The sequence below is a fragment of the Ictidomys tridecemlineatus genome, chromosome 3, assembly GCF_052094955.1.
Source record: "Ictidomys tridecemlineatus isolate mIctTri1 chromosome 3, mIctTri1.hap1, whole genome shotgun sequence".
NCBI classification, from domain to species: domain Eukaryota; kingdom Metazoa; phylum Chordata; class Mammalia; order Rodentia; family Sciuridae; genus Ictidomys; species Ictidomys tridecemlineatus.
The window spans coordinates 128,456,832-128,528,920 of NC_135479.1; the positions used below are offsets into that span (position 1 = coordinate 128,456,832).

Consider the following 72,089-nt stretch of genomic DNA (forward strand, 5'->3'; position numbering starts at 1 on the left):
AGAGACCCAAGGAGCAGGAGAGGGGGAATGCCAGTGTAAAGCAGGAGAGGAAGGGGAGGAGGGAGCTGCATGAGGACCAGGAGAAAGAAGGAGGCACAAAGGTCACCAAGGGGATTTTGCTAGGGGCCCCCAGCAAGGGGTCCCCTGGTTAGGCCTAATGCAAAGCAACCCCACACTATGCCACCCTAAGAAAGGAATGCAGACATGGCCTCAGGCAAGTGGCCAGGCCTGGGGACCTGAGCTGGAAGGGTCCAGGTTAGGTTGAATTACAGGCAGCATGCAAGGCCAGATGGCAGAGGGAAGGGAGGGGATTTCTCAGGGCTAGGTCAACCCAAGTCCCATCTCCAATGCTAGGCATCAAGGTTCCAGCAGACTAGAGGACCAGGCTAGGGACAGCCAATACCACTCCTATTTCCCAGGTGAGTAGATCCTCAGAGAGGAACCTGGACCAAAGGAGGGCCAACTGAGAACACTGTGAGGGGATTCCTGGCAAGCAGAGGAAGGAGGGAGGCGAGTCGGTGGGGAGCCAGAACTCACTGGAGGAACTCAGGCTAAGGAAAGGCAGGGGTAAGGAAGAGTTCAGGAAGCGCCAGGATCCCACAGCACAAGGGTAACACAGGGGAGGCAGAGAAGGGGCAGGAAAAATGGGCCTGAAATCAAAGGACAGGAACAGGGTCCTCCAGAAGGGCAGCTGGAGGCTCAAGCAAGGAGACTTGCCCAGGAACGGAGAGCCAAGTGTGAAGGCCTGGGCCAAGGTGCATGAAAAGGTACAGGGTTGGGGAGGGGAGGAAGGGGAGAAAGGGGAGCGGGTGGCGCAGAGGTAGAAAGACTCAAAGGCCAGGTCCACTGCTGATTATTAGGTTTCGGGAGCACGGCCTAAGCATACTGGGAAGGGATTTGGGAAAAGGGGCCAGCAGAGACAGGGACACACAGGAGAGCCCAAGTAGGGCATATCTAATGGGCCAGAGGCCTAGTGTGGTGGGGTGGGTGCCAGGAACCCAGCAAGGAGCCCAGGTTAGGGACCTAAAGAAGGGCCCATGCCTGGGGAGAGCAGGAAAGGTGGGGCCCAGAAGGCAGCCTGGAACTAGTGTTCTGCACTCTAGGGAAGCCAAGGGGAAAGGGAAGCAGTCCCAGCAAGGGGCCTGCAGTCAAAGCACAGGGACTCAAGGAGCAAGAAGGGCCACCCTAGAGGCTCAAGCAAGGAGCTAGGCCAGGGAATAGAGAGCCAAGGGCCAGCGCTGGGCCAGGGGGCTCAGGAAAGTGGACAAGGCTGGAGAGGAAAGGCAAGGGATCTGGCAGGGCGGAGGTAGCCTCCAGGCCTAGGGCCGCTGCCAGGTGTCAGGGTTCCTGGTGCAAGACCAAGGACCCAGGGAGAGCAAGGGGCCCAGGCATAGGACAGGGCTCTGTTTCTCACAAGGCATCCTGGCCCAGGTGAGAATCCAGGGCCAGGGACCTAGCAAAGGAAGCCTGGCAAGAAAAGGGGGTCAGGAGTAGGGTGATGGGAGGGCACGCAGGGGGTTGGGTTGGGTGCACAAATAGGAAAAAACCAGGACCCAAGCCAGGAGCCTAGGCAAGGGCCCCATCTTACCCACGTAGTATGAGGGACTCAAGGAGCAAGAGAATGGCGAGTGCCAGGAGAAAGCACAAGAGGAGGGTCTGGGGATGTGGCTCAAGCGGTAGCGCGCTCGCCTGGCATGCGTGTGGCCCGGGTTCGATCCTCAGCACCGCATACCAACAAAGATGTTGTGTCCGCCGAGAACTAAAAAATAAATATTAAAAATTCTCTCTCTCTCTCCTCTCTCACTCTCTCTTTAAAAAAAAAAAGAAAGAAAGCACAAGAGGAAGGGGAGGAAGGGGCTGCATGATGACCTGGAGGTAAAAGGTCACCTGAGGGATCGCCTTAGGTAAGCCCAGCAAGGGCCCCCAGTCAAACAGGACACAAAGCACCCAAGATGTGCCACACAACAGGAAAAACTGGGTCATGGCCTCAGTCCCCTGCCTGGGGACAAGAGTTGGAAGGACCAAGGTTAGAAAGGGCTGGGTTGAAGGAGTGTCAGCATGCAAGGTCAGAGGGCATAGGGGAGAAGGGAGGGGATCCCTTAGGGCTAGGTCAGGAGAAGTCCCACCTCCACTCCAGGAATCAAGGATCCTGAGGCCTAGGGGACCCAGGGCAGGGGCAGGGCTGTGTTACCCATAGGGCGCATTGAGGGTGCAAAGGCCAGCCCACTCCACTCCTCTGCCCGAGGTGAGTAGATCTTCAGAGAGGAATCTGGACCAAAGGAGGGCCAAAAGAGGGCACTGTGAGGGGTTACCTGGCATACAGCGGGTCGGAAGGTCAGTGGGAAGCCAGAACCCATTGGTGGAGCCCAGGCTAAGGAGAGGCAGGGGTAGCAGAGGGTCCAGGTCGTGCCAGGATACCACAGCACAAGGGGAAGAGAATGGAGGCAGAGGAAGTGCAGAAAAATTGGGCCTAAAATCAAGGGATAGGAACAGGGTCCTGGAGAAGGGCGGCCGGAGGCTCAAGTAAGGAGCCATGCCAAGGAATGTAGAGCCAATTAAATGTAGAGCCAATGTGAGGGTCTGGGTCAAGATGCATGAAAAGGGACAGGGTTGGGGAGGGGAGGGAGAGTAGAAAGGGGAGCTGGTGGTGCAGAGGGAGGAAGACTCAAAGCCTAGGTCCACTACTGGGTGTCAGGGTTCAGGAGCAGGGCCCGGGCTGGGGAAGGCGAAAGGGCCCAGGCAAGGGGCAGGGCTCTGTTTTCTCAAAGGGAGCCCACATGACCAAGTGCCCAGGTCCCGTCCCGTGGCCCAGGTAAGTATCCTGGCAAGGGGTTCCAGAAAAGGGGCCCAGTAGAGTTAGGGACACACAGGAGGGCCCAAGCAGGGCACAGCCTGAAGGGCCAGAGGCCACTGTGGGAGGGGTGCAGGCCAGGAACCCAGCATGGAGCCCAGGTTAGGGACCTACAGGAGTACCCATGCCTGAGGAGAGCAGGGAAGGGCGGGGCCTGGAAGTGGCCAGGCACTAGTGTTCTGCACTCCAGGGAAGCCAAGGGGAGCAGGGACGCGGCCCCAGCAAGAGGCCCGCTGTCAAAGCCCAGGTTCTCAAGGAGCAAAAGAGCCACCAGAAGCTCAAGTGAGGTACTAGACCAGGGAATGGAGAGCCAATGGCCAGGGCTGGGCCAGGGGGCTCAGGAAAGTGGACAAGGCTGGGGAGGGAAGGCAGGGGATCTGGCAGTGGGGAGCTAGCTTCCAGGCCAAGGGCCATGACCAGTGACAGGATTCCCAGTGCAGGACAAAGGGCCCAGGGAAAGCAAGGAGCCAAGGTGAAGGGCTGGGTTCTATTTATCACAGGGCAACCTGGTACTGGTGAAAATCCAGGGCCAGGGACTTGGAAAATGAGTACTGGCAAGATAAACGGGTTCAGGAGTAGGGCATCAGGAGGGCACGGCAAGGGGTCAGGGTGGGTGCAGAGAGGGGCGAGAGCCAGGACCCAAGCCAGTAACCCAGGCAAGGGACCCATCTGAACCACCTAGGATGAGGGACCCAAGGAACAGGAGACTGCCAAATGCCAGGTGAATGCGTGAGAGGAATGGGAGGAAGGAGCTGGATGAGGACTGGGAGAAAGAAGGAGGTGCAAAGGTCACCGAGGGGATAGTGGTATAAAGCCCCAGCTAAGGGTAACCAGGTCAGAACCCAGACAAAGTGACCCCATGCTCTGCCATATGACATTAGGATTGTGGTCATGGCCTCAGGAAAAAGGCCAGGCCTGGGGACTAGAGCTGAAATGGTCAGGGTTAGAAAGGGCTGGGTTGAAGGAGGGGCAGCATACAAGCCAGATGGCAGAGGAGGGAATGAAAGGGATCACTCAGGGCTAGGTTGGCACAAGTTCCACCTCTACTGCCAGGCATCAAGTTTCCAGTGTCCTAGGAGACCCAGGCCAGGGACAGGGCTGCGTTTCCCATAGGGAGAATGGAGGGCACAAAGGCCAGCCAATTCCACTCCTTTGCACCAGGGGAACAAGTCCTCCGAGAGGAACCTGGACCAAAGGAGGGCCAAAAGAGAGCACTGTGACGGGCTACCTGGCATGCAGAGGTCGGGGGTGGTTGGTGGGGAGACAGAACCCATTGTAGTAGCCCAGGCTAAGGAGATGTAGGGACAGTGGGGGTCCCAGGCAGTACAGGGTGCTGCAGACCGGCTGGCTGGGCAAAATAATCGGGGTGGGGGTGGGGGTGACGAATAACTTGTGCGCATTGATACAGCAGGAGAGGGAGCCGTTTATTGTAGGACAACAGAGCTATTTATACATTTTGTACAGCTTATCTTAATTAGCATAAACTAGATACATCAGTCAACCAATAAGGAATCTCCACACTTAATAGCTCACTTTTGTTACTTCTCAAACCACTCCCTCTGGCATTTTGCCAGGCACCATCCAGACTTGTTTACGAACTCTAACATTTCTCTGGCAAAATACCACGTGTTATTTTGACTTGTCTACAGACCTTAACAACAGGGATATTACAGCACAAAGGGAACAGATGGTAGTCAGAGGAGGGGAGGAAAAATGAGCCTGAAATCAAAAGATAGGGCCAGGGTCCTTGAGAAGGGCAGCTGGAGGCTCAAGCAAGGAGCCATGCCCAGGAAAGGAGAGCCAAGTGTGAGGACCTAGGCCAAGGTGCATGAAAAGGGACAGGGCTGGCGGGGGAGAGAGTGGAGAAAGGGGAGTGGGTGGCGCAGAAGTAGGAAGCCTCAAAGACCAGGTCCAGTGCTGGGTGTCAGGGTTTGGGAGCAGGACCTGGGCTCAGGGAGGCCAAAGGGCTCAGGCAAGGGCCAGGTCTCCTTTTTCTCAAAGGGAGCCTACAGGACCAAGAGGCCAGGTCCAGTACCCTGGCCCAGGTAAACATCTTGGCAAGGGTTTGGGAAAAGGGGCCCTGCAGAAACAGGGACACACAGGAGGGCCAAAGCAGGGCCAGATGCCTCTGTGGTGGGGTGGGGGCCAGAAACCCAGTAAAGAATCCAGGTTAGGGACGTAGAGGAGGACCCATGACTGGGGAGAGCAGGGAAGGGCGGGGCCAGGATGGAGGTCTGGCACTAGTTTTCTGCACTCCAGGGATGCCAAGGGCATCAGAGATGCGGCCCCAGCAAGGGGTCCAAAGTCAAATCGCAGGGACTCAAGGAGCAAGAAGGGCCACCAGAGGCTCAAACGTGGAGCCATGCCAGGGACTGGAGAGCCAAGGGCCAGGGCTGTGCCAGGGGGCTCAGCAGAGTGGACAAGGCTGGAGAGAGAAGGCAGGGGATCCAACACGGGGAAGCTAGCCTCCATGCCTAGGGCCACTGCCAAGTGTCAGGGTTCCTGATGCAGGACCAAGGGCCCAGGGAGAGCAAGGGGCCCAGTAGAAGGGCAAGGCTCTCTTTCTCACAAGACAACTTGGCCCAGGTGAGCATCCAGGGTCAGGGACCTGGTAAAGGAGGCCTGGCAAGAAAAGAGGGTCAGGAGTAAGGCAATGGGAGGTCATGGCAGGGTGTCGGGGTGGGTGCAGAGAGAGGCGAGAGCCAGGATCCAAGCCAATAACCCAGCCAAGGGACCCATCTGACCTACCTAGGATAAGGGATCTAAGGAGCAGGAGACTAGCAAGCGACAGGGGAAAGTGCGGGAGGAAGGGGAGCACGGGGCTTCATTAGGACCAGGAGGAAGAAGGAGATGCAAAGTTAAAAAGGGGGATTGCCCTAGGGGACCCTAGCAAGGTGCCCCGTGTTCAATCCCAATACAAAGAACCCCAATCTGTGCCACGCTACAGGGGGAACTCAGGTGAGCGGAGAAGCCTGGGGTCTAGAGCTGGTAGGGTCAGGGTTTAAAAAGGCTGGGGCAGAATGTAAGGCCAAAGGGCACAGGATGAAAGGGAGGGGATCGCACAGGGCTAAATCTGCACAGGACCCACTTTCACTGCCAGCCATCAAGTTCCAGTGGCCTAGGGACCCAGGCCAGGGGCAGGGCTGTGTTTCCCATAGGAAGCATTGAGTGCCAAAGGCCGGCCAATTTCACTTCTCTGCCTCAGGTGAGCAGGTCCTCAGAAAGGAGCCTGTACCAAAGGAGGGCCAAAAGAGGGCACTTTGAGGGGCTATGTGGCATGCAGTGGAGGGGTCAAGTCGGTGGGGAGCCAGAACCCATTGGAGGAGCCCAGGGTAAGAAAAGACAGGTGTAGTGGAGGGTCCAGGCACTGCCAGGATACCACAGTACAAGGGGAACCAAGGGGATGCAGAGGAGGGGCCGGGAATATGGGCCTGCAATCAAGGTATAGGGACAGAGTCCTGGAGAAGGGCAGCTGGAGGCTCAAGCAAGGAGCCATGCCCAGGAATGGAGAGCCAAATGTGAGGGCCTGGGCCAAGGTGCATGAAAAGGGCCAGGGCTGCGGAGGCGAGAGAGGGGAGAGAGGGGAGAAAGGGGAACAGCTGGTCTCAGAGGGAGGAAGACTCAAAGCACAGGTCCACTGTTGGGTGTCAGGGTTCAGGAGCAGGGCTTGGGCTGAAGGAGGCCAAAGGGCCCAGGAATAGGGCAGGGCTAGATTTTTCTCAAAGGGAGCCTGTAGGACCAAGAGCCCAGATCCGGTGCCCTGGCCCAGGTAAGCATCCTGACAAGGGGTTCTGGAAAAGGGGCCCAGCAGAGACATGTACACACAGGAGGGCCCAAGCAGGGCACAATCTGAAGGGCCAGAGGCCCCTATGGGTGGGGTGGCAGCCAGGATACTAGCAAGGAGCCCAGGTTAGGGACCTAGAGGAGGGCCCATGCCTGAGGAGAGCAGGGAAGAGCGGGGCCTGGAAGTAGCCTGAACTAGTATTCTGCACTCCAGGAAAGCTAAGGGGCACATGGAAGTGGCCCTAGCAAGGGGACCGCAGTCAAAGACCAGGTTCTCAAGGAGCAAGAAGGGCCACCAGAGGCTCAAGCGTGGAGCTAGGGCAGGGAATGGAGTGCCAAGGGCCAGGCTGGGCCAGGAGGCACAGTAAAGTGGACAAGGTTAGAGAGGGAAGGTAGAGGATCTGGTTGTGGAAAGCTAGTGTCCCAGTACAAGGCAACTGCCAAGAGTCAGGGTTGCCAGTGAAGAGCAAGGGTCCAGGGAGAGCAAGGGGCCCAGGCAAAGGGCAGGGCTCTGTTTCTCCCAAAACAACCTGGCCCAGGTGAGAATACAGGAACAGGGACCCGGAAACAAGGCCGGGCAAGAAAAGGAGGTCAGAAGTAGGGCAAAGGGAGGGCACAGCAAGGGGTCAGGGTGGGTGCAGATGAGGGACTACTCACCTAGGATGAAGGACCTAAGGGGTAGGAGACTGGCAAGTATCAGGTGAAAGCATGAGACGAAGGAAGTAGGGGCCTACATGAGGACCAGAAGCAAGAAGGAGGTACAAAGTTCACTGAGGGGATCGTGCTAGGGGGCCCAGAAAGGGGCAACCAGGTCTCACCCGAGGAAAAGCGACCCCATGCTCTGCCATGCAACAGGAGGAATGCAGTCATGGACTCAGGCAAGAGGCCATGCTTGGAAACTAGAGCTGGAAGGGTCAGGGTTAGAAAGGCCTGGTTGAAGGAGGGGCACATGTAAGGCCAGATGGCAGAGGAAGAAATAAAAGGGATGACTCAGGACTAGGTCTGTGCAGGTCTCACCTCCACTGCCAGGCATCAAGATTCCAGCAGCCTAGAAGACCCAGGCCAGGGGCAGAGCAATGTTTCCCATAGGGAGCATTGTGGAGCAGAGCCCAACCAATTACATTGCTGTGTCCCATGCAAGTAGATCCTTGAGCCAAATCTAGACCAAAGGAGTGCTAAAAGAGGGCACTGTGATGGATCACCTGGCTTGCAGAGGTATGGGTGGGTCAGTGGGTAGCCAGGACCCTTTGAAGGAACCCAGGCTAAGGAGATGCAGGGGAAGCAGAAGGTTCAGGCATTGCCAGGATAGCACTGCACAAGGAAAATAGAGGGGAAGCATAGGAGGGGTTTGGAAGAAGGGGCCTGATATCAAGGGACAGGGCAGGGTCCTCGGGAATGGTTGCCAGAGGCATGCAAGGAGCCATGCCTAGGAATAGAGAGCCAAGTGTGAGAGCCTGGGCCAAGGTGCATGAAAATGAACAAGGCTGGGGAGGGTAGGGAGGGGAGAAAGGGAGCTGGTGGCCCAGAGGGAGGAAGGCTCAAAGAACTGGTCCACTGCTGGGTATCAGCCTTCGGGAGCAGGGACCTGGCTGAAGGGGGCCAAAGGGCCCAGGTAAGGGGCAGGGCTATGATTTCCCATAGGGCGCCCCCAGGGCTAAGAGGCCAGGTTCACGTTCCTGGCCAGGGTAAGCATTGTGGAAAGGCGTTTGGGAAAATAGGCCAGCAGTGACTGAGACACACAGGAGGGCCCCAGCAGGGCACAGTCTGAAGGGCCAGAGGCGAAGTGTGGGTGGGGTGGGAGCCAGGAAACCAGCAAGGAGCCTAGGTTAGGGACCTAGTGGAGGGCTCATGCCTGGGGAGAGCAGGGAAGGGCAGGGCCCAGAAGGCAGCCTGGTCCTAGTATTCTGCACTCCAGGGAAGCCAAGAGGAGCAGGGAAGGGGCCCACATTCAAAGCCCAGGGTCTCAAGGAGCAAGAAGGGCCACCAGAGGCTCAAGCGAGGAGCCAGGCCAAGGAATGGAGAGCCAAGGGCCAAGGGTTGACCAGAGGGCTCAGGAAAGTGGACAAGGCTGGAGAGGGAACACAGGGGATCTGGCAGGGGGGAGCTAGCCTCCAGGTCCAGGGTCACTGCCAGGTGTCAGGGTTTTGGGTGTAGGACCAATGGCCCAGGGAGAGCAAGGGCCCCGACGAAGGGCAGGGCTCTGTTTCTCACAAGGCAACCTGGCCCAGGTGAGAATCCAGGGCCAGGGACCTGGCAAAGGAGGCCTGACAAGAAAAGTGGGCCAGGAATAGGGCGACAGAAGGGCAAGGTGGAGAATCAGGGTGGTTGCAGAAAGAGGTGAGAGCCAGGAATCAAATCAGCAGCCAAGGCAAGGGACCCATCTGACCCACCTAAGATGAGGGTCCCATGGAGCAGGAGACTGCCAAGCACCAGAAGAAGGTGCCAGGGTATGGGGAATAAGGGGCTATGCGAGGGCCAGGAGACAGAAGTACGTGAAAAGGGCACCAATGTGATGGTGCTAGGGGGCCCAAGCAAGGGGACCTCAGGTCAGACTCCCAGAAAGCCATGCTACTGTATGCCAGGCAACAGGAGGAACAGTCAGTGCCTCAGGCAAGTGGCAATCCTGCGGAATGGAGCGTGAAGGGTCAGAATTAGGAAGGGCTGGGTAGGGGTAGGGGCAGCATGCAAGGCTAGAGGGAAGAGGAATGAATGGAGGGCATCGCTCAGGGCTAGGTTTGAACAAGTCCCACGTCCACTCCAGGCATCAAGTTTCTGGCGGTGAAGGGGACCCAGGCAAGGGGCAGGGCTGTGTTTCCCATAGGGAGCATCCAGGGTGCAGAGTCCAGCCAAATCCACTCATTTGTCCCAGGAGAGGAGATCCTGAGAGAGGGACCTGAACCAAAGGAGGGCCAAAAGAGGGCACTGTGAGGGAATACCTGGCATGTGGACTTGAATGAGGAGTCAATGGGGAGCCAGGACCCATTGAAGGAGCCCAGGTCAGGGAGAAGCGGGGGTAGCAGAGGGTCCAGACAGTGGAAAAGGGGCCTGAAATCAAGAGACAGGGCCAGGGTCCTTGAGAAGGGTAGTCAGGGGCTAAAGCAAGGAGGCAGGCCCAGGAATTGAGAGCCAACTGAGAGTGCTGGGGAGTGGTGCATGTAAAGAGACAGGGCCGGGGACAGGAGGGAGGGGAGAAAAGGGGGCTGGTTGTGCAGGGGGAGGAAGGCTCAAAGCTCAGGTCCACTGTCAGGTTTCAGGGTTCCAGAGCAGGGCACAGGCTGAGGGAGGCCAAAGGGCCCACACAAGGGTCAGGGCTGTTTCCCAAAGGGAGCCCACAGGACCAAGAGCCCAGGTCTAGTGTCCCGGCCCAGGTAAGCATCCTGGGAAGGGGACTGGGAAAAGGAACCTGACAGGGACAGGGATGATAGGAGGGCCTAAATAGGGCACAGCTGAAGGGCCGGAAAAGGGGTATGGGTGGGGTGGGGGCCAGCACCTCAGCACTGAGCCCAGGTTTGGGACCTAGAGGAGGGCCCATGACAGAGGAGAGAAAAGAGCGGGGCCACAAAGGCAGGGCAGCACTAGGGTACTGCAGTAAGAGGAATCCAAGGGGAGTAGGGAAGAGGCTCCAGCGAGGGCCTGCAGTCAAAGTCCAGGAACTCAAGAAGCAACAAGTGCTACAGGACACTCAAGCGAGAAGTTAGGCCAAGGAATGAAGAGCCAAGGGCCAGGGCTGGGGAAGGGGGCTCAGAAAAGTGGAAAAGGCTGGGGAGGGAAGGCAGGGTATCCGGCATTGGTGAGCTAGCCTCCAGGTCCAGGGCCACTGCCAGTTGTCAGGATTCCGAGTGCAGGACCAAAGGCCCAGGGAGACCAAGGGGCCCAGGCAAAGGGCAGGGCTCTGTTTCTCACAAGGCGATCTGGCCCAGGTGAGAATCCAGGGCCAGGGACCCAGCAAAGCAGGCCTGGCAAGAAAAGTAGGCCAGGAGTATGGCAACAGAAAGGCATGGCGGGGGGTCGCGGGAGGTGCAGAGAGGGGAGAGAATCAGGACCCGAACCAGGAGCCCAGGCAAGGGACCCAAACAACCACCCCAGGATGAGGGACCCAAGGAGCAGGAGACTGGAGAGCCAAGAGGAATGCATGAGGGGAAGGGGATAAAGGGGCTGCATGAAGACCAGGAGAACAAATAAGGTGCAAAGGGCACTGAGGGGATCACACCAGGAGGCCCAAGCAAGGGGCCCCCAGCTCAGAACTGACACAAAGCAACACCACGCTATGCCCTGCGACAGGAGTTACGAGGTCAGGGCCTTAGGCTAGCGGCCAGACCTGGGGACTTAAGCACTAGGGAGGACTGGGTTGAAGTAGGAGCAGCATGCAAGGCCAGAAGGCAGAGGAGGGAAGAGAGGGGATCCTGCAGGACTAGGTCAGCGCAAGTCCCACGTCCACTGCCAGGAATCAAGTTTCAGGGGGCAAAGGGGACCCAGGCTAGGAGCAGGACTGTTTCCCGTAGGGAGCATTGAAGGCACAGAGGCCAGCCAATTCCTCTGCTCTGCCCCAAGTAGATCCTCAGAAAGAAACCTAGACCAAAAGAGGGCCAAAAGAGGGCAATGTGAGGGGTTACCTGGAGTGCAGAGTTGAAGGAGGGGATCGGTGGGGAGCCAGGACCCATTGTAGGAGCCCACGCTAGGGAGAGGCAGGGGGAGTGGAGTGTTCAGAGAGTGCCAGGATACCATAGCACAAGGGGAACAGAGGAGAGGCACAGGAGGGGCCAGAAAAATGGACCTGATATCAAGGGACAGGTGAACAGAGGCTCAATCAAGGAGCCATGCCAAGTAATGGAAAGCCAAGTTCAAGGTCCTGGGCCAAGGTGCATGAAAACAGATAGGGCTGGGGAGGGGAGGGAGGACAGAAAGGGGAGCTGGTGGCTCAGATGGAGGAAGGCTCAAAGCCCAGGTCCACTTGCAGGAGTCAGAGTTCCAGAGCAGGGCCCAAGCTGATGGAGGCCAAAGGGCCTAGTCAATGGGCAGTGCTACCTATTCCCAAAGGGAGTCCCCAGGGCCAAGAGCCCAGGTCCAGTCCCCTGGCCCAAGTAAGCATCCTGGCAAAGAGTTCTGGAAAAGGGGCCCAGCAGAGACATGGACACCTAGGAGGGCCCAAGGAGGGCACTGCCTGAAGGGCCAGAGGCCCCTGTAGGTAGGGTGGTGACCAGGAACCAGCAAGAAGCCCAGGTTAGAGACCTAGAGGAGGGCCCATGCCTGAGGAGAGCAGGGAAGGGTGGGGCTAGGAAGTAGCCTGGCACTAGTGTTCTGCACTCCAGGAAAGCCAAGGGGCACATGGCAGTGGCCCCAGCAAGGGGCCCCCATTCAAAGCCCATGTTCTCAAGGAGCAAGAAGGGCCATCAGAGGCTCAAGCATTGAGCTAGGGCAGGGAATAGAGAGCCAAGGGCCAGAGCTGGGCCAGGGGGTTCAGAAAAGTGTACAAGGCTGGAGAGGGAAGGCAAGGGATCTGGTAGTGGGGAGCTAGCCTCCAGGCCTAGGGCCACTGCCAGCTGTAAGGTTCCAGGTGCAGGACCAAGGGCCCAGGTGAAATTCAGGGCTCTTTCTCATAAGGCAACCTGACCCAGGTGAGAATCCAGGACCAGGGACCCAGCAATGGTCACTTGGTAAGAAAAGGGAGCCAGGAGGAGGGTAATGGGAGGGCACAGCAGGGGGTCAGGGTCAGTGCAGAGAGGGGCAAGAGCCAGGACCCAAGATAGGAGTCCAAGCAAGGGACCATCTGACCCATCTAGAATGAGGGACTCAAGGAGCAGGAGACTGGTGAGTGCCCAGGGGAAATTGCAAGTGGAAGGGGAGGAAGGGGCTGCATGAGGACCAGGAGAAAGAAGTAGGCACAAAGGTCACCTAGCGATTGCACTACGGGGCCCCAGTAAGAGGCCAGGTCAGATCCAAAACAAAGCCACCCCATGCTATGCCATGTGACAGGAGGAACTTGGTCATGGCCTCAGGCGAACAGCCAGGCCTGAGGACTAGAGCTGGAAGGGTCCAGGTTCGAAAGGGTTTGGTTGATGTAGGGGCAGCATGCAAGGCCAGAGGGCAGAGCAGGAAAGGGAGGGGATCGCTCAGAGTAGGTTGGTGCAAGTCCTATCTCCACTGCCAGACATCAAGGTTCCAGCAGCCTAGGGTACCCAGGCCATGGGAAGGGCTGTGTTTTCTGTAGGGAGCATTGAGGGCACAGAGACCAGCCAATTCCACTCCTCTGCCCCAGGCAAGTAGATCCTCAGAGAGAAACCTGGACAAAAGGACTGCCAACAGAGGGCACTGTGAGGGGCTACCTGGCGTGCAGAGGTGGGGGGGCCGGGTTGATGGGGAGGCAGAACCCAATGGAGGAGCCCAGGTTAAGAAGAGGCAGGGGTAATGGAGGGTCCAGGCAGTGCCAGGATACCACAGCACAAGAAAAAGAGAGTGGGGGCAGAGGAGGGCTTTGAGCCTTTTTCAGCACTCAAAGAACCAGAGGCTGGGTGTGGGTAGGGTGAGGGCGAGGAACGCAGCATGGAGTCCAGGTTAAAGACCCAGAGGATGGCCCATGCCTGGGGAAAGCAAGGAAGGGCAGTTCCTGGAAGGTGGCCTGGCACTAGTGCTCTGCACTACAGGGAAGCCAAGGGTGCAGGGAAGCGGCCCCAGCAAGGGACCAGCAGTCAAAGCTCAGGGACTAAGAAGCTAGAAGGTCCACCAGAAGAGGCTCAAACGAGGAGCCATTCCAGGGAATGGAGAGCCAAGCCATTGCAGGGGCAGGGGACTCAGTAAAATGGACAAGGCTGGGGAGTGAAGGCAGGTGATCCAGCAGGAGGGAGCTAGGCTCCAGGCTCAGGGCCACTGGCAGGTATCAGGGTTCCAGGTTCAGGACCATGAGACCAGGGAGAGCAAAGGGCCCAGGCAAAGGGCAGGGCTTTGTTTCTCATAAGGCGAACTGGCCCAGGTGAGAATCCAGGGCCAGGGACCCAGCAAAGGAGGCCTGGGAAGAAAAGGGGGCCAGGAGGAGGGGGAAGGAAGGGCACAGCAGGGGTTTACAGTGGGTTCAGAGTGGGTTGAGAGCCAGGACCCAAGCCGGGAGGCCAGGCAATGATCCACCCAATAGACCAGTGATGAGGGACCCAAGGTTCAGGAGACTGGCGAGCACCTGGAAAGCGTGAGAGGATGGGGAGGAAGTAGTGCAGGATGACCAGGAGACAGATAGGGAAAAAGTGCTCCAAGGTGATCATGCTATGGGGCAAAGCAAGGGGACCTCAGGTCAGACCCAACACAAAGCAATGCCAATCTATGCCTAGCTACAGGTGGAACACAGGGTCTCAGGCAATTGTTTTTCTGTAATTTTTACTTTCTCTTAACTGCCAGGAGTCAATGTTCCAGCCTGGGGACTGGAGTGCAAAGGGTCAGGGTTAGGGAGGGCTGGGTTGGGGTAGGGGCAGCATGCAAGGCCAGAGGTCAGAGGAGAGAAGGGTGGGCATCACTCATGTCTAGATTGGGGCAAGTTCCAACTCCACTGCCAGGCATCAAGGTTCTGGTGGCAACGGGACCCAGGTGAGGGGCAGGGCTGTGTTTCCCATAGGGAGAATTCAGGGCACAGAGGCCAGCCAATCCACTCCTCTGCCTCAGGCAAACAGGTCCTCAGAGAGGGACCTGAGCCTAAAGAGGGCAAAAGAGGGCACAGTAAGGGGATACCTGGCGTGCGAAGGTGGTGAGGGTTGGTGGGCAGCCAGGATCCATTTAAGGAGCCCAGGCTAGGTATAAGCATGCAGAGTGGAGGGTCCAGACAGTGGCAGGATACCATAGCACAGGGGAACAAAGGGTAGGCACAGGAGGAGGTTGGAAGAAGGGACAGGGATAGGGTCCATGAGAAGGGCAGCCAGAGTCTCAAGCAAGGAGCCATGCCCAGAAATGGAGAGCCAAGGGTGAGTGACTGGGCTACGGTGCATGAAAATGGACAGGGTTGGGGACAGGATGGAGGGGAGAATGGAGAGTGGGTGCTGAAGGGGAGGAAGGCTCAAAGCCCAGGTCCACTGCCAGATGTCAAGGTTTGGGAGCAGGGCTCAGGCTGAGAGAAGCCAAAGGGCCCAGGCAAGGGGGAGGGCTACGTTTTCTCAAAGGGTGCCCCCAGGGCCAAGAGACCAGATCCAGTTTCCTGGCCCTGGGAAGCACCCTGGGAAGGGGTTCGGGAAAAGGGGCCCTGCAGAGATAGAGACAGAAAAGAGGGCTGAAACAGGGCACAGCCTGAAGGGCCAGAGGGTGGATGTGGGTGGGGTGGGGGTCCGGAACCCAGCAAGGAGCCCAGATTAGGGACCTAGAGGAAGGCCCATGCCTGAGGAGAGCAGGGAAGGGTGGGGCCCAGAAGGTGGCCTGGCACTAATGTTCTGCACTCCAGGGAAGCCAAGGGGAGCAGGGAATCAGCCCCAGCAAGTGGCCTGCAATCAAAGCCCAGGGACTCAAGGAGCAAGAATGGCCACCAGAGGCTCAAGCAAGGAGGCTGGTCAGGAAATGGAGAGCCAAGGGCCAAGTCTGGGCCAGAAGGCTCAGGAAAGTGAACAAGGCTGGAGAGGGAACAAAGGGGATCCGGCAGGGGGAGCCAGCCTCCAGGCCTAGGGCCACTGCCAGGTGTCAGGGTTCCCGGTGCAGGACCAGGGCCCTGGGAGAGCAAGGGGCGCAGGCGAAGTGCAGGGCTCTGTTTCTCACATGGTGAACTGGCCCAGGTAAGAATCCAGGGCCAGGGATCTGGCAAAGGAGACCTAGCAAGAAAAGGGGACCAGGAGGAGGGCGATGGGAGGGCATGACTGGGGTTCGCAGTGGGATCAGAGAGGGGCGTGGGCCAGGACCCAAGCCTGGAGACCAGGCAAGGGACACACCGACGGACTGAGATATGGGACCAAGGAGCAGGAGATCTGAGAGTGCCAGAGGAAAGATCAAGGGGAAGGGGAGAAAGGGGCTGCATGAGGAGCAGGAGACAGAGGCAGGTGCAAAGGTCACCAAGGTGAGCAGGCCCGGGGACCCAAGCAAGGGCCCCCAGGTCAGACCAGACACACAGTGATGCCACACTATGCCACTTGACATGAGAAAAGCAGTCAGGGGCTCAGGCAAAAGGTCAGGCCCAGGGACTGGAGTGCAAAGACTCAGGGTTAGGGACAGCTGTGTTGGAGTAGGGACAGCATGCATGGCAAAAGAGTAGGGGAGGTAGGGTGGGATCCCTCAGAGCTAGGTTGGTACAAGTTCCATGTCCCCTGCCAGATGTCAAGGTTCCAGCAAGGAAGGGAACCAGGAGAGGGGCAGGGCTGCTGTTTCCCAATAAAATCCCCTTCTGCACTTTCCTCCTTCAATTTCCTTACTGAGTTAACCTAATATTAAGAGTCGGTGTATCATAATGAGTTATTAATGAATTGTATACATGCATATATAAATAAATACAAGGCACAGTCTGTGGTGATGTTATTTGGCATGAGACAAATGGCTATATGTGCTTTTATACAATTATTACTTTCTCTTAACAAAACATTTGTCCCTATCAGCACACCAAACCTACTCCACTGTTATCACTTTTACATAATGCTCTATAGCATGTGGCATATTCGTGACCTATTACTGTATAACAAATTTTCCCTCAAAAGTTAGCAGCTGAAAACAACAAAAATGTATTATCTCACACCATTTCTGAGTCCAAAATATGGAGCAGCTTGCCCCTGTGGTTATGGATCAGGGCCTTTGGTGAGGTTGCAGCTGAGCTGTGGGCTGGGAATTGAGTTGTCTTAAGAGGCTCCAGTCACTGGGAGGCTTGTGTAGAACTTTGGCTCCTGGTGTGGCTCACTCCCATAGCTGGTGGCAGGTGTACTCTGTTCTGGAGAGAAGTGGGCTCTCTCCAGGAATTCTCAGGACAAGGAAGCTTCCACAGAGCAAGTGATTAGAGAGAAAGGAGGAGAAAAAAATCCCAAGGTGGAAGCCATTGTCTTGACAATGTGACCTGCCATATATTTTGCCGTGTGCTATTCATTATTTAGATTGGCCCTGGTTTACCACCTGGGACAATATCAGAGGTGGGGATGGCTGGGAACCAACTCAGAGGCTGTCTACCACACAGGTCACCGTGGATCATTGCTGTTATCCTGGGTGGTCTTCAGTTGTTCCTGCTCTCATTCAGAGTTGCTGTGAGCATTTTTGAGCATGCTCCTTGATGCCTGGGTACTTTCCTTCTAGGACAAAAAAAATGACTTTTCCAAGGACATGCTGCTAATCTTCTATAAGATCAGAATTGCTACATCAATCATGTGACTTCCAGTTCCCTCCAATTCCAGATCACTATGTGAGCAAGGCAAATATGGGCTGAGATTCCAACAAGTATACCAGAGAATACCGGCTGGAATAGCCAACAGTTTCCAGAATACTAACAAACACATAATGGCTTATCATACCTGGTAAGTGCTAAACAAACATCACTGTGTTTGAAGGCTAGATTCAAGGCCTGATCTTCCTTGATTAAAAGGACACTGGCAGAAACAAGAACACCTTCCCATGCCATGATTTGCAGAAACACATGATGCAGATGAACCCAGATGCACATGAGTTGCAATCCTGGCTTGAGCTCTGTGATGTGGGAAAGACACATAAAGCCTGAGATGCTCTTTCCTCATCTGCAAATTGGGTTTCTGAGGATTTCATATGATGTACGTGGTGCATTCAGCACAGGGTCTGGCCACAGGGCTACTGCTGTTTGATTTCCCTCTAATTGACCTGATTCGGTTTACCCTCTCGAATGAACTTCGCTTCCTAGAGCTCATTGTATCCTATTTTCCCACATCTCAGCTTCATGCTGCTTCTACTGACCATCGTTTTGTGGCCCATGTTTCCTGTTGCAACTGTCCACATTTTGACCCATGAGGCAATGTGTGGGCCTGACATCCAGACAGTGCCTAGTGACAGCTGCCCTCTGGCCCCCCTCCTCCCACTGGCAGGAGTGCCAGTCACACAGCAACTGAGCCTGTAGCCACAGTGTGAGTTCTCCCTCCCTCTGTGATGTAGCTGTGTGTAATGTAGCACACAGCCCAGAACTTCCAAGTACCTGAGAGTAATCAATATAAGTAAATCAAGTAGAAGAGATTGGTTCCAAAGAAATTCTGTGGGACATCAGATTAGTTCCTGGTGCTGTAATTGAATGAGTGGCCCACAAAGGCCCATGTGGTAAAGAACTGGTCCCCAGTTTGGCACTATTGGGAGGTGATGGAAACTAGTGGAGGTAGGGCTTAGTGGAGGGTATTAGATCCTTGGGGATTCACCAAAGAAGGGGACATTAGGACCCTAGTCTCTTCCACTTACATTCTTATTCTTTGATTCTGGTGTCATGAGATTTTGTGAAGCCTGTCATTACCATCAGCGCCCTCATGGAAGGCACAGAATAATGGCGCCACCTGACCATGTACTAGAATCTCCCAAACCAGGAGCCATAATGACTTTTTTTTTATAGGTTAATTGCTCCTGGAATATTCATCAGGGACAGAAAGCTGATGAATACACCTAGATTCTGATTTAATGTCAAGAGGATGCGATGATTTGAATATTTATGTTGCTCTAAAATTTGTGGAAATCTAATTCTATTGCTGTGATACAGAGAAGTAGAGTCCTTGGAAGGCAATTAGGCCACAAGGACAGATTTGTGCCCATGTAAAAGAGGCCCAAGGTAGTGTGTTCACACTCCCAGCACACAAAGGTATCCCTGGAAGTTGCCATTTATGAGTCAGAGATGGGCTCACCAGACAGTGAGCCTGCTGGCACTTTGATCTTGGACTTCCAGACACTGCAACTGTGAACAAACACTCTCAGCCTGAGGTATCTTGTTACAGCACTGAGCACACTAAGATAGGTGAGATGTGGAATGACTCGGAGTGCTCAGGCAGCCAGCAGAGGGCAGAGGGTGAAGCAGCAAGAGGAAAGGGGTCATTTGCCGTCAGTTTTCTGTGGGAGAGCTTCAGAGGCCATTGGGCCTGCCGGGGGGACATCCTGTCTGGAACTGAAGAGAGAAACCCATTCTTCTGCACCAGCTGATGAGCAAGTGGGCTTTTGCCCAAAGCCCTGGCTTCTCTGAGCTTTAGGAAAGGCTTCCAGCGACCTTACTGCTCTTCAGAAACCAAGGTCCTAGCAGGACCTGGACAAAGGGCGTGCAGCAAATGACCCAGGAAGGAGATGCTCAAGGCCCAGATCCTTTCTCTTTTAGGACTGTCAAAGATCAGGTGACATACCATAAGGAACACCTGAGTTTGGTGACCCCACACACTGCCAACCGCATACCACCTGGCAGCCTTGAAGAAGACTTGAGCTTCCTGGAAGGTGGCTAGCTTTCTGGCCTCAGTGGTGAAGACAATTTCCTCCTCTACTTACCCACCCAGAGAGGCACTTCAATATGGGTAGGTAAATCCATGCCTTATTGGCAATGTGACTGGGCCTTTAGAACAGAACAGGCCACAAGGGTGCTTGTGTGACTTTTTAAGAAGAGCCATACAAAGGTCCTGAAAAACCCTTCTCAGATCCTGTTAGGAGATACAGGTGACATGGAGGACTAAAGGGACTACTGAAGATCATACAAAATGAGTCTCCAGCTGGGAGTATGTGCCTTTCCCTTTGTGCAAACCTTGGTCTCCTCATCTGAGACAAGAAAAAATAAAAAATTTGAAAAGATGATCTTGTAAGACTGTCCTTGCCATGAAAGTGCCCTAAACTGATATGAAACCAACCACCTCAACCCATAGGATAGGGGATGCTGAGCTGTGGCTGGGATCCTGAGGGCACAGCCATCTGCACCCATCTTCCAGGGCCTGACAGGCAGCTGGCCTTTGGAATACATGTGTGGACAGATGAACAAACGGACTGACCCATGAAGACCAAGCACTGACTCTTCTCCAATGGAGTCCTCAGCCTGTCTCCTCTGCTGGTCCACAAGCTCCCTGGGACAAGAGAAAGACCTTTATTTCCCCCAAACTTTCATTCTCATTCAGGATGCTCTGGGGTGTCCAGACTGTTGTTGAAGTCCTGAAGTAAACTTGTCTGACCATATCTGCAGGTTTGGTATCCATACTTTCAATCAAATATGAATCACATGCCTTTGAAAAAATAATTTTGTGAGTCACACATATGTATAATTTTTTTCCTAATTATTATTCCTGGAAAACACAGTACAACAACTGTTTAAATAACATTTATATTGTATGAAGTATTATAAATTACCTAGAGTTTATTTAACCTGTGCTTGAAGTTTTATGTGGTTTATATTTAAATATTTCACCATTTTATGAAAAGGTCTTGAGTAGCTAGAGATTTGGGTATCCTTGGGTATACTAGAAACAATCCCCCATGGATCCTGAGAAATATTTCCTCTGTAGAGTTGTGGCCTGAGCCCCAGGGGGCCCCCACCAGGCCACTGTATAACACATAGTCAGCCCTCTCCCAATGCACACCTGCCTCTCCTTGTCTCCTAGTAATTGCAGCCTCCCCACTCCCTGGGGATCCCTGCCCATGGGAGTCAAAATCCATTCTGTGAAAGTTGGGCCCAGGGAGGTCTGTATGATGGTGTGCTGGGGAGTACGTGCATGACTGATCACATCCTTTGGCTTCCATTCAGTCCCCTCCTACCTCTGGAGCCACAGAGCTTCTGACATGGACCTGAGAAGTGACAGGTCAAAAGCAAGGGGTCAATACCCACCTTGGCCTGGTCTCTCTGACCACCCTCACCCCTCAGCCTGGAAGACACAGTGCCCAGGGCTTCCAGCCAAGAGCCTCATCCAGGGTGTAGTTTCCTTTACCTTATTTCTTGGGGCAAGAACAGAGAAAGGGAAGAAAAAGGAAATTCCCAGAGGGTCCTGGAGGGCCCTGGGAAAAACTCTCATAAAAAGGAACAGTTGAGTGACAGGGCCTGGAAGCAGGGGCAAGGGAACATGGAAAATGACCAGCTTCACCCCACCCAACAAGCCCCAGGGCCCACCACTTGAGCCTCTGGTTTACCAACTCACTTGGATCCCAGTGGTTTGCAGAGGGTCACATAGCAATTACTGACATAGCCCTGGTCAAAGGGGTTGTGTCCTGAAGAAAGTGGTCCTGGAGGGGCATGGGGAATGGAAGGGGACCTCAGGAACAATAGCACTGCATAAGGCAATTTTCCAGTGACCATCCCTAAGTTGGCCAGCTAAGCCAGGACTCAACTCAGGCCTGAAACATAGCTCCAAGACCAGGGAAGCCCATGAGTGACCCAGGGCATCCTGGCTTCACAGGCTCCTAGGAAGAGTGACCTCCCTGACCCACTTATGAGCAGCTCTCCCCAGACATGGCTGACACCGCACCCACTCCTCCTACCTTCTCAGGGCACCTCATTCTCTTGTGCCTCCCTGTGCAGCATCCTTGCTCTGTCTCCATTGGCCACACCTGTCCTCCTTCCAGATACTTTATCAGCTTTTCCTTGGGGTGCACAACTGCTCTAAAGTCAATGTCACCACCCCACTCCTACCTCACTTTCTCACCTCTCATTTTTTCCTAAACATGTGCCTTCATTTAATTTCACTACATGGGAGAGCAGGGGCAGCAGCAATGCCCCGTGATAATTTTCTAGTCAAACCAACAAACCAACAACAACAACAACAACAACAACAACAACAAAATAAACAAAAAACATGACCAAAGAAAACCTGGGCTGAAGTAAACAAAGCAATAAAAGTCAAGCCTAAAGATCAAGTCCTCTCCTGGACACTGACTGGCTTCTCTTCTCCCTTATTCTGTTTCCCACAACTTCATTCATTGGCTTCACCACTCTCTTCTCCCCAGACCAAGCTGCATCTCACCCACTTCATAAGCTTTAGCTAGCTATATTCTGTCACAATGGGAAGTGGCCCAGCAGCAAATGTGTCCACCCGCAACTCTCCCATGGCCCACACATGAAGATTTTGATGTTCACTGTTCTCACTAGAAAGAACTAGCATTCCCACTCAGGATAGCTCTGGAGTAATCCCACCATGGGCAAAAGATCAGAGGAAACACATTACCAAAGACATGCTGATGGACAAGAAGACATGCAAATATGCACAGCATCATACACAACCTGGATTCTTCAGGAGATACCATTACTCATTTATTAATTGGGCTCCAATAAAAGACAAGAGAAAAGAACAAATGACAATGTCAAAAGTTGGTGAGGATGTGGAGCAATTGGAATCCTCATACTTTGCTGATATTAAATAAGAAGGGTACATTGGATTTGGAAGACAAATTTGGCAATTTCCTGTATACCGATGTTTGCAGAAGTTTTAATTCTAAGTGTAAAACACTAGTTGGGCACGATGGCCCATGTCTGAATACTAGCAGCTTGAGAAGCCTAGGATGTAGGATTGCAAGTTCAAAGCAAGACTCAACAACTAAGCAAAGCCCTAAGCACCTTAGTAAGACCCTGACTCAAAAACAAACAAACAAAAATTTGAGGGAAAAAATGAATGGGCAGAGGAGCTAGGGATATAGCTCAGTGGTTAAGCTCCCCTGGGTTCAATCCCTGGTGCAAATAAGATAATACAAAAAAAAAAAACACTGTGGAAAAAAGATAAATGAACTATCCTTCAATGGGTGAATGTATAAATAATGTGCAGGGCATCCATACTATATGACACAACAATAAAAGGAAATAAAATACCGATTGGAGCAACACAGGGATGGATCTCAAATGCATTGTACAAAATGAGTGAAGCCAAACTTAAAAGGCAAAGACTCCATTTATATGTGATCCTCAAAAAAGAGAAACCAGAAGGATGTAGGGAGTGAAGCTGATAACAGTAGGACTTTCTGGTCTGTCCTTGATCACGATGGAGAGTGCAGGACAGTATCCACTTGTCAAAATCCTTAATCGTAGATGAAAAAGGGCGAATTTTACTGTGTGTAGATGAATCATCAAGAAACAACTTTTTTTTAAGAGAGATTGAGAGAGGAGAGAGAGAGAGAGATAGAGAGAGAGAGAGAGAGAGAGAGAGAGAGAGAGAGAGAGAGAAAATTTTTTTAATATTTATTTTTTAGTTCTCCACGGACACAACATCTTTGTTGGTATGTGGTGCTGAGGATCGAACCCAGGCTGCACGCATGCCAGGCCAGCGCACTACTGCTTGAGCCACATCCCCAGCCCCTCAAGAAACAACTTTTAAAAAAAATTCTAATGTGGCTGCCAGGTTTTTTCTTTATCCAAACTAAATTCTACACTTCCGTTTCTGGACCTTTTTAATCCTGAGCCCCAGAGGGTCAACTTCATTTCCCATGCCATATCTTAGTGCCATATCTTCATCATTTCCTAAACATCCTACTTTTGGGATCCTGTGCCTTTTTACACTACTGTGCCCTACACAGGTCACGCCATCTGTCCATACCTATGTCTGGGAGAGTGGCACGTCCTAATCTACAATGCGATCTCGCCACAATGTCAGTTCCTTTCACTCCTCTGCACCACTCAGGACCAATCCTGCTCAGAGTGTTCCTGGGTGTCTCCTGTGTTATTGTGATTGCAGGTTGCTCATCAACACAAGTGCACCATGTACTTACTCATCTCTTTTCCCATGCCTCAAATAACCCACAGCGTAGCACACCTAGCACACAGTAGGTTCTGGAAGCAATGCACCAAAGAGCGAGCAGGACAAGTGAGCTCCAGGAGAAGGAGATTTCTGAGCTGCATCTGAAGAGGTGGATGTGAAAGGACTAATGAGGCACCATCAGGGCCAAGGGCATTGGAGAATGCACAGAGAGTGGCGGGAGGAAGAGGTACAAGTTGACTCTGTGCAGCTGAGTATCCTGACACAGGCCCCAAGTCCCACTTACCTATCCCTGGGGCACCTGGCAGTGCTCACCTCTAGAGCCTGGATCAACAGCCTCAAGATGAATGACAGTAAGGCGGCTGTGGAAGATAATAGCCACTAGGAAGCTGTGCACGTGCTAAGAAGCCAACCCTGGGGACAGTTGCTCACTGGCCCCGCCCCTGGGCCCGACTCCTCCCTCCATGACCCCTCCCCCAGATAGCTCCGCCCACCAACTCTTCCTCCTTGGACTGGACAGTTAGTCCAGTACTCCTAACGGAAACCTCCTTCCACCAGCTGCGCTGTCCTCCTGCTCTCCCTGTTTTACCTTCATTACCCCTCTCTCTGGCCCAGCTAGAATCTCTGCTCCACAGTGTATGTAGCCTACCCCACCTAGCTCCCTGACCCCACTAAACTTGAACATATCTTTGACAGGTTCTCCCAAGGGGCTTTGCCCTAGACCTGCCCTCCATTACCCCACCTCTTGGCTCTCCACCCCTCCACCCACACAACACTGATGTTTCCAGTGTGGGCCCTGGGGACTGCATGGATCCGCCATGACCTTGTCCAAGGAGAACAGCATCTCTCTGGTACACAAAAGGAAGATGACACATGTCACCAGCTGGGCATCCAGGTACAGGCAAAGGGGACCAAGCAGAAGCAAGAACAGCTTGATATTATGGTGTTCCACGCAGTTGTTCACCCACCTACAGTGGTGCTCAGACTCCTATGGGGAGAGGAGGCAGGCTTCAAGATTATATCTCGCCTAGCCTACATCATCCCCAAATAATAAGGCCTCCCCCAAAGCTGTCTTCTAGGCCGCCTTCTATTGGCCCTACAGACAGGCTCCCATCTCAGGGAGATGGCATTTCCATTGTTAGAGCACAGTTAGGACTCCATGGCTCAATGGGTCACTGGTCATGAGTGAGGTTTTTAGAGACTAGACCTACCTGGTGTTACCTGGAGCAGGATATGCAATAACTCTGGGCCTCTATTTACTCAGATGTTGGTTAAGGATGTAAAGAACACCCTTCCCATCCATGCTTCTGCCCTTGGAGAACCCTGCAGGGTGTGTACATGAGAGAGCATTCAGAACCCAGCAAACCCTCCAACTGGGACACCCAGATCAAGACAGGCAAAGACCTCCAGAAGATGGGAACAGCCAGCCTACAGATCAGGTATTTAGTACCAATAAGCCAGGGGATGGGACAGTCACTGCCTTTCATCCCCCAGACTCCACCAGGCTCAGCACAGATGGGATGCCCTTTGCATGTCATCATCTGTTCAAGCAAGGCCAGCCTCTCAGAACACATACTGACATAGAAGTCACAACGGATGTAAGTGTCCAACAGTGGCTGGGAGCCACTCTTAAGATTGTCTGGGAGGATAGTCTTGTACCCACCTCCAGCCCACTTATACTGTAAGGTTCCTGGTCCTGATCAGGTGCCTAGGAATGAGTTGGTGATTGGACAGAGAGGAAGAGTACTCACCTTCACACAGATGTTACAACAGGGACAGTGGAAGGTCTTGGGTGGGCAGTGGGAGGAGCAATGTGGGCATTAGGGCATTAAAAGGCTTTTGATACATTCAGGCCTTGTATGCTGCCTTAGGGTTCCGCTTGTAGGAGTCTGGCATGGGAAGAGGTTTGGGCAGTGACAAGAGGCCATTTTTATCACTCTGCTGCTCAGGGAAGCCCCATAGCTGGAAAGCAGGCAGTGTTGTTACAGAAGGACCTGCCTTTGGGCTGTCTTCCTGCAATTATGCCACTAAGCCTTGCTTCAGCAAAACATCAAGAAGGGTATTGAAATTTATTTCTGGATACTTTGCCTGATCTTAAAACAGAATCATAATTTTAGCAGCAGGACGAACTCTGGTATGCCTTGTGCTATTTGGCTTCCAAAAAAAGTGTGTAAATTTTCAAGAACATTTTACCTTTAATTGATATTCTTCCCTGCGTAAACATAAAAACTTTCTAGTTGGTGCCATAGAGATGTTGTCAAGAGTAAAGTTATGTAGTTTTGCTATTGTCTGGGATGGAATGTTGGATGGATTATCTTCTATGTGAAAATAGATACATATATTTACATTGTAACAAAGACGCTCAAATGAAACAATAAAATGATGAAATTGAAGGCACAATTCACATCCCTGGGTATTGAGCTACAAATATTTCACCCCTTTGGAGTTGGAAAAAAATTCTAGTGTAGCAGTACTGACTTTTCCAGATGAAACTGGCTTATACAAACCAAATATAAATATGTGTGATTTCACTCACACCATTTCTCCCAGCTCAGAGCCCCGATACAAAACCCAACCAACTCAAGCAAATGCATAATCCTTTTCTTGGATTGCTTAAAGAAAAAGGGAGGCCAGATTTTTTTTTTTTATGCACCAAGATTCTCTGTGCAGAATTTGAACTTTACTGTTCTTCATTGAGTGGGAGGAATGGAGTGGGGGAAGTTTAGAAGGTTCTTTGAAGGAGAAGCCAAGTTACTAGAGAAAGCACCAGTTTCTTTCAGACTCACCTTCCTGTCTTTCACTGGTCACAGTAAGTAATTCTGCTGCCTGTCCACCTGGGAGGAAGGCAAAGCATGGAGGGATGGAAGAGGAGGGAGAAAGGCAGCTAAGCATTGAACATACGTCTTTGAGTTGGGTGTGTCTGGGTATATGATTGGCAGATGAGGAAGAGACTAATAACATTTCTTTGACTTTGAAAATGACTTTGACTCCTGCTACACTAAAATGTGCTTTAGACAAATATGACTATTTGTAGTGTTCTAAGTAATCCCTACACCACTCCCACAGGCAAGTTCACAGGCAGTCTTGTTTCTTTCAGGACTTCTTACTGTGTTTGCCCAAGAATTCTCTCCAGCTCTCCCAGTCTGAAGGAGCTTGGTGCTAGAAAAGATGGGAAGGAACAAAACCTCAGGGTCCTGCCTGAGCAGACCCCATGCTTCATCTCTGTCTTCCATGTCAACAACTAGGGTGAGTCCACCCTTGGGGAAGACTAAGTTCTTTTGTTTTCTGACTGCATATGCTGCTTCTCCTGGCCTCTCTATGGGACCTTTTAGGGAGGTGGAAGGATGTACTTGGAGTACTTCCTGCAAGCTGACCCCAGACTCGGTCATCTCAGCCCACCAGAGAACTTCTAATATGTGATTTTTTCAAAATGAAGGAAACAGGATTGCTTTTGATCTCCCTGGCTTCTGCAAATTTGCCAGTCCTGTCCCCCAGGTAGGGCAGTGGGGTGAAGGAGGGGCACACTCACACCTGGTTAGGAAAATCTCCACATCTGTAAACAATCATAGGTGTAACTCTTTTCCTTTGCTATGCAGAATTCTGTCTATGGTAGAAAGCTTTGACAAGTCAAAGGGGACCTGTGATGTTTCACTGTGTTGTGTCACTTCCCAGAGATTTTGAGGCTTGAACCAAGGTCTAGTAAGCTGCAAGGAAATTTACCTTGACCCCAGAGAGCTGCCCCAAATAGAAGAGACATGTGGTAGAAGCAATGTTAGATTTAGAGTCTGTGTGCTTAGTTATGTGAAACTAACTCTATATATAATAGTATGGACTTAGAATACACTGTTACATTTTAAATAAAAACATTAACTCTAAGTTGATGCTAAAAATTTAAGATTTAGAGCAAAGGCCAGATGGTACAAACAGGAAACAAAGAGCAAAATATGAGGCCTAAATCCAAATATATCAATATTACACTGAATAGAATGAATTAAAACCCCAGTTGAAAGGCAGAGATTATCAGAATGGGTTAAAAAATCAAGATCTAATAATATCTACAAGTGATGTGCTTTAAATGTAAAGATACAGATATATTGAAAATTAAAAATCAGGAAAATAAGAATGAAAAAATAAAGAATGAAAAGTTGGAACTGCTGAATTAATATTAGATAAAATAAACTTGAAAAGTATCACCACAAATAGAAATTCTGAAGACAGATATGACAATAATTAATGTTCTTGTACCCAGTAACATAACTTTAAAATATATGAAGCAAAAATTAACAGAATGAAAGGGAGAAACACACAGTTACAAACCATCATAGGAGATTTTGATATCTGTCTCTCAGTAAATACAGTAATTTGAAAAAAATATTAATAAAGACATAGAAGTTTTGAGCAAGAGTATCAATTACCTTAGCCTAAAAGACTTTATAGAATACAACACCCAACAACTACAGAACTCCTGATCCCTTTAAGAGCACATAATACTTTTAGTAACAGGTCATATTCTGGGCTATAAAACAATATTCCTTACCAATAATGGGATGGATTCAAACTCAGAAGCTTTTTCTCAGCAATAGGAATGATCAAAAATGTGAAGAGAGAGCCCACAGAGTGTCAGATCATTTTTACTACACACACATCAGATAGAGCACTAATTTCCAGAATATATAAACATATCAAAAATCTTAACACCCCAAAACCAAATAACCCAATCAATAAATTGACTAAGGAACTAAACACACAATTCTCAGAAGATATATGTTCATAAACCAATATGTGAAAAATGTTCATAAACTCTAGCAATTAAAGAAATACAAATCAAAACTATCAGATTTGATCTCACTTCAGTCAGAATGGCAATTATCAAGAAGACAAGTAACAAGAAATGTTGGCGAGATTGTGGGAGAAAAGACACACTCATAGATTGCTGGTGGGACTCCAAAATGGTGCAACCATTATGGAAAGCAGTATGGAGATTCCTTAGAAAACTTGGAATAAAACCACAATTTGACCCAGTTATCCCACTTCTTTATTCCCAGTGGACTTAAAATCAGCACACAACAGTGATGTGGCCACATCAATGTTATAAAGCAGCTCAACTTGAAATAGTTTAACTATGGAACAAACCTAGGAGTCCTTCAACAGATGAAGAAAATGTGGTCTCTATGCATAATGGAATATTACTCAGTTTTAAAGAAGAAAGCAGTGATGGCATCTGCCAGTAAATGGGTGGAAGTGGACAATATCATACTAAGCAAAATAAGCCAATTACAAATGTTTTCTCTGATATATTGACAATAATTCACAATAAGGAGCATGGCTATGGAAGAATAGAATTATTTGGATTAGGTAGAGGGGAGTGAAAGGTGGGAAGCCAGGTATGGGGGTAGGAAGAAGAGTAGAATGAATCAGACATTATTACCCTATATGCATGTATGACTACATGACTGATGTGATTCTACATCATGTACAACCAGAAAAATGAGAACTTATACACCATTTGTGTATGATGTGTCAAAGTGCATTCTATTGTCATGTATTGCCGTTGTCTAGCTGGGTGAAATAACTGGGAGATGACAAACAACTTGAAGGTTGAAGCAGGTAGTACTTTATTGCCAGTGAACTCAGCGGGAACTGAGAGGGAACTCAAAGTAGTGCGTACCCTAGGTAGCAGGCACCACCTCTCTGCCAGACTGCAGAGGTACATATACCCAACTAATTATACACAGCTTAACTTAATTAACATAAACTAGATACAGCAGTCAGTTATTAAGGGATCCTTATCATCTTAATGGCTCCCTGGCATTGACTCAGAAACCACTCCTCCTAGCAAACTGCCAGGCACCATCTTAACTTGGTTGTGGCCCTCATCAATGTATAACTAACTAGAACAAATAAAAGCAAAAAAAGACTGGTAGCATCCAAGGGGTGGAGGAGGAGGAATGGAGTTATTACTTACATGGTGGAAGAGCTTCTGTTTGGAGTGACAAAACTGTTTTGGAAACAGAAGCTTGTACAATATTGTGAGTGTAATTAATGCCTTTGAGTTGGTCACTTATCATGGCTAAAATGGCAAATTTTATGTTACAAGTCTTTTACAATAATGAACACTTTATTATAGTTTTAAAAAATTTTCCTTTCAGAAAATGAAAGAATAGGATGCCATGTTAGTAGCTATTCTTGAGAATCACATTGGCCACCAGGATGTGTGGAGTTAAACTTGCTAGCAGTTTTGCCAAGTTCAGAAATGGGTGCTGCCAAAGAGAGGAAACAAAAAGTGCATAATTTAGAAGCAAAACATGTTTTTTCAACTAAGGCCTGAAGACTACTTATGAATACAATTGACTTAATCAACCCATATTTTAATACCTGCCCAAACATCTCATAATCACAACCATAGCTTTCATAAACTGTTTTGAAAACAGAGTTGTTTTTAATTGTTCTAATTTCTAAAAATTAACAGTTAAACAGCCCATTAATACACTCATGCCAGCATTGAATGGACACGATATTTGATAACATAGCAAAACAAACTCACGAAAATAAACTTTTACTCCTGGCAGATGAAGTCCTAAAATATAGCAGCTGCCTTATTGGTAGTGATCAATGAATAGTGAAATGGAAACTTTCTGTGGGTTATTCAAAGAGTCAATATTTTATCCAAATCACATCATTTTGAAATTTACCTATAACAATACCTTGGCTGAACCCCTTTGCTCCACATCCACTTCCAAACACTTTTGTAAGAAATCGTGAAATACTGGGAAAAGTTTGTCTGGATTTGGAAGTTCTGGAGTTCCATTTGTTGCAACTAGGTGTAAGGCCTAAAAATAGAACAACATCTGTGACATTCTTTTTTGGGGGGCCTGAAATACTGATGGTTGAACAGAGGTGGCATTGCCAGTCAGCTACATTCCTAATCCTTATTTTTATTTTTGAGATAGGATCTCACCAAATACTTGAGGCTGGCCTTGAACTTGTGATCCTCCTCTTTTTTTTTTTTCCTCCTGAGTCACTGAGATTACAGGTGTGCAACCACAGGGTATAGCACTTGTGACATTCTTAAAGTACCTCAACAAAGTTATAATATATAAAGTTTATGGATTGTTATGGTTTTTTAGGAATTGAACCACAAAATATGCTAAGCAAATAACTGCTCCACTGCTGAGCTATACACCAGGCCTTTTTTTCATTTATTTTGAGACAGAGTATCTCTAAATTGCCCAGGCGGGCTCAAATATGAGATCTTCCTGCCTGAGCCTCTATAGAAGCTGAGATTACAGGTGTGTGCCCCCAGGCCTGGCAGTTTCATCTTTTCTGAGTTGAAGTATGAATGCATACACTTGCTTAAAGAAAACAAAATCAAGAAAAGCAAAAACTTCACCTGGGTTGCATAAAAATATAAAGAAAAATGATGACAATCCTACTACCAATGTGGACTATCTTGTTAAACCTTACCAAGCTTTTTAAAAGTCACATTTTCACATTTCAAAACAATTTGTATCTACTGAAACTCTTTTCCTTCAAAAGCTATATGCCAGATTCATCATTCCTAATAACTGACCATAAAATGATTCTAATGGCTAAATTGAATAGTGCCTTAATATGGGTCTTTTTATAATTTAACCAATCTCCTTTATAAAATCTTTGTATTCTTTAGTTTTGAATATTACCTTTAAATTTATAGAAGTGAAATTATTTCTAGAAGTTTTAAGTTTTATGATTAAGCAGACAGTAGAGACCCTTGTTAAGTTGCCTGTGAGACAGGAGGAACACTTTATGAGATCTGGCTGACCTTCTTCAAAACTGGAAAGACAACTAGATAGCCTTGCAAATGCAGTTTCTAAATGCATACTGGGCCTTAAAATGGGGATCCTGAAATGTTCCCATGTTGGCCCCTCATGCTCTTATTATTAATATCTTGCATTACAGTACAGTGTAATTATTATATTGATATTCGTGTGTATACGAATCTAAATATAAATATATTTTGTTGTTTTTTGGCTGGCACTTGAAATCTGGGGAACTCGTGCATGCTATCCAAGAACTCTAAACAAATAAACAAATATGGATATACTTCTATGAATCCAAAGTTTACAACTTTACATTAGAGTGAGTTTGGCATTGTATTATGTAATTTCTTATTAGGTATTATTATATAATTGTGCATTGTATTATATAATTCTGTGGGTTTTGAGAAATTAATATTGTCATGTATCCACCATTATAACATCAACTGAATAAATTCACTGCACTAAACACCTACTACTCAACCTCTTCACATTTCTGAATCCCTGCAATTATTGAGTTTTTAAAACTCTTCATACTTGAGATATCCTCTACGTACATGCTGGGCATGTGCCCTAGCGTGGATGAACACTTCCAGCCCACACATTCAACTTGCAATTGGAGAGCATCTAACCCCTTTAAACTGAAAGACATCATTAAGCACTATTCTCTTAAACTTCTTTAAGAATCTAATATGCCCACACCATATTTTCCATGTTCATTCCCTATAATAAGCAAATAAATAAAGTTCTGTTATGTCTATTGTTGTTATGATATCTCAATTTTTATCCATGAGTACTATTTTATTGTATGGATATAACATATACATTTGATTTCTTTTATTCATTTTGTGGTACTGGGGATGGAACCTAGGGCCACAGCATTCGAGGTATGTGCTCTACCACTGAGTTGTGCACAGATCTCCCATTCACTTTTTGAAATACATCTTGGTTGTACATTCTGTGTCAAAGGAACTGCTTAGCTAGAGCCAGTCTTGGTTCCAAGTTTGGCAAACACGAATAAAGATGCTATAAAATTTTTCATAGGTTTTTTTGTGTGTGTGGACATGTTTCAATGCCTGGGGGTAAATACTTAGGAACACATTATTCTAATGGCTAAATTGAATAGTGCCTTAATATGGCTGTTTTCATTATTTAACAAACAAATTGCTGGGTTATGTGGTAAGGTCATGTTTTGTTTTGTGGGAACCTGAAAAATTTCTCTTCTGGAGGGAGCCTCCCACTAGCAATGCAGGAGCATTCCTGTTACTCCATCCCTCTTCCAGCATTTCTCACTTTTTATTATTCTCATTCCTCAGAGATTAGGTACAACTCTCTCTTATTTTTGAATGTTTGCATCTTTCAGTGATAACACTTGACCATCACGTGACACACAATGTCACACAGGGCAAGAAACTTAGGGTTGTTGTTCTTGGCCCTGAGGCTTTTGTTGTCATTTTACACAAGCATATCTTCTGCCTCCACTGTTATTATTTTTATTTAAATGGTTTTATTTTTTAAAGATACTTATATAGCAAAAATTCATATACTTATTCAGGTAGTTAGAAGTAGTTTCAATTTCCTGCATTTGAGAAAGCTGTTATTTGGCTTTTGGGAGATAGATTTCTGGGTTGATTTTTTCTTTCAGAACTTCATTACACATCATGAGAACACTTGAAACTGTCTCAAAGCTCACTGATGCTATTTCATTGAAAAGTTGTTTTCACATCTCTCCCTATGTTTCACTGTGGTAGTTTCCACTACTTCACTAATCTATCATTAATCTAGTCTCACATATTATAGTTTCATAATGTGTTAGTCAGTTGTTTCACTGTGACCAAAATACCTGACAAGACAAAGTTAGAGGAACAGGTATTTTGGCTCACAGTTTCAGAGGTTTAGTCCATGGTGCACTGACTCCACTGCTCTGGGCTCAAGGTGAAGCAGAACATCATGGCGGGAGGGCACGGTGGAGGAGAGCTGTTCTGCTCAAGGAGGACAGGAAACATAGAAGCAGAGAAGGGTAAAAGGGGTACAGGGCAAAAAACCCTTTGAGGGCACCCTGCAGTGTCCCATCTGCTCCAGCCACACTTCTATAGTGACCAACTATCCATTCAAACTAGGAGAGAGTGATTAGGTTATGGCTGTCATAATCCTATCATTTCTCTTACAAATATCTCTGCATTAACACTGGAGCTTTTCAGGGACATGTCATATCCAAATCACAATATGTAACTAAGTTTGGTTTCCATCATTTAAAAATTTGCCTTCAAAAGGCGTAATGTTTTAAACTCTGGAACCTAATTATAAAAATTATTTTCATGACCTTGTGTGCTAATTCTTTTATCTGAGTCAAGTATGGGTTGGTTCCATCTGAATATTTTCTCCTCATGATGGACTATATTTTCCTACCCTTTTGTATTTTTGTTAAAGTTTTGACTGGAGGTCTGGGTGCCTGTTGCATCCTGACCACTTCTGGATTTCTATCAATATTCTCTGACTTTTTCCCAGGCAGATCAAGACTTCTTTTATTTGAAGGGCAGATCTGTGTTAACTCTGGAGGCCACACTGAAGGTACAGCTTTATTTCTGGGCTTCATCCTCTTTGGACAGTCTTGATGATCTCCTCCTCCTTTCTTGGCCTGGAGATGCTCTTCACAAAAGTGGGCCTCAGCAAGGTCAGTCAGGATTCTCACAGGTCTTGTCTTCCTTCAGCTTGTGGACATGTTCCAGGAGAATCTGCTTTGTTTTGGGCCATGTTCCTTCATCTCCAGGTACAGGCTCTGGTACAAGTGGCAATCTCTTTAGATTCATGGTATCTTATGAGAACCTGGTGTACAACTCTCAACCTCTCCTCCAGGTTACCTATTCTAACTATGACCATGTGACTGCTTTACCTGTAGGCCAAGGTGTTTTTCCATCTTGAGCTCAGGGAATGGACAGTAGCAAGCGCATGGATGACCAGCCCATCTTTTATCACCTCGTATCTACTGATAGTTGATGACATAGGATTTAACCATTTTCACTAGGGTCTAATCAGATCCACAGCAGAGGACACTTAGGACAAGCCCCTTTTGAGGCATAAGTAGAACTATGGTTGTGATTGTGGCCCTATAAATATTCTTGAGCTTTGTTCTGGGATACAGTTTTAAGCTATTTGTGTCTCATTTGTAAGATTTGTTAGGTGGAACTGAAACAGTGTTTAAGGGTAATTATTTCCTATCATTGAGACAAGACTCTTATGACTCTTCTCAATATCTTGTAAGTGATAAGGTTTTCCATGGTGGCTGATAGAAACAGGCACTACTCCCAACCCTACGCATGTGGCAGGCACTACTCCTTCTGATATTGTTCTTCTGAGCTGGGGGTCTCACTATGTTGCCCAAACTTGAGCTCAAGTGATACTCAGTGTTTCATCTAGCTGGGACTATGGGCGTGCACCATCACACCCAGCCCCAGGGTTTGTTCCTAGTGATGGAGCTTGAACCAAGGACCTTGTGCATGCTAGGCAAGCACTCTGCCACTGAACTACTCCTCAGCCCAGTTCTTGCCATTCTCATCAGATAATTATATCTCAGTCTTTACAGTGGCTCTTCATATCGATCTCTGTTGAATTCTTAAGGGGGGGTCCTCCCCAGAGCTTGAGAGTGTCCATCTTTTCTATTTTCTTAGCTAGTTCAGCAATGCCCCATCTGGGTTATGCCTCCCTGCACATGGCCTAGAAATTGGGGCAGTTGTAGGGTTCATTTCAGTTGTTACTTTTTGACATCACTGTCCTTCATTCAATGTCTGATACAGCATCTTGAAAACTACTTTTTCCTATAATCTAGTCTCTTGAAGTCATTTTCAGCAAGAAAGACTAAGATGGTTCTAGTTACTTTACTTTAACCGAAAGTAGATGTGCCCATTCATCAAGTTTTCACCAACATTATATCTTAATTGATCAAGTCTCAGTCTTCATCTTTATTGACATAACTATGGTTTCTGCCAAGCTGACCTCCCCATCACTTTTTGCCTATAGATATCAGGGCATATCTTTTTCCCTGTCTTTCCTTCCATTCCTTCTTGGTCTCCTTGCTGGTCTGCCTCATTAACTCTTAGTTATGGACAGTGTTAGGGTGCAAGGTAAATTTCTGTCCATTTATTCCCACTTGACTCTGTGACCTCATCTTGCCTTGCAGCTTTAGGAAACATCTGTAGCTAAGAAGCTTCAATTTTATCTCTCTAACCTGGATCCCAGGCTTGCATTCCCAACAGCCTCATCAACATATTTATTTGAAGATCTTACTAGGTGTCTTAACTTTCACATATCTAAAACAAGTTAAAATGCTCACAACTAAACTCCCAATTACCCCCCCCAACCCCTCTACCCATCTTACAGTCCTTCCTATCTCAACTAAGGGATACTTCCATTTCATCATTCCCATTCTTAGGCCATAACTCTTGGAACTACCCTCAACTCTTCTTTACATAGATGCTCCATTCAAAATATATCCAGAATCTGATTATTTTTTTTAATCACCTCCACTGATGCCATTCTTGTCTACATTTCTGTCACTTCTTACCTGAATTATTGCAACAGCTTTATAATTGGTCTTCCTGCTTCTGCCTTGGCCTTCCTTGAGAATCTCTTCTGAACAAATTGACCAGAGTGAGCCTCTTAATATTTAAGTAAGACCATTTTATGCCTGTGCTCAAAACTTTCCACTGGTTTCCCCATCTTACAGTGGAAGCCAGAAGCCCTACAAAGCACTACTAGGGCCTCACTCACTGACCCTCACCGCCTACTGCTTGCTCAGTGCACTGTGACTCTGCTAAAGCCCTTCAAGATCTTTCACTGCACTAGGAACATTCCTGCCTCAGGGATTTCCATGCTTGTCATGCTCTTCTGCTTGCCATGCTCTTCCCTAGGTATGGAACCCTTTTGAAAACAACACCCTGACTCTCACTCTCCTGCCAGTCCAACACCTAAAGAGTCCTTTGCTTAAGGCATTATTCTTATTTCCCTTATAGTTTCTCTCCTTTTACTAGAATGTAGGTTCTACAAGGCAGAAATTTTTGTGGGTTCTCTAGGCAGCAAGTTAAATAGTGCCTTGCACAAGGCAGGGATTAAATTCAATATTGGCTACATGAATACATGAAACAAAAGGGTTTTGAAAATGGCTCTGGAGAGTGTTCTAAATAGATCTACTGTCAAAACTACTTTAACTGCTTAGTTGAACTGGAATCTTAGGCAATGGGGCAAAAAGCATTAGGGAAAGTATATGCAAATTCAATTCCCTCTGCTGTCTCACCTGTTTTCCTTAGTAAAACACATAAGGGTCAATGGTGTACATGTATCAGAACTGCCTTCCCTTTTATGGCCAAATAAAATTCCACTGTTCATCAGGTGACAGGAAATTGGATTGTTTCCAATTTTTGCTATTCTAAATAGCACTGCTATGAAAACATTGTGCATGTTTAGTGTGAATATGTGGTTTTATTGCCTTTTTTTTGTAAGTGCTGTGGACTGACCCAGGGCCTGCTAGGCACTCTACCATTGAGCTACATCTCCCACTCCATTGACATATGCTATTTATTTATTTATTTATTTTTATTTAATTTTCTGTTTTGATGTGGTGCTGAGATTGGAACCCAGTGCCCCACACATGCAAGGCAAGCATGCTTCTATTTATCCACAACCCTAGCCCTTGACATATGCTTTTAATTCTTTTGGATATATATCTAGTAGTAGTATTGCTAGTTCATATGGTAACTCAATATTAGCTTTCTGAAGAACTTCTTCTGACCTCCTTTTTCTAAGAGAGAGGATAATACAAAATCATATAAAATACTAAGTATAACCAGAAAAATGGGAAAATGCATGAAGAACAAATGCAAAATAGAGAAAGCAGTTATAAATACATTAAATACTACTCCAACTCTACCAATAATCACTTTAAATGTGAATAGTCTAAAATGACAATTAAAGAAAAAGTTTCAAACTGAATAAAGAAACAAGACTCTACCATATATTGTCTATAAGAAACTACTTTGATTAAGAAGACTCAGACACAATTAAAGCCAAAAGATGAACAGAGATGCACTATAAGAACTAATCAATGGAAATCTGCAATAGGTTTATTAATTTTACATGAAATACATTTCAGAATATGGAAAATTATCAGGGATATAGAGGGACAAACTCCAAGAAGACATAACAATTCTAAATATGTAAGCATTTAACAACAGACATCTAAATATGTGACCACCAAAACTGATATAACTCAAGGAGAAATTAACAAAATTCACTCCTAAAGTTGATAGATGAAGGAAGCAGAAAATCAATAAGGATATAGTTGACCTGAGTGGCGCTGTCAATCAACTTGATCTTATTGGCATATCTAAAATACTCTTCTCCAAAAGGATAGAGTACACATTCTTTTCAAGTTTACATAAAATTCAGAAAGGTCCACCATGTTCTGTGCTGTAAAAGAGTTATCAATAAATTTAAGACATTAGAAATAAAATAAAACATATTTTTATATCACAATGAAATTAAGCTAAAAATTACTAATAGAAAGAGAACTGAAAAATTTCCAAATGTTTGGGAATTCAATAATACATTTATAAATAACACATGAGTAAAAATAGTCTCAATGGAATTTCTAAATATTTTGAATTAAAACAAAGAAACAACAATGTATTATAATTGCAAAATTTACCCAAAGCACTGTGTAAGCATTTAGAGCACTTAGGGGAATTCATAGCATTAAATACACAGATGAGAGAAGAAAAGGGAGCTAAATTCAGTAATCTAGCTTTTAGAGGCCAAAGCCAAAAGAACAATTTAAGTTAGAGCAAGCAAATGAAAAGAAAAAAGAAAAAGAAAAAAAAAAGGGAACAGAAAGAAAGAAAAAGAAAAATCAATAAAATTTAAAACTATATGCCAGCATCATCATTCCTAATATCTGATCATAACATTATTCTAATGGCTAAATTGATAGTGCCTTAATATGGGTGTTTTCATAATTTAACCAATACCCTTTAGAAAATCTTTGTAGACTTCAATTTTTGGTTATTACCTTTAAGTTTCTAGAAATAAAATTATATCTAATTAATGGATTCTTTAGTATAAATTTTAGGTTTTAAAATTGAGCAGACAATAGAGACCCTCACTGAGTTGCCTGTGACACAGGAAGAACACTTTAAGGGATCTTGCTGACCTTCTTCAAAACTGAAAAGACCTTGCAATATTTTTTATTTCAATGTCTATGCATTTATAAAGCAAAACTTCCTTCTATGCCACTGACAAAAAACATGTTTCTAGCATAAACATGTCTATAAATCCAACTTTTTCCTTATAAACTGAAAATCATTTAAGGCAGTAAGGAGAGGAAACACCCCAAGTAAATGCAACAACATGGAACAAGTGTCAGTCCCACTATCATGTTTAATTATAATGTATAATAAATATGGAAAAAATGTAAAACATCCAATTCAATTTCTAACAAAAGTATGAGATCAAATTAATCCTCAGATTCCAGAAGATGTTCAAGAGCCATTTGGACAGTTGACAAAAAGCAATTTCTATGTAGGAGAAAGTAGGGACAATATAGCTTAGCCTTTCATTTTTCCGGAAATGATCTTTTCATCTATCAGTGCTTCTCAAGTTTCCAAGTGATTCAGTGTTTTTCCACTGTCTGATGTCTTATCAGGAGAAGTAAAGCTTAGATGTTTCTGCTTCACTGTGTTGGAGTCATGCCCACTGCTCTGGCATGCCCTAACAAAGAGAAATTCAGAAATTAGTTGTGGTTTGAATTGCTCTAATACAAATAGTTTTCAGAGATTAATGTCAAACATACATAAAACAAACCAATACACATAATTTTAGATTTGACTAAATTCTAAATGATCTAGCTTTCTAGAATTCTACGTTTCCATATCTATTTTGCAAATGAAGAAGAATGTTCAAAACAGAGTACTAGGAATGGAGTGCTGGGTTTGTTTGGGGAGAGGGACAGAAGTGTCAAACCTGTGTTTCCTCCTTTTAATCACCCACCAGAGTAGCTTCTAATTTAAAAGGCATAAGCCAAGAACAAAAGTCAGGGGACAGCAAACAGGAAGAAGGATGCTTGCTTATGTCTGGTTCTGGTCTAGGCTTTAGACAAATACAGAACACAGGGCAGCAGGCCCATTCCAACATCAGCATTTCAGGAAATAAAAATTTAGGGTTTCTAAACCAGGAACCCACCTTATACAGTGTTTACTGTTTCATATCTTTTTTGGGAGGAGAGGAGAGAAGGGGTACAAGGGATTGAACTCAAGGGCACTCAACCACCAAGCCACATCCTCAGCCTTTATATTTTTTAAGACAGGGTCTCACTAAATTGCTTAGTTCCTCCCTTAGTTGCTGAGTCTGGCTTTGAATTTGCAAACCTCCTAAGTCAGCCTCACAAGCTTCTGGAATTACAGTCATGCTCCACTGAGCCCAGCAATACATGACAGATTTTCCCCCCTAAATCCATGTAAAATAACCAAGAAGTACATTAAATGGTCATGCTATATTTTAACCAATTTACCACTAATAATATTTGAGTTTAGTTTTTGGTACATTTTGCTATCTAAATACTGGGACAAAACCCTTAATATATGCTGTTCTATTATTTCCCTAAGACACATATGCTAAAAATTACATTTCTGGGTAAAAAGGTATACAGGTGAAACTAACTATTCCATGGCTTCACTTCTTAGCCTGTGCAAAGCATCCTAGTGCCTGTACCCACTGGGGCCCTCCTTCTCCCGCTCATCCTGCAGTTGTTCATCAAAGCTGTGGTGGTGGTCAATGCCAGGCGACCCTATGAAAATCAGGTATGTGGTCTGAGTGTTGTGCCCTTGGCTGTGTGGAGGCATCTTGCACCTCTGAAATTAGGCATTTTATGTGCTTTCTCAACTCTCTTTTCCCTGATGGTGCCTTATGAGTCCTTCCACACCCACCTTTGAAGATGCAGCACAGATATCTCCATACCCTGGAACTTGCTGGCCAGAAACTCCTAGAGCACCCTGGAAAAAACCCTAAAGGATAGGAACAGTGAGTGTCAGGGCCTATGAGCTGGGGTCAGGGACCAGGGAAAAAGATCTAGCTTCACCCCACCCCACCAACCCCAGGCAGGGTCCACCACTTGAGCCCTTGGTTTACTAATTCACTTGGGTCACAGGGGGCACATAGCGTGATATAACAGTTCCTGGTGCAGCCCTGGTCAAATGGGTTACTGTGCTGGAGGGAGATGAGGAAGGGAAAAGGAGCTCAGAATCAACAGGACTACACAAGGCCATCTCCCAGTGACCCTCATAAGTGGATCAGTTGAGTCAGGGCTCAACCTGGGCCTGTGGCCAGGCTCTAGGTACAGGGGTGCCCAAGAGTGTCCTTGGGCCTCCTGCCTTCCAAGGCTCCTAGGAAGAGTGACCTCCCTTAACCCACTTGTGAGCAGCTCTTTCCAGACTGTGTTGATCCAGCACCCACCTCTCCTTCCTTGTCAGGGCTCCTCATCCCCTTGTGCCTCCCTTTGCAGGATCCTTGCTCTGTCTCCATTGGTCATATCTGTCCTCCCACCACATCCTTCCAGGTACCTTTTAATATCTTTCTAGTGCTGTTCTGCTCAACTGATCCAAAGATGGTGTCACCACCCTGCTCCTACTTTACTCTCTTACCTCTTGATTTTTTTTTAAAAAATCTACCTTAACTGAATTTCACCAACTGGGAAAGCAGTGGAAGATGCCCAGACATATTTTCCTAGTCAAAAATCAGACTTTCCAGGAAAAAAATCTGGGCTGAAGTCCTTCAGTACACAAAGCAGGAAAGGTCAAGCTCAAAGGTCATTTCCTTCTCTGGACACTGACTGGCATCTCCTCTCCATTATTCCACTTTCTCCTTCTGCTGAGTACATCCATCAGCCTCACACCCTGTTCCTTCCAGACCAGGTTGAGTTTCACCCCAACTTTAAGAGATTCCTCTAGCAAACACTCTGTTATAATGGCAAGTGGCCCAGCAGCACCTCTATCCACCCCCAACTTTCCCATGGCAAACATATGAAGACTTTGATCTTCAACACTATTCTCCACCAGAAGGAAACACAATTCTACATCAGAACAGCTCTGGAATATGTCCAAAAAGCAATACAAATGAATCATTGTCCTCTATGAGGTTCTGCCTCCTTTAAAATGTTCACAGCACTTAAGAAATATAACAACAGGTGCAGTGGTGCACACCTGTAATCCCAGGAACTTGGAGCATCACAAGTTCAAGGCCAGCCTCAACAACTTAGGAAGGCCCTCAACAATTTAGTGACACCCTATCTCAAAACAAAATATAGCAAGGATTGTGGATGCAGCTTTGGTGGTAAAGCACCCCTGAGTTGAATCCCTAGTACCAGAAAAAATAAATTAATTAATGGCAAATTATTTTAAAAATTATAGAATTTTTAAACCTACAGAAAAAATTTTTAAATATATATATATATATATATAAAGTATAGAAAATATTGATTGTACATAAGGTATAGAAAATGCTTCACAGAATGATAATAAATTCTTCAGAACTGATCAGTAAATTTGAATACCTTCCTATCCCCACATGGAACCCTATCACACACAACTAGAATTCAACAGCTCTGAGGCACCCAGACCAGCCTCTCTCACTGGCTCCACTCCTGGGGCCCCTGTGTCTCAAATACCCTCACACTCCACAGGACCAAAATCCAGTGACATCTTCTTCTTGCCCATCTTCTGACCAACTTCCTGCTGCCTCTTCTTCTTCCCCTTATCCTGGGGGATTAGGGCATGAGGCTTCTGTTTCTTTCTCTCTTTCCTTCTATTCCCAAATGTTGAAGCTTCTTTTTGTTGGTTCACTCATTTATTCAGATTTCTTTTCTTTGTGTGCTGGGATTGAAAATTTCAGGCCTTTGCACATGCTAAGCACAAACTCTACCATTGAGATGCACCCCCATTAGAAGTATTTCAGGGCATGAAAAATGCTTCTTTCAAACTGGCACCATGGTGCACATCTGTAATCCCAATGACTCGGGACACTGAGGCAGGTTTGAAACCAGCCTCAGCAACTTAGTCAGACCCTAATTCATAATAAAAAATAGCAGGGACTGGGGATGTAGGTCAGTGGTAAAGTGCCCCTGGGTTCAATACCCTGTACCAAAAAAAAAAAAAATTCAGGCACTGCAAGGGTGTTGAAAGCACCCTGCAAACAGCAGGGCCAGCATATATTCAGAGTGGTGAGGGCAGCTGCAACACGAGGCTCTGAGCACTATGGGGAATAACCAGGGTAGAGCAGAGAGAGGGTATCATGAGAACCATGTAGGCAACCCAGCTCACAGCACTCAAGTTCATGCAGAGGATAAGCCCAGAGAGCTAAGAGATGAGACAGCTACTTATGGTTTCAAAGGCTAAGAGATGAGACAGCTACTTATGGTTTCAGTCCAGAAAGAGTAGTCTGAAGATATCTGCTGGCTTTGGCCATTAATGAGAGCATCATCCTGACAGCAAGGGCCAGACTGACCTGAGCCAAGAAGTGAAGGGTGAGCTAGTGGACAAGGTCAAGTCTTTCAGGGATTAAGACCCAGAAGGTACAACAGGTGGGGTGGAGGCCTGAGATGTTAAGGGTGGGACTTGTATGGCTTTTAAGATAAGGCACAAACATATGTAGATGACCATGGGAAGGAATGGTAGTGAAGTAACAGCAGCACCTAGGGCAATTTCTGGTACCAGCCACTCTTCTATGTGGTTTACATGAATTAACCCACAATTCCATATTTTTAAAGATAGGTTAAATTGAGTGACCAGGTGTAATTAGCATACCCAAGGTCTCCCTGCTGGTCAGTTTTAGAGCTGTGATTGGAACTTACGTGGTTTTCACCAGAGTCTCTGCCACCAACCACCAAGCAAGTGACTCCAGAAGGAGTTGCAGTCAAGGAATGGAGTATGGTGGGATTGAAAGCTGGAGCATGGGATCAGTGCCTGAAATTAGGGCTGTCAATAATGGAAGGGAGCCTTTTTTGTTGAATGCCAGAGGGCAGACCACATTTAGGTCCCTTGAGACTTGGGGATCTTGGACTTGGAGGGCCTCTTTCTGAGCAGAGGGGGAAGAGAAATGTCCTATGGCCTGACCTGGGGTGGAAGAACCACAGGATGCAAGAAGGGAAAAGGCTGCCAGGCAAACTCAATGATATACTAGAAGCTGGAGAGAGGAGAAGAGAGGCAGACCACAGGGCTGAGGAATAAGGGCCAAGCACAGGAGTCACAGGTGGGAGGGACCCATATATGGCAGTGATGGGCTGGTGAATAAAAGGATGGGAGGTGATGAGCAGACAGGCTTCTCTTTCTGTTCAGCTGTCTCAGGGTCTGCAGCTTCCCCTTTCTCACTGATGCTGCCCACCAGTCTTCCTGAAAGAAACTTTAGTCAAGTGATTGCCATACTAAAGGAATCCCATGGCAGAGATGCCCACTTCTATTATTCCTAGTTGAAGCTCAAAGAAAAAGCAATAAAGACACACAGATGGGGAAGAAAGCAATGAAACTGTTCCTCACACAGGACATGAGGTTCCATTCAGATGGAACAAGGGATGCTGGGGAAAAAGCTCAGTGGTCCAGCATCCCTGACTCAATCCACAGTACTGGAAAAACAGCAACACTAAGGACTCCTGCTCTTTGAAAGATGCTATGAAGAAAATGAAATGACAAGCCATGAATTGCAAGAAAAGATTTGCAAAATGTAGATCTGAATCCCGTATACAGAACTCCTGAAACACAATAAGAAAACAACACATTTTTTAAATGGGCAAAAGATTGGAGCAAACACTTCACCAACAATATACTCCTGGCTGAGAAGACATGAAAATATGTTCCACACCATTACTCATTAGGAAAATACAGACTGCAGCCCTAATGAGATAGCACTACTCATTTATTAGGCTACAATTTGAAAACAAAAAGAATAGCAACAAATGACAGTGTCAAAAGCTAGTGAGGATGTGGAGCGACTGGAATTCTCATTCATTGCTGGTAGAAAGTAGAAATGATACAGTTGTCTCCTAAAAAGTCCAACATATGTTTACCTTATGACTCAACAATGCCACCCTTAACAATTTATCCAACAGAAATGAAAACATATGTCCGCATGTCTGTGTACCAATGGTTATTGTAGCAGCTTTATTTGTAACTGCCCAAAACTGGCTGGGCATAGTGGCCTCTGCCTATAGTTTCAGTGGCTTGGGAGGCAAAGGCAAGAGGGTGGCAAGTTCAAAGCTTTGTTGTTGTAGCAGTTTTATTTATAACTATTTATAACTGTCTATAGAGACAAGACCTGCCTGGTGTCACTTGGAGCAGGATATAACATCTCTGGACCTCTGTTTTTACAGACACTGAATCAAGATGAAAAAAACATCCTCGCCCATCCAGACATCTGCATTTGTGAACCCGAGTAGAATGGGCACATCAGAGAAACACACTCAGAATCCAGGAAACCCTCCAACTGGGACACCCAGACCAAGACAAGCAAAGATCCCCAGGACACGGCAGCAGTCAGCTTAAAGGGCTGAGGATCTCGTATCAGCAAGCCAGGGGAGGGGACAGTCACTGCTTTTCCTCCCCGACTCCACCAGGCTCAGCACAGATGAGCTCCCCTCTTTGGCATATCAGCACCTGTGCAAGCAAGGACAGCCTCCCTGGACAGCTACAGACACAGAGGTGATGACATATATAAGTGACCAACAGTGGCTGAGAGCCATTTGAAATACTCTGGGAACATGGTCTGATACCCTCACCTGGCCCACTCGTGATGTGAAGTTCCTGGTCCTGGCCAGATGCCCAGGGACAGGTTTGTGAGTGGACAGAGAGGAGGAGCACTCACCTCCACACAGATGTCACAGCTTTTGCAGTGGAAGGTTCAGGGCAGGCGGTGAAAATAACAGGTGGGACACCACAGCATTTGGTATAACCTGCCATTCACTTGTGCCATGTAGGAAGCCTCAGCGTCCTGCTCGAAGGTGCCTGGCAGGGAAAGAGGTCTGGGACATGGAAGAGGCCCTTGAATCACTATACTCCTCAGGGAAGCCCCATAGCATCACTGGGCAACAAGTAGGTGGGGTGGAGGTGGGCAGAGGAATTTTGGTCCCTGTTGAGTAAGCTGACCATTCAGATGGGCGGCAGTCAAAGAGCAGGGGATGTCCAGCCTCAAAGCTCTATATGTTGCTCCCCCCTTTGGAATAGTATTCAGTTCTTGGAATTGTGTGAGATGGGAAGGAGGAGGAGTGCACTGCATGGTTTTTGAAGAGCCTGGTGGCCTCTCGTGCCAACCTGCCCAGGCCTCTTTTTTAAAGCAACTGGTAAACCTCCAGGATTGTTTTTTCACACTTCAGTGGCTTGGGAAATGAAGTGTCAGGGCCCTAGTAATGATGACAGAATAAGAATGGATGCTGAGGTCACAGGTGGGGTCAGCCTTATAGAAATAACCCCCGTAGGCACCAGTCCATTGAGTGCCACCTCCCTCTCCCACGGGTCTGAGGCCTTACCTCTGTGTAAGATTCCTGGTTCCGGTAAATTCATCCAAATGAGGATGTACAAAGTGAGGAGGCAGAGAAGAACCATGGCCACTGGAAGAGCCCACTCTTTTTTGGGCCAATGATCAGCATCTGAAACCAGGGCCAGACTCAGTTTTAATCTGAGGCAACCTAGAGCCCCAATGAGGCACTGCTCACCTGAGGTCAGACTCACACACCTTAAGGGCAGATCTGAATATCCAGGCAAGAGACAGACCAAATTCCCTCCACCACATGTCACCAGCATTATCAGCCTCCCATGGTTCTCTAAAAGCCTCAGGCTCCCCATGTTTCTGTGCTTCTAACTAAATATCCTCCTTCCCCTCATGGGCTCCCTCCACTTCCCTGCCTCTGCACTCTCACTGTCTATTTCCTGACTGTCTCTTGGTGAGAAACCTGACAGCTGGCATGGAGACTCACGGGAATGTGAAGAACACTGTGCTCAGAGAGACCAGTGCTGTCACAGTCAAACAAGCCCAAAGGGTTGAGAATAGCCAGGATCTGGCTGGGGGTGGGGGTAGGGACAATAAATCATTTGAGATAGTCATGCTCTGATGCATGCTCTCAAACAAATGAGAGAAAACTGCTCCTTCTCTTGGGTTGGCACCCAGAGTAGCATGACACAAGTGTGACATCAGAGAGGTTCCAGAATGGGGACTCTGGCTGCTTCCAGTGCCCTCTGAGAGCAATTCTCCCCTGCCCTCACATACACACCTGTAGACTGGGACATCCTGCTTTTCCAATGGTGGCTTTGTTGGAGCTGGTGAGGATAGGATGTGGTTTGTCCCCCAAATGTTAATAGGCTGGAGGTTTGGTCCTGGGTGTGGCAGTGTTGAGCTGGTAGCACCTGAAAGATGTGGGGCCTAGTGGGAGGTAACTGTGCCACTGGGGATGAGGCCCTTGGAAAGAAGTAATGAACTTCTTATTGGCCCCCATTAGTTCTTGTGAGAGAGGGTTGTTATAAAAAGTACAAGACTCATCCTCCCCAGTTTCTGCCAATGAAGTCTTGACCCCTTGCATGTCCTCCCACCATGATGCCATTCACCATGTTGTGAGCACTCTCACCAAAGGTTAGTCACAGGGGCTGCCAAATGTTGAACTCTGAGCTAAACAAACCTCATCTCTTAATAAAGTACCCATTTTTGGGTAATTTGTTAGAGCCAGAGAAAGTAGGCTAATACAGAGACCATGTATTATGGTTCCTGGGGAGATGGCATGGGGAGAAGTTTGGTGATGGTTACCCACTCTCAGGCCCAGTGATAATTGAAGCAGACAGTGTTCATTGATCATCCTATCTCTATTTCTTTCTTTTTCTTTTAACCGAGTTCCAGTTTGGGGAAGAGGGTACCAATCTACACAACTAAATAACTTCCCAGTTTCCTTCAAAATGAAAAATAAAATGTGTTGGGGATATGACTCAATGGATAAGCAACCCTAGGTTCAATCCCTGATGATGAATAGGATGATTATGATGATGATGATACTTGTACATGTTTATGGCATACAAATTTTGAACCATGTATATACTGAAGAATGGCTGAGTCAAGCTATTGAAAATATACACTCTTTCATATACTTATTTGTGGTGAGAACCCTTAAATCTACTGTCTCAGTCATTTTCAAGTGTATAGAACATTACTAACTGTAGTCATTCTGTTGTATGTTGTTATTAATTCCCAGGCATGTAATCATAGAGCCAGGAAGAATATTTTTAGTCAAGGGCCCAAGGGTTCCAGTTAAAGGCTGAGGGATAGAGAGAATATGTGTATTATTTGAAACACTCTCCAACCATAGAGTGCATTTCTGCCAGTAAGGAAGCTATACAACTGTAGCAGCATTTCGTATAGAAATACTAGCACTTGGATTAATTTTTGTTGGAAATGTTTGTGATATGGCTTTTAAGAGACTTGACTCTACTTTTCAACTTTTTTTTTAAATACTGGGAATCAAATCCAGAGGTGCTTTACCACTGAACTACATACCTACGCTTTTTATTTTTTATTTTGAGACACATCCCACTAAATTGCCCAGGCTGACTTCAAACTTGTGATCCTCTTGCCTCAGCCTCCCCAGTAGCTAGGAATATAGGTGTGAGCCACCACACCTGGCTTCAACTTTTTTTTTAAAATAGTTTTTTATTTAGTTGGACACAATACCTTTATTTGTTAATTTTTATGTGGTGCTGAGGATTGATCCTGGGGCTTCTCATGTGCCAGGCTAGCGCTCCATTATTGAGCCACAACCCCAGCCCTCAGCTCTTTCTTTTGACTCTCAGTTTTATTATGGAAAGAGAGACCCATAGATCCATTTCTGGGTCAGTCCAATCAGCTTTTGCTATCCAGGATTTAGCATCTGCGGTTATGACCAACATGTGTATCAACTGATGTGAGTCAGGTGATTCAGGATCATGCATACCATGACGGAATCTAAATTCTTTTAAAGAAATCCAATTTCTTCCATGAATTTTTGCTGGTATTGTCTGTATTAAGGGACACATTAGCTCTTAATTCAGTCCATTTCCAAGGTTTAAATTCTACAGTTACCCAAATCCTTGATTCATGGAACAGATGGATCTTTAGAAGCAATTGGCATTTTAGGTTCTTGTGAGAGAAAAGGGAAAAAGATGGAGCCTGGACAAGAAGAATTGAAAAAAGGAATTGATGAAAGTACTGAAGGAGGGAGAATGGGAAGATGTTTGGAGGCTTCTTGGTGTACCCAAAAAAAGTTGTACCCACTGAATCTGAGGAAATCCTATTCTCTTCCTTTTCTAAGGTGTCTCTCAAATTTTGTTCAAGTCAAACATTCCCCACATTAGCCACTGATGGTCCACATCATCCTTTGTGAAATTGTGCCATTTAGAAAGAGACACAAGATTTAGGATTATAATGAGACACATATAAGAATCAGGTATTTTTCCTGCAAGAGGAGAGCATTTAGACTCAGAAAGTTCTCTAAGAGCTGGCAAGTATCAATAAACATGGTGCTGTGCACCTTGTGTAAGAGGTTCTAGCCATCTTGACACTTTAGATTGTACAATGCAACATGAAAACACAGAAAAAAGCAAAACGAGATGAAAAGGAATGGCTTGATTCCATCAAGATGGCAAACAAATGGAAGTGATAACAAAACATGAGTTTTGAACTGAGAATAAACAAATGAGGAACTCAAAGAGAAAGTTTAGACCCCGTGCTGATCTAGTGTATTGGGCTGGGTAGACCCTGATTCAACGGGGCCTTCGGGAAGACAGAAAATTAAGGAACCCCATCCAAATGGAAACAAATATCAGCTATTTATTCAGGTCTTGCTATAGCAAGGGAGTCAGCCTACACCATTTGCTTTAATTTTTTTTATTTGCTCTTTTCAGTTATACATGACAGTAGAATGTATTTTGACATCATACATACATTGGGTATAACTTCCCACTTTTGTGGTTGTACATGATGTGGAGTTCACACTGGTTGTGTATTTATACATAAACACAGGAAAGTTATTTGGGGTTCATTCTAATTTTGTTTCTATTCCCAACTCCCCTCCATTCCCCTCATTCTTTCCATCCAATCCAGTGAACCTCCACCCTTCACTCCACTTATTGTGAGTCAGCATCCCCACATCAGAGAGAACATTTGGCCTTTGGTTTTGGGGATTGGCTTATTTCACCTAGCATGATCGTCTCCAGTTCCACTAATTTTCTGGCAAATGCCATAATTTCCTTGTTCTTTATGGGTGAGTAATATTCCATTGTGTGTAGGTACCACATTTTCTTTATCCATTCATCTGTTGAAGGTCTTCTAGGTTGGTTCCATAGCTTAGCTATTGTGTATTGAGCTTCTGTAAACATTGATCATCATTTGCTTTTTCCGGAGATTTAAAAACAGCCAGGAGGTCAGGAGAGGTTTGCAGTGGACAAAGGTAAGGGTTCAGGTGTGTCTGATTGAAAGTTTTTGGTATGGGGAAGCTGGAGGTGGGATAATAGAAGTGGACATTCTAAGTGATTGCCCTGGTTTTCCATCTCTTAGGAACAGCATATTGAGTGTTCTCTGGTTGGTCCTGTGTTGGAATTGGGAGAGAAGATTAGGGAATTTGACAGTTAATGATCAAGTTCTGGCCATTTTGGGGTCTTACTCTAGAGGTAATGATTTATCTTCTAGGATAGTTGCTGGAGATGTGTGTTTGAGTTTGACTTTCAGGTATGATCTGACCATCATTAATTTCTATTTCTAGTCTCTCAGTTCTATTTATTAACTTGGTTGACAAGGAGTCCAGATCTCAAATGCCATCTCCTTCCATCACCCTGTTCCCCTTGGAGCTTAACAATGATACTGGGTATGTCCAAGTGCATTCCTTTTTAAAAAAAATGTTTTAATTAGTTACACATGATAGTCCTATGATCTTCACATATTATACATTTGTATCAGATGGGATATAATTTCTCATTTTATTGAGTGTACAGGTTGCAGAATCACATTGGTCATACAGTCATGTTCCAAGTGCATTCATATTGCTCTTATTTGCAATGTCCCTCTAAGTTCTGGTAGACATGGTAGTAGCTGGTGCATTTTACTACTTTAGCTAGTAGATCAACCATATAATACCCTTTCTCTAATTTTTTTTTTTGTACTGAGGGTTGAACTCAGGTATACTTAAACACAGAGACACATCGCCAGCCCCTTTATTGTTGTATTTTATTTAGAGTCAGGGCCTCCCTGAGTTGCTTAGGGCCTCTCTAATTAGCTGAGGCTGGCTTTGAACTGGAGATCTTCCTGCCTCAGCCTCCAGAGCTGCTGGGATAACAGGTGTGTGACACTACGCCCAGCTTCTATAAAGCTTTGCTCGATTTTTCTACAGTCTGCAGTTGCAGAGGTAACATTTCTCCTTTACATAATGTGGATCATTCTTTTCTCCAAGCTTCCGAGAGTTGCTTTTAAAAATGTGAATACTGTCTTAACAAAGTCCTTGCCAGGGTGTTAAAACTCTCCTGTATTACAGAAGAATTCTCCTAAATTTCCAAACTCTGGGTTCCAACATGGCAGCCAGCTAGCAGGCAGCATTTTCTGTACCTCCACAGTAACGGGATCAGAGAGACACATAAATACATTTGCATGGGACCTGCTTAGGAACTTCTAACAATATTCCACTGAAAGGAGACCTGCCGATAACTAGTAAGTCTGTGGGAGGGGTCAGTTTGTCTCAGGCGAGTGAATCTAGGCAATGCGGATCAGGGACACAATCCAGCCGGCCGCCACCGAACTGCAGCGAACATACGAACGGCCGCGGCTGGACTGGGCCCCACAGGCCTGAGTCTGTGAACTGCCTCTGGCAGTTTGGCGCTACAAAGAACACCCCCACCCCCCCACCCCACCCCCAGCCGGTTCGGAGCTGCAAACCACGACCCCCCACCCCCACCCCCACCCCGCTCCTGTGAACAACTCCCGCTCACTGGGCTCTGCAAAGGGCCCCACCCACACGGCAAACGGACAAATAGTCCCGACCGCCGGGCACTTTGAACAGCCCTGCCCACAGGAGGAATCAGGAGTGGCCCGGGACCCACCGCACGGAACTCCCGGCTATGGCTCCCACCAGAGGTAACATCTGAAGTCTCTTGCACCAGTTTCCGGGGGCGTGACTACCAGAGGGCAAGTAAATTCGCTGCGGGTCCTCAACCCCAAGCCCTGAAAACTTAGGATCCCAGGGAATGGCAAACAGGGAGAGCGTGCCCAGGTGGCCATGAAAACAGGGCACACAGGAGCAGCAGACCTGGCATGTAGCCAGTATTGTGGTGAGCATTACCGGTGAGCAGACCCGCCCAGTCCGGGAGGAAAAGCTGCTGCACAGTGACAGGCTCCCACCTACTGAGAAGAGAAGCTTAGCCCCGGTGGGCACAGCTTCACCTAATGGAAGAATAGTGAATCGGACTCTAAGACTGCATTTATTAATTTTTTTTTGTGGATGTTGTTGTTGGGTTTTTGTTGTTGTTGTTGTTGTTGTTTTAAAAAAATGTTTTTAAAATTCATTTTATTTTATTTTATTTTTTAATTTTAATCCTCATCTCTATTATTACTATTGTTATTTTTTTAAATTCTTTTAAATCTTCTATTTTTTCTTTCTCTTTCTTCTCTTCCTCTGTCTTTCCATTTCTTTTCAATTCTCTTATTTCCCCTTCCTTGAATTCTACCTGGTTACTCTCATTCTCTTTGGTGATTTCTTCCCTTCCCTGCTAATACCTTTCCTCCCAAGCATCAAATAAATTTATAGGAGTAGACAGTAACTCAACAATCAAACAGAACAGAAAGCAAAATGAGCAGTATGAAAAAGCAAGGAAGTAAAGGAGTACAAACAACATAGGACAGCCCAAATATTCAGGACGACATAGAGTCATCAGAAAAGTGGTCATATAAAGAACTCAGGGAACACCTTAGACAGATGGAATGGAACCTTAAAGAGGACACAAGACAGCAAATTCAAGCAGCAAAAGAACACATTGAGAAGGAATTACATAAACAGATTAAAAAAGTTAAGCATCTTTATCAGGAGATAGAGATTATAAAAAAGAATCAAACAGTAATCTTAGAAATGAAGGAAATTATAAACCAAATTAAAATCTCAAATGAGAGTATCACTAATAGAGTGGAGCAACTAGAAGCCAGAACATCCAATTATGAAGACAAAATATATCAACTTGAAAAGAGTCTAGCCAACTCAGATAGGATGGTTAAAAATCATGAGAGAAACATACAAGAGATATGCAATAATATAAAAAAAAACAAATTTAAGAGTCATTGGGATAGAGGAAGAGATAGAAATTGAAACCAGGGGAATGAGTAATTTACTAAATGAAATAATTACAGAAAATTTTCCAGAAATAATAAAGGAAACAGATATACAAATTGTAGATGCATACAGGACACCGAGCATACAAAATCACAGTAGACCAACGCCAAGACACATTGTTATAAAGATATCCAATATACAGAACAAAGAGAAAATATTAAAAGCTACAAGAGAAAGGAGAAAGATTACATTCAGGGGTAAACCAATAAGGTTAACAACGGATTTTTCAACACAGAAGCTGAAAGCAAGAAGATCCTGGAACAACGTATTCCAAACACTGAAAGACAATGGATGCCAACCAAGAATCCTGTATCCAGCAAAATTAAGCTTCAGGTACGACAATGAAATAAAAATCTTTCACGATAAACAAAAACTAAAAGAATTTGCAGCCATAAAACCAGCATTGCAAAGCATCTTGAGCAAAACACTCTACAAGGAAGAAATGAAAAACAATAACCAAAGCCAACAGTGGGAAGTACCTCAGTAAAGACAGAGGGGGGAAAGCAAATCATGGAGAAACAAACTAAATTGAAAAAAAAAGAGATAAATAATCAAACATGGCTGGAAGTACAAACCATATATCAATAGTAAATCTAAACATTAATGGTTTAAACACTTCAATAAAGCGACATAGGCTGGTAACATGGATTAAAAAAACAAATCCAACAATATGCTGCCTCCAGGAGACACACCTGACTGGAAAAGACATACACAGGCTGAAGGTGAAAGGTTGGGAAAAAATATATCACGCACACGGTCCTCGCAAGCAAGCAGGGGTGGCCATCCTCATATCGAATAAAATCGACTTCAAGACTAAATTAATCCAAAGGGATAAGGAAGGACATTATATTCTGTTAAAAGGAACCATTAAACAACAATATTTGTGTACCTAATAATGGTGCTGTGAAGTTCATAAAACAAATTCTCTTCAAGTTCAAGAATCAAATAGACCACAACACAATAATTATGGGTGACTTCAACACACCTCTCTCACCATTGGACAGATCCTCCAAACAAAAGTGGAATAAAGAAACTATAGAACTCAATACCACAATCAATAACCTACACTTAACTGACATATATAGAATATATCAACCATCATCAAGAGGATATACTTTTTTCTCAGCAGAACATGGATCCTTCTCAAAAATAGACCATATATTATGCCATAGGACAACCCTCAGTAAATATAAAGGGGTGGAGATAATACCATGCATTTTATCTGATAATGGAATGAAACTGGAAATCAATGATAAAAGAAGGAAGGGAAAATTCAATATCACATGGAAAATGAACAATATGTTACTGAATGATCAAAGGGTTACAGAAGACATAAAGGAGGAAATAAAAAAATTCTTAGAGATAAATGAAAATACAGACACAACCTATCGGAATCTATGGGACACAATGAAAGCAGTTTTAAGAGAGAAATTCATCGCCTGGAGGTCATTCCTCAAAAAAAGGAAAAACCAACAAATAAATGAGCTCACACTTCATCTCAAAGCCCTAGAAAAGGAAGAGCAAAACAACAGCAAATGCAGCAGAAAGCAAGAAATAATTAAAATCAGAGCGGAAATCAACGAAATTGAAACAAAAGAAACAATTGAAAAAATTGACAAAACTGAAAGTTGGTTCTTTGAAAAAATAAACAAGATTGACAGACCCTTAGCCATGCTAATGAAGAGAAGAAGAGAGAGAAATCAAATTACTAACATAAGGGATGAAAAAGGCAATATCACAACAGATGCTACAGAAATACAGAAGACAATTAGAAATTATTTTGAAAACCTATACTCCAATTAAATAGAAGATAGTGAAGACATCGATAAATTCCTTAAGACATATGATTTGCCCAGTCTGAGTCAGGAGGACACACACAATTTGAACAGACCAATATCAATGAATAAAATTGAAGAAGCAATCAAAAGACTACCAACCAAGAAAAGCCCAGGACCAGATGGGTATACAGCGGAGTTTTACAAAACCTTTAAAGAAGAATTAATACCAATACTTTTCATGTTATTCCAGGAAATAGAAAAAGAGAGAGCTCTTCCAAATTCATTCTATGAGACCAACATCACATTGATGTGTCTTTGTCTGGCTTCGGAATCAAAAAAAGAAAACTACAGACCAATATCTCTGATGAACCTAGATGCAAAAATCCTCAATAAAATTCTGGCGAATCGAATACAAAGGCACATCAAAAAAATTGTGCACCATGATCAAGTAGGATTCATCCCTGGGATGCAAGGATGGTTCAATATATGGAAATCAATAAATGTTATTCACCATATCAATAGACTTAAAAATAAGAACCATATGATCAACTCGATAGACGCAGAAAAAGCATTCAACAAAGTACAGCATCCCTTTCTGTTCAAAACATTAGAAAAACTAGGGATAACAGGAACTTACCTTGACATTGTAAAAGCTATCTATGCTAAGCCCCAGGCTAGCATCATTCTGAATGGAGAAAAATTGAAGGCATTCCCTCTAAAATCTGGAACAAGGCAGGGATGTCCTCTATCACCACTTCTATTCAATATAGTTCTCGAAACACTGGCCAGAGCAATTAGACAAACGAAATAAATTAAAGGCATAAAAATTGGAAAAGAAGAGCTTAAATTATCACTATTTGAGGATGACATGATTATATATCTAGAAGACCCAAAAGGGTCTACAAAAAAACTACTAGAACTAATAAATGAATTCAGCAAAGTGGCAGGATATAAAATCAACACACACAAATTCAAGGCATTTCTGTATATCAGCGACAAAACTTCTGAAACGGAAATAAGGGAAAACACTCCATTCACGATATCCTCAAAAAAAATAAAATACTTGGGAATCAACCTAACAAAAGAGGTGAAAGATTTATACAATGAAAACTACAGAACTCTAAAAAGAGAAGTAGAAGAAGATCTTAGGAGATGGAAAAATATACCCTGTTCATGGATAGGCAGAACTAACATCATCAAAATAGTGATATTACCAAAAGTTCTCTATAGGTTTAATGCAATGCCAATCAAAATCCCAATGGCATTGCTTGTAGAAATAGACAAAGCAATCATGAAATTCATATGGAAAAATAAAAGACCCAGAATAGCAAAAGAAATTCTAAGCAGGAAGTGTGAATCAGGTGGTATAGCAATACCAGATTTCAAACTATATTACAGAGCAATAGTAACAAAAACAGCATGGTACTGGTACCAGAACAGGCCGGTGGACCAATGGTACAGAATAGAGGATACAAAGACTAATCCACAAAGTTACAACTATCTTATATTTGATAAAGGGGCTAAAAGCATGCAATGGAGGAAGGATAGCATCTTCAACAAATGGTGTTGGGAAAACTGGAAATCCATATGCAACAAAATGAAACTGAATCCCCTCCTCTCACCATGCACAAAAGTTAACTCAAAATGGATCAAGGACCTGGATATCAAATCAGAGACTCTGTGTATGATAGAAGAAAAAGTTGGTTCTGATCTACATGTTGTGGGGTCGGGCTCCAAATTCCTGAACAGGACACCCATAGCACAAGAGTTAATAGCAAGAATCAACAAATGGGACTTACTTAAACTAAAAAGTTTTTTCACAGCAAGAGAAACAATAAGAGAAGTACATAGGGAGCCTACATCATGGGAACAAATATTTACCCCGCACACTTCAGATAGAGCCCTAATATCCAGAGTATACAAAGAACTCAAAAAATTAGACAATAAGACAACAAATAACCCAATCAACAAATGGGCCAAGGACCTGAACAGACACTTCTCAGAGGAGGACATACAATCAATTAAAAAGTACATGAAAAAATGCTCACCTTCTCTAGCAGTCAGAGAAATGCAAATCAAAACCACCCTAAGATACCATCTCACTCCAGTAAGATTGGCAGCCATTAGGAAGTCAAACAACAAGTGCTGGCGAGGATGTGGGGAAAAGGGTACTCTTGTATATTGCTGGTGGGACTGCAAATTGGTTCGACCAATTTGGAAAGCAGTATGGAGATTCCTGGGAAAGCTGGGAATGGAACCACCATTTGATCCAGCTATTGCCCTTCTCGGACTATTCCCTGAAGACCTTAAAAGAGCGTACTACAGGAATACTGCCAAATTGATGTTCACAGCAGCACAATTCACAATAGCTAGACTGTGGAACCAACCCAGATGCCCTTCAATGGATGAATGGATTATAAAATGTGGCATTTATACACCATGGAGTATTACTCTGCATTAAAAAATGACAAAATCATGGAATTCGCGGGGAAATGGATGGCACTAGAACAGATTATGCTTAGTGAAGCTAGCCAATCCATAAAAAACAAATACCAAATGTCTTCTTTGATATAATGAGAGCAACTAAGAATAGAGCAGGGAGGAAGAGCAGGAAGAAAATATTAACATTAAACAGAGACACGAGGTGGGAGGGAAAGGGAGAGAAAAGGGGAATTGCATGGAAATGGAAAGAGACTCTCATTGTTATAAAAAACTACATATAAGAGGTTGTGAGGGGAAAGGGGGGAAAAAACAAGGAGAGAAACGAATTACAGTAGATGGGATAAAAAGAGAAGATGGGGGGGGAGGGAGGATAGTAGAAGATAGGAAAGATAGCAGAATACAACAGTTACTAGTATGGCATTATGTAAAAATGTGTATGTGTAACCGATGTGATTCTGCAATTTGTATTTGGGGTAAAAAAGGGAGTTCATAACTCACTTGAAACTAATGTTTGAAATATGATATGTCAAGAACCTTGTAATGTTTTGAACAACCAATTAAAAAAAAATTTCCAAACTCTCTCCTTAACAGGCTGATATCCAGGAGCTTCAGTTTTATACTTGATTCCTACTGGTTTATATTGGGTGAATCCTGTAGAACACACACACACACACACCTGCACACACTCACATGCATGCACACACGCACACGCGCGCGCGCACACACACACACACACACACACACACACACACAATTATGTGCTTTTCTTCCCTCCCCTTAAGTGTTTAGAGGCCCATGTTTCTGGGCTTAACTTTAATTACTGGCCTTGTGGTGGAGAGGAGTTAAGGGTAGATTTTGAGGTTGATGCATGTTGCCTTGCCAGGCAGCTGCTTCTGTCAATTTAATGCAAGACAGTGTCAACCATTAACAGAGATGACCAGGCCAGTTCTCCAGGCTTGGGGTCTGCGAATTCAAGATATTCAGATCTGTCCACCTAGTTGTCTTTACCCCATGTGTCAGAGCTCAATCAGAGTTGTGACCTCACCAGCACAGACTTGCCTAATTTGAGAATTCAACCTATCTCTTCAGTAAACTGTGGGTCAGGTGCTTAGGTTCCTACCCCAGCTCCAAGAGATGTAAGACTAAATGTATGAGTTGAAGAGACTGCCTGGATCTCATATTTAGATTTCATTGGTAATTAACCATCCTTCTCATTCCCAAATGCATTGATTATTTTAGAAATGGCCATTCAATTACACAGTATTTTGTCTTTTTGTTTTTTTTTTTTGTTTGTTTGTTTGTTTTTTTTTTTGGTACCAGGGATTGAACCCAGGGAACCTCAACCACTGATCCACACTCCCTGTTCTTTTTTGTGGTTTAGAGACAGGGTCTCACTGAGTTGCTTAGGGCCTCACTAAGTTGCTGAGGATGGCTTTGAACTTGTGACCCTCCTGCCTCAACCTTCAAATGTTGGGATGATCTTCTGGGAATATGAGCGCCACCACACCAATCCCGCCCACAACTCTTTCTGAGTGCAGCTCTCCACTCTCCTTCCTACACTGGGGCTCTTGCCCCTCATTTCTTGAATGCTTTTTACTTTTTACTCTATTCCATATTGATTCTGTCACAATTCCTAATGATTTAAAAATATGTTTAGATGATTCTTCCAATAAACTGGTATGGCTCCGTCTTTCATGATTCTGAAGCAATCCAAACTCCTGTATCTCACATTTCCCTGATTTCTAGGATGTTGAACATTTTAAATATTTTTTTAATGTTTTTTAGTCGTTTGTATTTCTTCTTTTCAGAAGTGTGTTTAGTTCTTTTGCCCATTTATTGATTGGTTCTTTTGTGATTTGGGGGGGGGGAGATTAAGCTTTTTGAGTTCTTAATATATTCTAAGAATTAATTCCCTGTCAGAAGAGTAGTGGTGAAGATTTTCTCATTCTGTAAGCTCTTTATTCATGCTCTTAATTTTTTCCTTTGGGACATCAGTGGAATGGAAGAAGGGAATTGAGGGAGAAGGAGGAGGGGTGGGAAAAGGGTGGAAATGTGGAGTGAAATTGATCATATTATGCTATGTACACATGTGACTATGTCATAGTGCAGTCTATCATTATGTATTATCTATAAAGCAACTGATTAAAAAAGCTAAAAATAAATAGAAGGAAGACTACTAGAGAGGAAGAGGAACAGGGGAGAGAGGAGGGAAGGGAAAGTGAAAGTAATGGTTATTAAAATGGAACCAATTATATTCCATGCATATATGAGTGTCAAAAATGAACCCCACTATTATGTATAACTATAATGCAATAATAAAAACATTTAAAAATTAAGGAAAACAAAGTGTAAAATAAGACAATTTAAAAATATACTACAATGAGTAGAAAAGTAACATCTAAAAAGAATAACAACTTGAATGGCAGACTTTTTATCTTGCAACCACAAAAATGGCAATAGGCGAATATTGTTCAAGCAGTCATATATCATTTTATATTTAAGAATGAATATGTAATAACGGCATTTTTTCTTTTTAAAATTGATTTTGCATTACAATCCTTAATACACCACCATACAATAATTTATCATCTCTCTGATTATATATAAGCTGTGTTGACACCAAATTGAAATGTTCATACATGAGTCATAATGGCCTTTTCAGGCATACAATACTAAGAGAGTTTATCATGCAAAACCATGTTCAAACTTATAGAACCAAGATAGTTTACCACACATAGGACATGGTGGAAATAACCATTAAAGGATATTCTTCAGCCAGATGAAAATTGAGGCTAGTAAAATGTTAAGAATAAAAAGGTAGGAAAGAATTGGTAATGTGGGGTTGGAGTTGTAGCTCAGCAGTAGAACCCTTGCCTAGTCCATGGAGGCACTGGGTTCGATCCTCAGCATGACATAAAAAAAAAATAGATGAATAAATAAAATAAAAGTATTCTGTTCAGCTACAACTAAAAATTAAAAATAATAATTAGTAAGGCGCGGTGGTCAATCTGAATAGTTACTGATGTTTTGAAATGAAATGACCCTTTGACTTCAGTTTTGTAATATTTTACTTTATAGAAATGAAGCAAACATGGTAATAAATTAACATTTCAAATGTTACAAGTTTTATTTACATTAGAAAAAAATCAGAGTACAATTTAAATGGTAGAAAACACTGTGGAATACCAGTAAAGCACACATTTCCATCAGTCTATTGGTTTAAATCACCAGATGAACTTATTTAAAAAATATATTCCAATGCATGCTGACAACATCTGATAAAATTCCATATAAATCTCATTTACATTAAGAAGTAAGATTGGAAAAGAATTTCTTCAACAGGTTAAGAGACTGCTGAGAACAAACACCATGCAATCAGATGTAGCAACCATCATACTATTTGGCAGTTCACCGGGGCAGTAGCTGGAAAAATGAAGAACTAGACATGCTAGGGCTGAATGTCTTCATAAATCCATGGGAAAACACAGAAGGAAACTCATAGCATAAGAAATCCAATGATTTCTTGGTTTGGGGGAAAAAGAGGGGAGTGGCAATATGAGTTAAAAAGTGCATTTGAGAGAAAACAACGTCTACAAAATGCAGGGAAATGGTGTGTGTGTGTGTGTGTTTAGAGAATGATTCTATGAAGAATCCCCAAAATCTGAAAACACAGTTTTTGGTTTCCCTGAAGATTTTCCATTTCCAAGATGAAATGTGGAATCTGCCTTCTCTTCCTGATGTCTTCATTTCCTTACAATCGGATACAGAAAAAACAATTGTCAGCACAGAATTGCTGACTATTGAGGGCCTCTAGGGATCCAGCAGGCCCCCCAGGAGAGTGTCCAGGAGTTGGGTTCCGTGGCGGAATGAGAAGTTCCTTTCTTCCTAGAACAGACATCTGCAGGCTTTGCTCCTAGGGCCTGGAGAGCCCTGAGGACGCACCTGGGGACTTGAACTTGGAGAGGGAGGTAGAGGTTGCAGTGGTGAGGTGGGGAAGGGCCTCAGAATGTGGAAATCCACGTCGTAGGTGGGATTAGAAGAGCGCCTCACTGGACTAGGGGTAGGGGCCCAAACACGGAGATATGGGATGGGCCCCTGCAGGCCGGCTGGAGGGTCCATCCATTGCTCCTCGAAGGCCTCTATTTTTCTGAGGATCTCTGGCATAAATTGGCAGAAGAATCCCTGCTCGACGACCATCTTTTCACCGAGGGGTCTCAGGAAGGCGCCCAGTTCCGGGTCTTCAGGACAGTCTCCCTGGCCTCCTGGGCGTTGGTCGGTGGCTCCCACGAGGCCCTCAGGGATCAGAATGAGGTTGTGTTCTTGGAGATTCACTTGCAGGACAGAGCTTGGCGCAGGCTGTAGCACCAGGTCGCCCTCGTCCATGGGTACCTGTAAGGAGCAGCCCGCGGCCAGAACCACCACGGAGGTGAGCGCGGTGGCGTTGGCTGCTGCTGCAGAGTTTTGCAAGGTGGGTTCCGCCGAGGCCTCTGCAGGGTCTGCAGGGTCGTCTAGTCAGCGGCGTTTGGCAGGGCCAGGTCCTCCAGGCTGTGGTCCCCCGCAGGGCGCAGGGCAGGCGCTGAGGCTACGTGGACGAATGCCCACCATGTCATGTCAAAGGCGCTGTGGTGGATGCTCTCGTTTAGGGGCAAAGTGAGTGCGGGGCGCAGGCGGCGCGGTCCTGCGCTTGGTGACAGTCAGGTCCAGAGGACAGGTGAGGTGCGCTAAGCTTTCGGGTGGGGGGCAGTCCTAGCTTCTTTGGATCTGGGCCCACTGCTGTGCTTGGAGTTCCACTTTGGAACCTTGCTCCTATGCACTGACCTGGATGCGCCTTGGAGGGCCAATTATATTGCCTGCACAACCCAAGGTCCAGTGTCATGCTCAGCTCCGCCCCTACGGAGCTCCGCCCCTAGATAGGAGGAGTCAGCTGGCTAATAGCTTTGGCTGTGGTGTGTCTCTGTGGGGAAATACCTGTCTGGGCCCTTAGGGGGAAGAATCACTGGTGTTTCTTGGGTGGAGGGATAAAAACAGGCGTAGAATTTCAAGATGGCTAATGTTACAATTTATGTTTTCCATGATTCTGGGGAAAACACTCAAAAAGACCCCTGAACCTAGTAATCCCCAACCACCAACCCACCCAAAGGCTACTTAAAGCCCCCCCCCCTTTGATCTTTCTGCTGCTGGGGATTGAACTCAGGGACTTACACATGCTAAGCAAGCATTCTACCCCTGAGCTACATTCCCATTCTTAATTTATTATTATTATTTTTTTTTTTGAGTGGAGAGGGAGGTACTTTGAACTCAGGGGCACTGGATCACTGAGCCACATCACCAGCCATCCAATTAATCTATTTTACTTTTGTTGTACTTTTGGTGTCACATCCAAGAAGTCATATCCAAATCCAATTTCATGAAGCTTTTCCTGTTTTAAGAGTTTTATAGGCTTATGTCTTGAAATTGGGCTCTAACCCACTTGCACGTGTGGGCGGAGGCCAAGGTGGTGCAAGCTGAATTGCTGGTCACCCTGATGGAAATCCATATCCCCAAATGAAGTAGGGTTAACACCCTTTCAACAGAAGACTTTGAACTGTCTTTTGTGAGGGTTCTAGAATATTTGGGGGTAACCTTCAATTTATCAGAGACTGTTTTTCATTCCTCAGACAGATCACTCTAAATAATGAACTAGGATTTGACAAAACATTTATCATTGGAAACTTTTTTGTCTCTTTTCTGCTAAGGTTGGAGACAAGTAAACAATCCTTTTTATAGGCTTCCTTGTTCTCTGAACACCGTAGAAGAACATTTCAAATGGTGTATTAGAGTGGATTTGCAAGAATTTTAGATCTGATCAAGGAACTGGGAAAATCAGAGGGGTCACTGGTGAATTCCTGGGATACTGTCCTCTTTTGGTAGAGGCAAAAAGGCATTGACTGTTCTGGTCTAGAAGTAAACTGAGAAGAGCATAGCAGAGATTCACTGCAGGGAAAGAAGAGACTTCAGGTGGGACAGATGACAGGCTAGGATTTGGGTCAAGTTTTAGCAGGAAGTGATGGATCTGATTGATGACTAAATTCTTATCAAATCGATTGTCTGTTTTGTTTCCTTCCTAGCAGGATGAGAATGTGGCAAGCACTTATGCACAGTATGAGAATGCCTTTGTATATAATGCCTTCAGCCACAGGTTTGAGTCCTTCAAGGGGCACTGGAAAAGTTTGGGTAATGCCTTGGTAGGTTCAATCTGAATTTTAGTAGTTTCTTTTCCCATTATTTTCCCTATGTTGATGGATGATATGCATCACATATAATAGAGAATTCAAAGGTATATACAGAAGAGACATGCCTTGTGTATAAATGAAGGAGTCCTTTGTAAACTCAAGAAATAGTCCATTTAGTGTGCATTTAATATGATAATTTTATGTGCAAAGTAAGTCCCTCCCTATTGAATTCCCATGTTATTACAGAGGCATGTTGTCACAGAGCCACAAAGAATATTTTTAGTCAAGGGCCCAAGGGTTCCAGTTAAAAGCTGAGGAATAGAGTGTATATGTATATTATTTGAAACCCCCTCCACCCACAGAGTGCATTTCCTTCATTAAGGAAGCTATACAACTGTAGTAGCATTCCGTATAGAAATACTAGCACTTGGATTGATTTTTGTTGGAAATGTTTGGGATATGGCTTTTAAGAGACTTGGGTCTACTTTTCAACCTTTTTAAAAAAAAATACTGGGAATAAAATCCAGAGGTGCTTTAACAGTGAGCTACATACCCACCCTTTTTATTTTTTATTTTGAGAAAGATCCCACTAAATTTCCCAGGCTGACTTCAAACTTGTGATCCTCTTGCCTCAGCCTCCCCAGTAGCTAGGATTATAGGTGTGGGCCACCTCACCTGGCGTTAGCTTTTTTATATTTAAATTGTTTTTTTTTTTTTAGTTAGAGACAATACCTTTATTTATTGATTTTTATGTGTTGCTGAGGATTGAACCTGGGGCCTCTCATGTGATAGGCTAGTGCTCCACCATTGAGCCACAACCCCAGCCCTCAGTTTTATTTATAGATTTTTTTTCTGGGTCAGTCCAGTCAACTTTGGATCCAGGATTTAGCATCTGTGATTATGACCAATATGTGTATTAATTGATGTGATCAGGTAATTCAGGATCATGAGTACCACAATGAAATCTAAATTCTTTTAATGAAATCCAGTTTCTTCCATGAATGTTTTCTGGTCTTGTCTGTGTTAAGGGACACATTATCTCTTAATTCAGTGCATGTCCAAGGTTTAAATTCTACAGTTGCCAGAATCCTTGATTCATGGAACCGATGGATCTTTAGAATCAATTGGCATTTTAGGTTCTTAAGAGAGAAAAGGGAAAAGGTTGGAGCCTGGACAAGAAGAATTAAGAAAAGGAACTGATGGATGTACTGAAGGAGGGAGATTGGGGGGAGAAGGGGCAGTGGGAGATTTAAATATAGGAAGGCAGCTGGAGGTCAAAGGTGAAATATTTATTAGGGATATGAGTCTTGTGTGATATTACTTATCAAATGGCTCATTAGCTTTGGCTAGAGAATCTTTTAACCAGGGAAATTTTGACTCAGAATTTTGTTTGGAGGCTTCTCTGTGTACCTGAGGAAAAAGTTATACCCACTGAATCTGAGGAAATCCTATTCCCTTCCTTTTCTAAGGTGTCTCTCAAATTTTGTTCAAGTCAAACATTCCCCACATTAGCCAATGATCATCCTTGGTGAAATTATGCCATTTATAAAGAGACACAAGATTTAGGATTATAATGAGAAACACATAAGAAGCAGGCATTTTTCCTTCAAGAGGAGAGAATTTAGACTCAGGAGGCCCTCTAAGAGCTGGCAACGTTCAACAAACATGGTGCTGTGCACCTTGTGTAAGAGGATCTAGCCATCTTGACACTTTTAGATTGTACAATGCAACATGGAAACATAGAAAAGAGCAAAAGAGGTTGAAAAGGAATGGTTTGATTCCACCAGGATGGCAATCAAATGGATGTGATAACAAAACGTGTGTTTTGAACTGAGAATAAGCAAAAGAGGAACTCAAAGAGAAAGTTTAGACCCCGTGCTAATCTACTGTATTGGGCTGGGTAGACCCTGTTTCATTGAGGCCTTCAGGAAGATGGAAAATAAACAAACACCATCCAAATGGGAACAAACAGAAGCTATTTATTCAGATCTTGCTATAGTAGAGGAGTCAGCCCACACTAGTTGCTTTATTTTTTTTTAATTTGTTCTTTTTTTATACATGACAGTAGAATGTATTTTGACATCATACGTACATTGGGTATAACTTTCCTCTTTTGTGATTGTACATGATGTGGAGTTCACACTGGTTGTGTATTTATATATAAACACAGGAACAGTTATGTTGGGTTCATTCTACTGTTTTTTTCTATTCCCAACTCCCCTCCCTTCCTCTTGTTCTTTCCATCCAATCCAATTAACCTCCACCCCTGCACTCCACTTATTGTGAGTCAGCATCAGTGTGTCAAAGAGAACATTTGGCCTTTGGTTTTTGGGATTGGCTTATTTCACTTAGCATGATAGTCTCCAGTTCCTCCCATTTACTGGCAAATGTCATAATTTCCTTGTTCTTTATGAATGAGTTATATTCCATTGTGTGTAGGTACCACATTTTCTTTATCTATTCATCTGTTGAAGGGAATCTAGGTTGGTTCCATAGCTTACCTATTGTGAATTGAGCTGGTATAAACATTGATCATCATTTGCTGTTGCCAGAGATTTAAAGGCAGCCAGGAGGTCAGGAGAGTTTTGCAATGGAAAAAGGGAAGGCTTCATGCATGTCTGATTGGAAGTTTTTGGCATTGGAAAGTTGGAGGTGGGCTAATAGAAGTGGGACATTCTAAGTAATTGGTATAGTTTTCTATGTCTTAGGAACAGCATATTGAGTGTTCTCTGGTTGGTTCTGTGTTGCAATTAGGAGAGAAGATTAGGGAATTTGACAGTTAATGATCAAGTTCTGGCCATTTTGGGGTCTTACTCTAGAGGTTATGATTTATCTTCTAGGATAGTTGCTGGAGAGGTTGTGGGTTTGGGTTTGACTTTCAGGTATGATCTGACCATCATTAATTTCTAGTTTTAGTCTCTCAGAGCTTTTCATTGCCTTGGCTTGCAAGGAGTCCAGCTCTCAAATGGCATTTCCTGCCATCACCCTGTTCCCCTTGGAGCTTATCAATGATACTGGGTATCTCCAAATGCATTCCTTTTTTAAAAAAACAAATTTGTTTTAATTGGATACACATGACAGTCCAATGATCTTGACATATCATACATTTGAATCAGATGGGATATAATTTCTCATTTTTCTGTGTGTACAGGTTGCAGAATCACATTGGTCATGCAGTCATGTTCCAAGTGCATTCCCATTGCTCTGATTTGCAGTGTCCCTCTAAGTTCTAGATAGCATGGTAGCTGGTGGATTTTGCTACTTTAGCTAGTATATCCACCATATATTACTGTTTCTCTAAACCTGATTTTTTTTTTTTTTGGTAGTGAGGTTTGAACCAAGGTGTGGTTAATCACTGAGCCACATCCCCAGCCCTTTTTTTGTATTTTATTTACAGTCAGGGTCTTCCTGAGTTGCTTAGAGCCTCACTAAGAAGCTGAGGCTGGCTTTGAACTCAAGATCTTTCTGCCTCAGCCTTCTGAGCTGCTGGGATTACAGGTGTATGACACCATGCCCAGCTTCTCTAAACCTTTGCTCCATTTTTCTACAGTCTGCCTTTGCAGCAATGACATTTCTCCTTAACGTTGTGTGGATCATTCTTTTCTCCAAGCTTCCAAGAGTTGCTTATAAGAATAAGCAACTTCAAACCTTGCCAGGGTGTTAAAACTCTCCTGTATTACAGGAGAATTCTTCTAAATTGCCAAACTCTCTCTTTAACAATCTGATATCCAGCAGCTTCAGTTCTGTACTTGATTCCTACTGGTTTATGTTGGGTGAATCCTGCAGAACACACACACACACCTGCACATACACAGCTACATATGCGCACACGCACACACACACACACACACACACACACACACACACACACACACAATTATGTGCTTTTCTTCCCTCCCCTTCATTGTTTACAGGCCCCATATTTCTGGGCTTAACTTTAGTTACTGGCCTTGTGGTGGAGAGGAGGTAAGGGTAGATTTTGAGGTCAATGCAGCTTCTTCTGTCAACTTAATGCAAGGCAGTGTCAACCATTAACACAGAAGAGCAGGCCAGTTCTCCAGGTTTGGAGTCTGGGAATTCAAGATATTCAGATCTGTCCACCTAGTTGTCTTTACCCCATGTGTCAGAGCCCAATCAGAGCTGTGACCTCACCAGCACAGACTTGCCTAATTTGAGAAATCAACCTATCTGTTCAGTAAACTGTGATCAGGTGCTTAGGTTCCTACCACTAGCTCCAAAAGATATAAGACTAATTGTATGAGTCTTAGATTTCACTGGTAATTTACCATCCTTATTTTTCTCAAAAAAATTGATTATTTTAGAAATAGCCATTCAATTCCTCAGTTCTTTTTTTTTTTTTTTTTTTGAGATAGGGTTTTGCTAAGTTTCTGAGGCTGACTTTCAACTTGCATTCCTCCTTCCTCAGCCTCCCTAGCTTTTGGGATTAAAATATTAGTTCTTATTGTATCTCTGTGCTCTGAATTTCTCAGTGCCTGAGAAATAGCCAATGCCAGTGTATTTTATTCTATTAGGGTACCAATGAAATCAATACTGATTAAGATCTTATCTGCTTTGCTTTCGAATACCACGGGCTCTTCATGCTCTATGATTCAACTCTGAAACCCATTTTCATGACTGTGTTCTATGAGAAATCCTGGCACCAGGTGTCTTAACTCAAGTTTGGGAATGTTTGAGATGGAGATTTGCATGTAGGAATTTGGGAGTACAAAGAAAATGTGACTGGGCAGGTCGAGGAGGAGTTGAACTGGGGTGTGGGTGCAACAAATGCCTCTGGCCAACTCACTGAAAGTCCTAGAATTGGATTTGCCCCTTCACGTGCCAATTTGAAGCATGTAGGCTGTGCCTGTTGAATAGTCATTGGAGTGGGGTAAGTTGGAGCATGGGATCAGTGCCTGAAATGGGTGCTGCAGGTAATGGAAAAGAGCCCTGTCTGAAGGATCCCGAAGTGCAGACCGCATTTAGGTTCCTGGAGACTTGGGGACCCTGGATTTGGAGGGCCTCACTCTGAGCAGATGAGGAAGGGCAATGACATATGGCCTAACCTGGGGCTGGAAAAACCACAGGATGGGGGAAGGGTAAAATCTGCCAGGCAAACTCAATGGTGATATTAGAAGCTGGAGAGGAGAAGACAGGCAGACCACAGGGCTGAGAAATAAGGGCCAAGCACAGGAGTCACAGGTGGGAGGGAACCACATATGGCAGTGGTGGGCTAGTGAATAAAAGGATGGGAGTTGATGAGCAGACAGGCTCCTCTGTCTGTTCAGCTGTCTCCGAGTCTTCAGCTTCCCCTCCCCCACTGATGCTGCCCACCAGTCTTCCTGAAAGAGCCTTTAGTCAAGTCATTGCAATACTAAAGGAATCCCATGGCAGAGATGCCCACTTCTATCATTCCTAGTCAAAGCTCAAAGAAACAGCAATAAAGATACACAGATGGGGAAGAAAGCAATGAAACTGTTTCTCACACAGAATACAAGGTTCCATTAAGAATTAACAACAACGAATGCTGGAGAAGAAGCACAGTGGTTCATCACCCTGTCTCAATCCCCAGTACTGGAAAAACAGCAACACTAAGGACTCCTGCTCTTTGGAAGATGCTATGAAGAAAATGAAATGATAAGGCATGAATTTCAAGAAAAGATTTGCAAAATGTAGATCTGAATCCAGTATACAGAACTCCTGAAACCCAATAAGAAAACAACACTTTGTTTTTAAATGGGAAAAAGATTGGAGCAAAGAGTTCACCATCAATATACCCATGGCTAAGAAGACATGAAAATATGCTGAACATCATTAGTTATTAGGAAAATACAGACTGGAGCCCTACTGAGTTACCATTACTTATTTATTAGGCTACAATTTGAAAACAAAGAATAGTAACAAATGACAGTATCAAAAGCTGGTGAGGTTGTGGAGCAACTGGAATTATCATTCATTGCTGGTAGAAAGTAGAAATGGTGCAGTTGTTTCCTTAAATGTCCCACATATGTTTACCTTATGACTCAGCAATGCCACCCTTAACAATTAATTTATCCAACAGAAATGAAAACTTATGTCTGCATTTCTGTGCACCAATGGTTATTGTAGCAGCTTTTTTGTAACTACCCAAAACTAGCTGGGCACAGTGGCCCCTGCCTGTACTCTCAGTGGCTTGGGAGACAAAGGCAAGAGGTTGGAAAGCTCAAAGTCTCAGAAAGTTAGTAACTTAGTAACTTAAGAAGGCCTTAAGCAACTTAGTATGTCCCTTACTCAAAATTTTAAAAATTTTTCAAAAATAAAACATAAGGGTGCTGGGGGTGCAGGGCTGAGGGGGTCTGGGAATGTTGCTCAGTGGTTAAGCCTATCTGGGTTCAATCATTGTTACAAAAACAAAACAAAATAGACCAACAAAAGCACTGACAAATACTAGATGCAAAGTAAAAATCCTTCAATTGGTGAATGTATAAATAATCTGTAGGGAAATACAATACTACACAGAAACAAAAGACAATAAACTACTGATATGAGCAACTATATAGATGAATCTCAAATGTGTTGTGCTCAGTGAATGAAGCCACACAAGAAACCCCACAATACCATTTATGCATGATTCTGGAAAGAGAAACACCACAAGGCCTCAGGAAGAGAACTTGACAAGAGATGAAAGGATTTTCTGGGGTAATGAACCTGGTTATCCTTGATCTTGGTGGAGAGTACACGATGTCATTTGTCAAAATCGATAACTAGAGACTAAAAAAGGTGAATTTTACTGTTTGTAATTACCCTCAATAATTTACATTTTTACAAAAATTTGACCATGGCTCCCAGGTTTCCACTACTTGAAAAACTACATTCCACACTTGACATTCTGGGTCTTTCTAATCTTGACCCCCTTGGGGTCAATGTCATGACACCTTGTGCTTGAACTAGATCTGTTTCTTCATCATTCTGTTAATATCCTACTGTCAGGTTTTGGGCCTTTCTGCAAAATTGTACCTCTCCAAAAGCACACAGGACACAGAGAGTGGCATGTTCTACTCTACAGCATGGGCTTCACCAAACTCCCAGTCTCTTCGAGTCTGTTACACCACTCAGGACTGACCCATCTTTTCACATTGTTCCTGGGTGTCTCCCGGTGTTATTCTGATTGCAGGTTGCTGATCAACACAAGTGCATGACATACTTACTCATCTCTACAACCATCCCTCAAATAACTTCCACCTAGCACACAGTAGGTTTTCAATGCAATGCACCCAGGAGGGAGAATGGCCACCAAGCTCCAGGGTATAGAGATTTCTGAGTTGCATCTTCGGAGGTGGGTCAGGACGGACTCATGAAAAAACATCAGTGCAAAGGGCAGTGGAGAAAGCACATAAAATGCCTAATTGCAGAGGTATAAGACACCTCAACACAGTCAAGGACACATGCATGGCCACTCCCTTGATGAACAACTACAGGATGAGGGGTATCAGGAGGGCCGCAGCAGGTACAGCCACTAGGATGCTGTGCACAGGCTAAGAAGTAAAGCCATGGAATAGCTCTTCCCTGGCCCCACTTTTCTACCCAACTTCTCTCTCCCTCCCTCCGAACCCAGCTAGCACCACCCATACACTCTCCCTCCCTGGTCTGGACAGCTAGCCCAGTGATAAAACTGGAAATTTATATGTAGCAAAATGAAATCAAACCTCTTTCTCTCACCCTGCACAAAATCAACTCAAAGTGGATCAAAGACTTAGGCACTAGTGCAGAGATCCTGTACCTAATAGAAGAAAAAATAGACCCAAATCTTCACCATGTCAGCCTACAGTCTGACTTCCTTAATAAGACTCCTATGTGCAAGAAGTAAAATCAATAATCAATAAATGGGATGAATTTAAATTAAAAATTTCTTCTCAGCAATGAAACAATAATGTAAGCAGAGACCTACAGATTAGGAGAAAATCTTTACCACATGCACCTCCGATAAATCATTAACCACTAGGATATAAAATAACTCCAAAAACTTACCACCAAAAAAATAACCCAATCAATAAATGGGCTAAGGAGCTGAACAGACACTTCACAAAAGAAATATAATTGATCACAAAATATATAAAAAAAGTGTTCAACATCTGTAGCAATGAGAGAAATGCAAATCAAAACTAATCTATGGTTTCATCTTACTCCTGTCAGAATGGCAATCATCAAAAATACAGGCAACAATAAATGTTGGTGAGGACGTGGGGGGGGGAGATACATTCATACATTGCTGGAAGGATGGCAAATTGGTGCAATCACTATGGAAAGAAGTATGGAGATTCCTTGGATAATTGGGAATGGAACCACCATTTGACCCAGCTCTCCCACTCTTGGTTTATACCCAAAGGATTTAAAATCAACATACTATAGTGACACAGCCACACCAATGTTATGGCAGCTCAATTCACAATAGCTAGACTATGGAACCAATATAGGTGTCCCTCAATAGGTGAATAGATATAGAAAATGTGATATCTATACTCAATGCAATATTATTCAGGTTTAAAAAGGAGTGAAATTGTGGCATTTGCCAGTAATTGGTTGGAGTTGCAGAATATCATGCTAAATGAAATAAGCCAAACCCACAAAACCAAAGGCCAAATATTTTCTCTAGTATGCAGATGCTGGTTCACATAAGGCCAAGGCTCTAGGAAAGAATAGCATTACCTTAGATTAGATAGAGGAAAGTGATGGAAGGAAATGGGAGGAGATGTGAAGATAGGAAATATAGTGGAATGAAACAGACATCATTACTGAATGTATATATGACTACATGACCAACATGATTCCACAACATATACACTCAGAAAGATGAGAAATTATATGTCATCTATGTATGATATATCAAAGTGCATAAGTGCATTCTACTGTCATGTATAACTAATTAAAACAAAAATATTAAAAATACAATGGGAGTTATAATTAAAAGGCAAGAGTGCTGATATTAATTAGAAAAAAATAGAGTAAGGGAATTATGGCAACAGATTCATTGATTCTACTAAGTGTTAAGAGCTTTTAAAAAAAGCCATGGTTCAGGGGCTGAGGTTGTAGCTCAGTGGTAGAGTGCTTATCTAGCACATGCGAGGCCCTGGGTTCAATGCTGAGCACCACATAAAAATAAATTGATTAATTAAATAAACATATTGTGTCCAGTTACAACTAAAAATAATTAAAAAAGTAAAAGCCATGGTTCAAATTCTCTTTTAGATAAATAATACAGGCAACTATGAAGAAA

General features: G+C 44.9%; 1 long non-coding RNA gene across 1 annotated transcript; it reads left to right on the forward strand.

Moving 5' to 3' along the window:
- Positions 1–25,761: 25,761 nt before the first annotated feature.
- On the forward strand, positions 25,762–47,158 carry LOC144376340 (uncharacterized). Its single transcript, XR_013436677.1, has 4 exons — positions 25,762–26,011; positions 26,300–26,448; positions 39,728–39,844; positions 44,401–47,158. It is a non-coding gene; the product is annotated as an uncharacterized LOC144376340 (long non-coding RNA).
- Positions 47,159–72,089: the final 24,931 nt, after the last annotated feature.